The following is a 72,089-nucleotide window of genomic DNA, read 5'->3' as shown; positions in this document are numbered from 1 at the left end:
ATACGCGGCAGGGGGTACGCATCTGCCACCGATATCTTATTCAATTTCCGGAAATCGACACAAAATCTCAAGTTGCCATCCTTTTTCTTAACCAAGACCACAGGAGCGCCCCACGGGCTGTTAGATGGCGATATAATGTCCGCAGCCAACATGTCTTCCACCGCCCCCCGAACGTGTTCTCGCTCCGCTGGACTCATCCGATGCGAATTTAACCGAATAGGGGCAGCGTCGCCCGTCTCAATGTGATGGGAAAGCAACGATGTGCGTCCCAAATCCAAATCGTCGGAGCTGAATACATCCGAATACGTCAGCAACAATTTACGCAGCGCATCACGTTGCCCCACGGACAGGGAAGAATTTTCGTCACATAAGGTAGCGATCCAACGATTATCCGAACCCCTTGGCTCGGAAACACCAGCGACCACTCCTCGGCGATGCGGACAATCGTGCGTCGCAAACGCCGTAGTGGCATGTGCCACAACCATACCGGCCGGAACACGGATGTTTTCCACCCCCGCATTAAGCACCTGTAAAACCGGTAATTGATCCGGCCGGACGATGGTCTGTGCCCCAACTAACGCCAATCCCGTTGTTATCGTGGCGGATGGTGACAACAAGACCCCTAATGCTCCTAGCCGATTGGGCAGGGGCTTCCGATACCGCAAGGGTATAAGCATCTGTGAACCAGGTGGGATGTCCACAGATGCGACGGACAGCGCCTGCACCTGTACGGCCGAAGCAGGTCGCCCCCAGGGCGACGGCAGAAACGAGATTCGACGGCCCCCCGGCAATTCAATACAATTCTCATTGATTTTAATCAAAATGGGCATCTTAGCCAAAAAATCCGTGCCTAGTAAGCAAGGAACCGCCAAAGATCTCGATATTAACACAACGCCCGAAGCCGACACATCCCCTATAGATATCTTAGCATCCACCTGGCCCACAATCCCCATACTACCCCCGTTTGCAGCGACGCAAGACCCATAAACCGGACGCACAGCCCCCGGCGGAATGCCCAACAGATGGAAAATGACATCCGATATAATAGTCGCAGACGCTCCCGAGTCGACCAAAATGCGCACGTCCACACCTTGTATGGACCCCGGTACAGTGGACGAACCCGTAGCGGCCGCGACAACTCTCCGTGCCAATTTGCGCCACTGCGTAACTGAATGACAAGGCCCCGTCGATGGCCTTTCTTTAACAACAACAATAGGATCGCGCAACACAGGTGGTGGGTGAGGTGTAAAGCCTTGCCGAGTGTCTGGTGCGTGCCGACATGCCTGTTTCGGAGGTTCCTTGGTCGGCTTGTCCGGTGTTGTGGGCTCCTGCTGCGGCGGACCCGGGAAGCGGGCCCAGCAATCTTTGGCGTAATGGCCCCTACGGCCGCAGCGGAAGCAATCGGCCTCGTTGCGCCGAAGCGCAGGTCCTGCATCCCGGCGGCCCCGTCCCGATGGCGTAGCGCGCGGCCCCGGCCTTCCGCGTCCCGGCCATGGAGAGGAGGCAGCCGTCAGCTCCTGTGGACCCCGCTCATCCGGCACATAGATCGCCCTTGTGGGGTCCCACCCCATCGCGCCTCCTTCCTTGACGGGCCCACCCGTCCATGCCGCCACTTGCTTCCAGCGACGGAGATTAAACTGCGCGTCCAGACACTTTGCTGCCGCCCGGGACGTGAGCTTCTCATGCCCACACACAGGCATGGGGATCCCCAGATCCCGAGACAGCTCCAGCATTTTTCCCAATATGAGGGGCTCGAGCAGATCCTGTGGCGTGTCAGGATATGCTGCCATGGCCAGCTCCAACACCGCACCCCTGAACGCCACGGGCGATTCTTCGGGTGCTCGTTGTCGTTGAGCGAATCGCCGATGCGCGTCGTCAGGTGGCTCATAGGCGTCGGCCATTTCCTCAAAAACTCCACATAAAGTCTTCTTCTTATCGGCCGTTATCGAACGGAAAAATCGCACAGATTCGTCGTCCAGTAGAGTCGGCAACACTTCCAAGGCCTCCGCATCGGTCCATCTTGCTGAACGAACCGCCGCCAAAAATCGGCAGGCGAAAGCGCTCCAATCGCCCCCGATAGAGAATTCCTTAACTGTAGTAAGGTGGCGACTCCGACTCCTCTTCACGCCGTCTTCCAATGATGGTTGTTGTGGAGGTAAATTCAAAATGGCGTCGGCCCGCGGCGTGGCCAAGATGGCGGTTTGGCGCCGCGGAGCGCGCAAGATGGCGTCTTCTTGCCGCGTGGCCAATGGCGGCGGCAGGGCAGGCAACGTGGCGGCCCGTGGAGCACCTTCTCGTTCCATCGTCGTCCTTGGCGTAACGAGGTGACACAGATGCGCCAGGACGTCTTTGAGTGTCTCCAGTTGTTCTGCCACCTGTTGCCATCTTTGCTCAGCGTCCGATGTTGTTGACGGACCCGCCATCGCGCCGACATCTTCCACGCCCGTCCCCGTGCTCGCCTCAGCAGGGCTCTCCTCCACCACCCCAGCAAAATCCGTGGTCGGAGGGAATTCGTCGTCGTCGGACGAAGAAGCCGATGCTGGCGCCGGGGGAATTTTCTTCCTTACTTGCTTAGACATGCCGTTTCACTTCTGACCCCAGTGTAATAAAAGACTTGACCACGATATCTGGCTCAGTGTCCTTTATTCGGTCCGTACTGCGTCCCCACACGGCTGTCTCTCTTATTCTCTCTGTGCTGGTTCTGATGTCACTCCAGTCCACATCAGCAGCCCCGCTGCTGTTCTTGTCGCTCTTGCAGCCCCACAGCAGCTCCGCTGCTGTACTCTCACACAGCTCCCTTGGCTGTTCCTGCTGCAGCTCTGACGGCCTCGTGCTGTCTCGCCTTCTCGTCGCTCCTGCGACTCCTGGCAGCCACCCCGCTGCTCCTCACACACAGCCTTACTGCCTATCTCTATCTGCAGCTTTACACCTCCCAGTAGCTCCCTACTGTTCCCAGGGTTGGCTCCCGCTTCTGACGGTGCCCCCTCGGCTCGTACGCCCGCGTGGCCCCACACCTTTCCATTCACACCCCGACTGCCTTCTCCTTCCGGTTTACCCGCTTAAGGACCCCCTACCTTTCACCCACGTCACCTGGCTCCGCCTCCTCGTGACGTCACATCCGGAAGGTCGCTTTCGCCCGCATTACACAGGTAACAGAGAGGGGTGATCGTCTCTGTGTGGTGGCCTTAAATAGACAGAGGGGGGGGGCGGAGGCAGAGAGAGGGAGGAGGGTTAGAGAAAAAATTAGCATATCAATGAGTGGTCAACAGACGTGGTGCTGCGAATGCGATGGCACGGCAAGCAAGCCTGAAAATCAGGAGAAGGACACACTAAAATTAAATAACCTAGTAAAATATCGAAATGTAATGTAATACAACACAGAGGGTCGGTCAACACACAATTAACGCATAGCCTGGTTGATTACGTATTTCAAAGATTGCTAAGTTAGAATTTAAGTGTGAACAATCTAAAGAGAGGACACAGGCAGAGAAAACAAGTCGCCAGAGAGAGAGAAAAAAGATAAGCTTAAAACTTCCCCGTAGAAGTGGTTCAATCTTAATTTTAGAACTTTCGTGACTGCAGGAATTATTATTTGTTTCTTTCGGTTAAGTCACGTCTAAAGATAAAATAATAAATTAAATTAAATAATAGAATACGACGTTTCGATTGCAACACAAGCAATCATCATCAGGTATAATGAAATAGCGACATAAAATCTAACCAGAAAACTATAGACAGACATATTAGCAGACAGATATCACCAAGATACATAGCGAGAGCAACACAGGTAACAGAGAGGGGTGATCGTCTCTGTGTGGTGGCCTTAAATAGACAGAGGGGGGGGGGCGGAGGCAGAGAGAGGGAGGAGGGTTAGAGAAAAAATTAGCATATCAATGAGTGGTCAACAGACGTGGTGCTGCGAATGCGATGGCACGGCAAGCAAGCCTGAAAATCAGGAGAAGGACACACTAACATTAAATAACCTAGTAAAATATCGAAATGTAATGTAATACAACACAGAGGGTCGGTCAACACACAATTAACGCATAGCCTGGTTGATTACGTATTTCAAAGATTGCTAAGTTAGAATTTAAGTGTGAACAATCTAAAGAGAGGACACAGGCAGAGAAAACAAGTCGCCAGAGAGAGAGAAAAAAGATAAGCTTAAAACTTCCCCGTAGAAGTGGTTCAATCTTAATTTTAGAACTTTCGTGACTGCAGGAATTATTATTTGTTTCTTTCGGTTAAGTCACGTCTAAAGATAAAATAATAAATTAAATTAAATAATAGAATACGACGTTTCGATTGCAACACAAGCAATCATCATCACAAGCAATCATTACCGGATGATGATTGCTTGTGTTGCAATCGAAACGTCGTATTCTATTATTTAATTTAATTTATTATTTTATCTTTAGACGTGACTTAACCGAAAGAAACAAATAATAATTCCTGCAGTCACGAAAGTTCTAAAATTAAGATTGAACCACTTCTACGGGGAAGTTTTAAGCTTATCTTTTTTCTCTCTCTCTGGCGACTTGTTTTCTCTGCCTGTGTCCTCTCTTTAGATTGTTCACACTTAAATTCTAACTTAGCAATCTTTGAAATACGTAATCAACCAGGCTATGCGTTAATTGTGTGTTGACCGACCCTCTGTGTTGTATTACATTACATTTCGATATTTTACTAGGTTATTTAATTTTAGTGTGTCCTTCTCCTGATTTTCAGGCTTGCTTGCCGTGCCATCGCATTCGCAGCACCACGTCTGTTGACCACTCATTGATATGCTAATTTTTTCTCTAACCCTCCTCCCTCTCTCTGCCTCCGCCCCCCCCCTCTGTCTATTTAAGGCCACCACACAGAGACGATCACCCCTCTCTGTTACCTGTGTTGCTCTCGCTATGTATCTTGGTGATATCTGTCTGCTAATATGTCTGTCTATAGTTTTCTGGTTAGATTTTATGTCGCTATTTCATTATACCTGATGATGATTGCTTGTGTTGCAATCGAAACGTCGTATTCTATTATTTAATTTAATTTATTATTTTATCTTTAGACGTGACTTAACCGAAAGAAACAAATAATAATTCCTGCAGTCACGAAAGTTCTAAAATTAAGATTGAACCACTTCTACGGGGAAGTTTTAAGCTTATCTTTTTTCTCTCTCTCTGGCGACTTGTTTTCTCTGCCTGTGTCCTCTCTTTAGATTGTTCACACTTAAATTCTAACTTAGCAATCTTTGAAATACGTAATCAACCAGGCTATGCGTTAATTGTGTGTTGACCGACCCTCTGTGTTGTATTACATTACATTTCGATATTTTACTAGGTTATTTAATTTTAGTGTGTCCTTCTGATTTTCAGGCTTGCTTGCCGTGCCATCGCATTCGCAGCACCACGTCTGTTGACCACTCATTGATATGCTAATTTTTTCTCTAACCCTCCTCCCTCTCTCTGCCTCCGCCCCCCCCTCTGTCTATTTAAGGCCACCACACAGAGACGATCACCCCTCTCTGTTACCTGTGTTGCTCTCGCTATGTATCTTGGTGATATCTGTCTGCTAATATGTCTGTCTATAGTTTTCTGGTTAGATTTTATGTCGCTATTTCATTATACCTGATGATGATTGCTTGTGTTGCAATCGAAACGTCGTATTCTATTATTTAATTTAATTTATTATTTTATCTTTAGACGTGACTTAACCGAAAGAAACAAATAATAATTCCTGCAGTCACGAAAGTTCTAAAATTAAGATTGAACCACTTCTACGGGGAAGTTTTAAGCTTATCTTTTTTCTCTCTCTCTGGCGACTTGTTTTCTCTGCCTGTGTCCTCTCTTTAGATTGTTCACACTTAAATTCTAACTTAGCAATCTTTGAAATACGTAATCAACCAGGCAATGCGTTAATTGTGTGTTGACCGACCCTCTGTGTTGTATTACATTACATTTCGATATTTTACTAGGTTATTTAATTTTAGTGTGTCCTTCTCCTGATTTTCAGGCTTGCTTGCCGTGCCATCGCATTCGCAGCACCACGTCTGTTGACCACTCATTGATATGCTAATTTTTTCTCTAACCCTCCTCCCTCTCTCTGCCTCCGCCCCCCCTCTGTCTATTTAAGGCCACCACACAGAGACGATCACCCCTCTCTGTTACCTGTGTTGCTCTCGCTATGTATCTTGGTGATATCTGTCTGCTAATATGTCTGTCTATAGTTTTCTGGTTAGATTTTATGTCGCTATTTCATTATACCTGATGATGATTGCTTGTGTTGCAATCGAAACGTCGTATTCTATTATTTAATTTATTATTTTATCTTTAGACGTGACTTAACCGAAAGAAACAAATAATAATTCCTGCAGTCACGAAAGTTCTAAAATTAAGATCTATGCCCAAACGTTTGGGAGTCAATCATTTTCTCCTGCGGCCTTTTTCAACACACATTCCATCTGTAAAATGGATAAGTGATCCTGACAGCCTCGCCCGTTTTTCTCTTCTTGATGTGTGTCCTCTTAATGACAAGACTCTTTTACTTGGTAAGTTGAGCAACGGTAATAATTTGTACCTCTGCCTTGTAGACAAGGCTGGCAGCATCTGGTTTTTTTCCATTGGGATTTTCATGGTTTTCATAAAAAAACTCGATCATCTCAGATGGCCAAAAATCCTGTTTTATTTGGTTTTATTGCCTGTTAATCTCTATAATTATAGCCCCCACCAAAGAGAAGATAAACAACACGTTCCACTACAAGATGATGGTCAAAGGTCGCAAGACGCCGATGGAGTATTGGCTGTCCAATGGCAGTGAGTGGCCTGAGCTGCAAAAGATCTCTGTCAAGCTGTTCAGCATTGCCACGTCCAGTGCCGCATCCAAGAGGAACTTCTCCACCACGGCCTTCATTCACTCTAAGCTGAGGAACAGGCTGAGCGTGAAGTCGGTGGAGAAGCTCGTCTTCATCAAGAGCAACATTCCCACCTTCTTCGATGGCGCAGTTGAGATAATCGTAGAGGACAGCGAATCCGATGACTCTGGCGCCGATTGACGACAACTTGACTTGCCAGATTAAAACCATGTTTTTTTTCGACGAAATCGGGGTTTCTATATATTTAAAAGGGAAATTTGTGAATGTGCATACTTCCCAACATGCAACAAACTTGAAATTTGGCATGTGGGTAGCTTCCAGACTGTACACAATGCAAAAAGTATAAAAATAGACTTTTATATTTGGGGGGGGGGGGGGGTGCAATAATGGATTTATTTTGCACGGCAAGTGAGCGGTGACGTCACATCTGTGATGTCACCCGCATGCGGCAGCGTTACGCAGTGTGCCTGCTGACATCACGCACCCCCCCCCACCCTCCGCTTAGGCCGTGTATTAATCCAAGACAAGAATCCAAGTCTCGGGCTAGGCCGGGCAGTAAAGCTAGTTTTGAATAAAACCAATAACCCGATAAAATTTGCTAAAACAAAATCTGTTTTTTTCCACCCTTGCTTGTAGAGACGTGGCACCCACTAACCAATCATTTCCCTCACTTCTGAAGTTGAAATATATATACAACCAGGCCCTACCCAGTAAATATTTTTTTTTCAGGACAAGCCTCGTTTCTCTGGTCGTGGCGGAGGCCTTGCGGTCTTACAACAATTTTCTGCCACCCTTTGCCCTGTCCCAATGGTGGGCTTCCAGTCGTTCGAGCACCTAATACTAGAATGGAAGGTTGTTCAGTCTGACAATTGTGGTCTTATACCACCCCCCAGGGCCTCCTGGGGGATGGTATAAGTTAATCATTGTTAATACAGTACGTTCATGGCATGTCTGTGAATATATAAATGTATTGCACTTACTATCGTATTAATGAGGCTGTTGAAATACATTCCGTTTAAGTTATACATCTAAAGATGTATAATTATATTATCACCACTTAGTCTCGTGATGCAAAGTGGTGGTTTTCTTATACCTACCAAAAGCAGTGCATCCCATCACCAGTGTTGCGTTAAGCTGATTACATTTTTTAAAATAAAAGCAAACATAATGGGAGTGTGTAAAGATGAATTATTCTACGTGAAGAAAGCAATCATGTCTTTTCACATGCATGGGGAATGTTCGTAAGAATTAAACATTAATTCTTGGTTTTGGAGGTGCACCTTGCATTTTACATGTTGAGTGAAATTATATTAACATTCAAGTTTGCTTTTTGGATTTCAAGATAGCTAACACATTTACATTCATACACAGCGAACGTACAATGTAGAGTTGAATTTAGTGTAGCATATGAGATTTGGTCCCTTAGCAGGAGCTACATCACAAAAACTTTAAGAGGGCTGTAAAAATATAACCACCCACCACATTAGCAAGCACACCACACACGAAGCCATACAGATGTGTAGCTTATAATGCTGAATGAAATCACATGATTAGCATAAAATTTTGTTTTAGATACCATATATTGTAACCTTCTTCAACAGACTTCAACCACACGAAATAGATTTTGTTAATTCAGAAGCTTATTTTCCTTTTAATTTCCTAACTTGTGATAACTTACCATACATGTGTTCATCAATTGATCTGGACACTGAATAAACATCTTCAGAGGGAAACTCGGTGTTTTGCCATTAATGAAAAAAAAGTGCATTAAACATGTTAAAAGTTTCATTTATAGTTTTCATATTTCACATATTTTTGTTGAATATTCGTAGCAAATTAATTTGCTGCCCTGCTAATTTGAGCAGGGAGATTCTTTACTTGTGACTGAACGTAAGCAGGAAAATGACCATGTGTGACCTTTTCCACGGCACCAATGTCACAGTGGAAAAACCACTGTGAAACAGTACAGTAGATTCTCGATTATCCGCGTGAAGTGCAAAAATCTATTGCAGTGAAACACTGTGCATCATCTTTGCAGATGTGAGTTTTTGTGATCCAACACAATTGAATATGTGTAATAAAGGACTCCGTCACACGATGTTGATCTCCGTTGGTCCTTTATTGATGTTCTTCTCCTCCTCACCCCACTGGCCTCCTCCTCGGCCCAGTGTCATCTCTCCTTGCGCCCCGCGCACTCTGCAGCTACCCTGCTGCTCCGCCCTGCAGCCACACTGCTGCTCCGCTCTGCAGCCACACTGCTGCTCCGCTCTGCTGCCACACTGCTGCTCCGCTCTGCTGCCACATTGCTGCTCCGCTCTGCAGCCACACTGCTGCTCCGCTAGCCCTGCAGCTACTCTGCTGCCTGTGCAACCTCGCACCATTTGCTAGCCCTCCGCTAGCTCTGCAGCTACTCTGCTGCTCCGTGCAACCTCGCACACCCTGTGCGCCCCGCGCACTCTGCTCTCTCCGCACCCCGCTGGCTGGCACCGTCTGGCGAGCCCTATAAGCCTCGCGGCTGAGGGCACGGCGGCCACCCAACGTGGTCTCCCTCTTCACTCCCTCGACTGCTCCAGATGTCTTCCGGTCTCCTTCCTATAACCTCTCCCCCACGTGACCCTGACTCCTCCCTCTCCCACGTGACCCTGACTCCTCCCTCTCGGATCGTCACATCCGGCCTGCCCATTTACGCTCGCATTACATATGTTTCGAGGGATTAATAGGTTTAAAAATACATTCTAAACTCTTTGGTTCTTACCGAAATCAAATAGTATGGATTCCTGCAGTCACGAAAGCTTCAAATCAATACATTCTAAGTATACTGTTTTATTGTGGGGCATATGGCACATGATGAATAGCATCGTATGCAAAGCAAAACAATGTTAAAATATGAATATCACCTAGGAATAAAGAATAGTCTTCTATCTGAAAAACAGAGGGATATTACAGGAGTCAAATAAAGCAAATAAAAATAAACGTATACATGTTTTGCTGTCAGTCACTCAATTGCTTGATGAATGCCTCTTTACAACGTGTACGTCATTAGGGATTTGCCAATATTTACCCTAATATAGCAAACTCTTCACGTTAATGTTTTATAGTAAAGTACAGTATAACTAAATAGTATAATATCGTATGAAATAAGATTTTCAAAAATCACGTACTTAAAAAATATATAACATGTATCCTTTTCTCGGGATGCACATGTTCCACTTTCTGTACAAAACCTTTAGATGCAGTTGCATTTAGATGCGATGTAAGTCAAATGTGTTTTGTGTTATTGTCATAGACATGACATGTGGAGGCCTTCATCCAGCAGCATAGGCAGAAGACCTAAAGCCCAGTGCCAGATTTGGAGGTTATGCGTCAACTTCACAAAACTTGTGGAAGAAGGCACAAGTTGTGATGACATCAATGATGTTGATCATGATTACATCTTAATATTTCCACTATAGAATGAGCGCTGTGGTTGTTTCTTACCGAAAGTTGATGTGCAACTTTCAGGACCAAACTTATCTCTGAAAATAAGTAAATGAACACTTTTACATACAACACATTGTACTACACATTTTGCTTCCTTGTTTAAAAAGGTTTTATAGTTCCCTTTGCCAATTAGTGACTTACTGCATTATACACACAGTGCTTGCCACAAATGGACCACAATAGTCTGCTGATATCATCAAGGAACATACACCATCACGCGAACTCCGATCATGTTCGCAGCGGCTTTTGGATAGTCATTGAACAAAGACGGGCCCTGGCATCGCGCGCTTTCAGATGTGCTTCTGCGGCCGTCTGGAACGCTCTTCCTCCGATATTTGGAAGCAATTGGAGCTATGCACTTTTAATTCTAGGTTGAAAACGAATTTCTTTAAAACAGTTTTTTGTGTTTTGTTTGTTGTCCTTCCCCCGCACCTCTGATTAGCACAGTTGGCCACGTACCGTGCGAAAGAAGTTCAACATATATATGGGCTTATCAATGCTCTTAATTCAACCATCATATTTTGGACAGTGACCCCGTGGGGTCTATTGTGTAGGTTGTGATCTCCAACTAAAGATGATGCAAGCGGCAATTATGATGATTGCACAGTACTGAGGAAATGCCAAAATTTCAACCTATCATAATATACTGGAAATTGTTCTAATAAAGCGGTATTCATTATGATTTATTTATTTGTGTAATTAATTCTTGTAAATTTAGAAATTTACACTGGCATATTCCACTAGTTTGTAGACAAAAGTTCGCGTCGTTGATGCAGACTTGATGCCTTGCAAAAGGTATTTTATTTGGTGTTAATTGCCAAAAAGGGTAAAACCTATTATTGTTTCATTATTCTGGTACTTTCATTAAAGGTTTAAAACAGAAACCAGTGGCTTCAATTAAGTGGCCAGGTGTTGTTATATAACACTGGAGGCACAAAATAGTGGAGTTGCACTGAAACCTCAGCTCTGGCTCCAAGCTCCAGAGCGCAACATTGACCACAGCTCCAGATCAGCTCGGTCTCCAGGACACAACGTGTGACATTGGCACAGACTGTCCCAGTTCCACGGCCTTGGAGCTAGCCCCTGGGACTCTTGAGTTAGAAGGCTAGCCAGACAAGTATAGATGGCTCTCATGGTATGCCAACAACGTTAGTGACCACTTGTTAACCTCATCTGTTGCAAGATTCAGAAAATAAAATTCTGAATAACAAAGCTAAGTGCAACAATTGATGTGCGTGATATATTATGACTATTAAAACAAATATTTAAAAAATAGGTTTCATATCTAAGCAGTGTGCATCGTCAAAGGTACATTTCATACCTGGTTTCGAGTGGAAGATCTGGGCCTGTTAAAAATACATTTGAGTACACATGTAGTGGTGATACGCGCTGGGTGTATACGTCGTGTGCCAGCGCGTATGTACGGGTGTGTGTGTGGTGACGCGCGCTGACGGGGAGGAGCAGGCGTCAGTGCGCGGGTGGGGGTAGTGCTGCTGATTGGCTGTGTGCCGGTGACGCGCTGAGAGGGAGTGATCGGGTGGCAGCGCGGTGTGATTGGTCAGGAAGTGGAAACACGCGCTGGGCGGAAACGGATCGTAGAGATAGCGCGTGGTGATTGGGTAACTGAGGAGCGGTGCCGACGTTGAGGTCCGCATCCGCTCCGTCTCCCGGGAAGAAGAGATATATAAGGTGATGCACAGAGGAGTAGGGGGGCAGAAGTGGAACCATCTAAGAATGAAGACGAAGGTGCAGAGATAGAGCCCGGAGAGGAGAGTAATGGAGAGGAGAGGAGAGTAATGGAGAGGAGAGGAGAGTAATGGAGAGTAGAGGAGAGCAAGGTATAAGTGTGTAGCCAGAGAGAGAGAACGGTCTACACGAGCTGAGTAATGTATAGTGTGTAGCCAGAGAGAGAGAACGGTCTACACGAGCTGAGTGATGTATAGTGTGTAGCCAGAGAGAGAGAAAGGTCTACACGAGCCGAGTATGCATACGGTGTAGCCAGAGAGAGAGAAAGGTCTACACGAGCCGAGTATGCATACGGTGTAGCCAGAGAGAGAGATGCAAAGTCTACACGAGGCGAGTGGAGAGTGTAGCGAAGGCGCAGAGTCTACACGAGACGAGAGAAGAGTGTAGCCGAGGCGCGGAGTCTACACGAGGCACAGAGAGCCAGCAGCACAGAATCTAAGAGAGTCAAGAGAAGCGTAGGGCGGAGAGAAGAGGTCACGAGTTGTACCGTTGTATGGTGACTGCATTGTGAAGAAGAGAGGCCACGCGTTGTATCGTTACAAGTCAAGATTTAATAAAAGAAGTGTGTTCCCGTCAAGGAGTTTCCTGCCGTCATTTTCCAATACTTCATCTGGCGTCAGAAGTGAAACGGGCTTCCAAGCATGGAGACAAGGAAGACCCGTAGGACCCACGGGATTGACCGCGAGGAAAACCTGGACGACTCGGGGCCGCTGGTGGCGGGGGGTGAGGAGGAGGACTTGCCCACGCTACAGGATCCGTCGACGGCGCCGGCCGAGCGACCGGGGACCGACGCCGGGCTTCGTGAGGCGCACTCCCGACTGGCGGAGCTGCTGCTCGCCGCCGCGTCCATCTTGGCGGAGATCAGCTCGTCGGGAGGAGCGGGGACGGTGGGGGACATTTTACAAGGTCGCCCCGCAGATTCCCGCCAAAACGAATGGGGGATTCCCGCCATTGCGCCTGGGCCTACTTTTGGCGGGAACGGCGAGCGCCACGTGGTGGTGGGTTCCCAAGCGCGCGCATGGACGTCATCAGCGCGCGAGGGGGTCCGCCATTTTACGTCTGTTGCTGGAGCCGCCATCTTACACACCGACGGAGAGGCGGAGAGGAACCACGAGGCGGATGACTTCATTTTTCAGCAGCGCCTGCCCACGTTGTCAGCCTTCAAGGCGGAAGGCGGAGACTGGGGCCAATTTCAGCGAAGGTTTTTGGCGCATCAAGAGATGTCAGCGTGGTCCGATGCTACGGCGCTGCGGGCGTTGCCCGCCATGCTGGACGACGATGCGCTCGCGGCCTTCAGGGCTGCACGGAAGTCAGACCGCTTTACGCTGAAGGATGCGCTGGGTTTGTTGGCCAGGGTCTACGGACCTCCCTCGGCGTGCCGCCATCATTTCTACGCAAGACGGAAAGCGGCCACGGAGACCGCGCTGGCCTATCGCACGGCGTTGCTGGCTCTTGCTGATGCTGCGTTCCCTCGGATGGACGAGGAGGGCCAAGACGCGATGGTTTTGGAGCAGCTGCTTAAGTTGGCGCAGGACCTGGGGGTCCCTATCAACACAGCTGACGAGATTGATATTTCTTCCTTGAGAGTCGCCACGAGTATTCAAGCGCACGAGGCCCTACAACGGAAACAAGGCGTTGGTTGCAACGCTGCTGTCGTCGCAGCCCCGGGTTTGGTGGTCGCCGAACCCCAAGTCGTCAGCCCACGAGAGGAGGCGTTCGCCACGGGACGACCGGGGGACTAGAGGCCGGGGGCCCGGTCGCCTCTGCGATCGGGCCGAAAGTCGGAGCAACCAAGATCTACTCCGACCCTCGTCACGTGCTATAACTGCGGCCTCCGGGGCCACGTGGCGTCCGGGTGCCGCGCTCCGCGGCAGCGCGCCATGGGAGCTAGGCTGGACGACGACCGAGAGCCCAAGTCATCTCTACAATCCCCGGCAAGTCGCGGCACCTCACACGCTCGGCCTGTTTATTCGGCACACATGGGACGCCGCGTTGCGGCGGAGGAGGGCCGGTTAAGGTTCGGGGATTCGGTTCGGCGAGGGGGGGTTCGGCCGGGACCAGGGAGACATTGAATGGGCGGAATTGTGGCATAGAATTGTGGCTGCTTCGGCGGGTTCGTCCGTTGTTACGGGATCTATTGATGGGGTTGAGATTAGGGTGTTAGTGGACACGGGGGCATCGGCAACTATTATATCGGACCTCATTTATAATATTCTTCCAGTCCAATGTCGTCCGCTGCTTCCAGTGGATGTGCCATTTTACGCCGCTAATGGGGGATCGTTGGGCATTATCGGTCAGGTTAGGGCGTCCATTTGCATTGGAGATATCAAATTGTCGGGACCCGTTTTCGTTTCGTCTTCTTTGGCAGTTCCGTGTCTTTTGGGCACTGATTTTTTGGCTAAAATGCCTATTAAAATTCTTATCGATCAACGATGCATTGAACTGCCATCGGGTCGCCGGATTTCATTTTTGACGGGCCCTACTGACATTCGGACGGCGTGCGCTACGATACAAGCGGTGGCGACGCAGACCGTGCAAGTGCCCCCGGGTTCACAGATGTTGATTCCCCTCCGGTTGCGGAAACCATGGGTGAGGGAGGCTTCGGGACAAAGTATGCTTTTGGGTCCTTCTAACAAGGCTGTCGGGGGTCTTGATTTATCGGTGGCTCACACTTTGGTGCGGGCTGACAGGGATCCGTTTGTGATGGTTTTGAACGCGGGGTCGCGACCAGCTGTCATTCCGCAGGGCACCGTGCTGGCTCACGCGGCGCGGGTCCCTGTGGATGATGGGTTGGTTGCGCAGGTGGGCTCGAGCCCCGCGCGGAACGTTGAGCCAAGGGAAGACCTTGAGTGGGTCCATTCGCTATGCGCCGCCTCGGACGATTTGTCGGCGGCGCAGTTGGGTGCGCTGCGCGAGTTGCTCATTGAATTCTCTGATGTATTCAGTAAACATAAGTATGACATTGGGTGCACGGATTTGTTGCACCATCACATTGAAACGGGCGATGCGGCGCCGGTCAGGCTAAATCCCTTCCGACTGAGTCCCGTGGAGAAGGAACATGTTCAGTCGGCTGTTAACGAAATCCTAGAAGCCGATATTATTTCGCCCTCCTCTAGCCCGTGGGGAGCGCCTATTGTGCTGGTTAAGAAGCAGGACGGGTCCCTGCGATTCTGCGTTGATTTCCGTCGCCTGAATAAGATCTCTGTGGCTGACGCGTATCCGCTCCCCAGGATGGATGAGTCCCTCGATGCATTGTCTGGTGCGCGATATTTTTCGACTCTTGATTTGTTATCGGGGTTTTGGCAGTTGCCGCTCGACGAAGAGTCGAAACCTAAGACAGCATTTCGGACTCCAGGGGGGCTGTTCCAGTTTAACCGGTTACCCATGGGACTTCACTCCTCTCCAGCGACGTTTCAGCGACTTATGGAGCTGGTTTTGTCGGGCTTGCAGTGGGATACATGCTTGATTTATATGGACGATGTCATTGTTTTCAGTAAAACGTTTGAAGAACACCTCCAGCGATTGAGAGGGGTGTTCTTGCGAATGCGATCGGCTAAGTTGAAATTTAAACCGGCCAAATGTCACCTCCTTCGTAGGTCGGTTAGATACTTGGGTCACATTGTCGATTCTTCGGGGATCTCCACCGATCCCGCGAAGACGGATTGTGTCGGTTCGTGGCCGACACCTACGTCCGTTTCCGACGTGCGTAGTTTCATCGGGTTTGCTTCTTATTATCGGCGGTTCGTTGAGCACTTCGCCACTATTGCAAAACCCTTGCACGCTCTAACGGCGAAGGGAGTGAAGTTCAAATGGGGACCGGAGGAGGAGGCCGCGTTTCGCTCCCTCCGGGACGCCTTGGTGGGTGCCCCACCCTTGTGTTATCCCGATTTTGCCAGTCCCTTTTTGCTGGACACGGATGCTAGCAACACGGGCATTGGGGGGGTGCTATCCCAAGTCGTTGGGGGTGTCGAAAGAGTTGTCGCCTACGGTAGTAGGGTGTTGTCTCCGGCGGAGCAGCGCTACTGCGTCACCCGTCGCGAGCTGCTTGCCATTGTCCTTTTTGTGCAGCAGTTTAGGCCATATCTCTATGGTCGTCACTTTACGGTCCGAACGGACCACGCGGCGCTACAGTATTCATTGAGGGTCGCCCAGCCCTCGGGCCAGTTGTCGCGTTGGTTGGAAGTCCTCCAGGACTATCAGTTTACGACTACGTACCGTAAGGGGTTGCGACACACAAATGCCGATTGCTTGTCGCGGTTGTTGCCTTGTGATGAATGCGCGTGTTTGTCGGGATCGGCGCGCTGTAAACCGACGCTTGCGGGGGAGATGGGGGCACTGGCTGCGACAGCGGGCGCACCGATCGTGGATGATTCCACTGCCTCTCAGGGTCGGGACTCGCTGCTCTCGCTGTCGCTCAGCGAATGGGGCCGCCTCCAGATGGCGGACAGCTCGCTGCTAGCATTGCGCCGCAAGGTTGGGGGTCCCGAGGGGGACCAGGAGCGTACCGGCTCCTATGTACTTGAGCAGGGCATGTTATTGAGATGGGACAGTTTGTCCCGGCGGAACGCACTCGTGGTGCCTTCCGCTGTGAGGGGGAGGGTTGTCTTGGCGGCACACGAACGCCTCTTGCACTTGGGAGTTAACAAGACGCTTGCCCTGCTTCAGCGTGACTATTACTGGCCGGGTATGGGAAGTGATGTGGTAAATATTCTGAAGGGGTGCGTTGAGTGCGCCAGGCGTAAACCACCGCCCGTGGCAGCTAATCCACCGCTGCAATCTATTCAGGTCTCGCGTACCAACGAGCTCGTTGCACTCGATATTTTGGGGCCCTTCCCAGTCACGCCGAGAGGGAATAAATATTTGTTAGTGGGGGTCGAATACTTTACCCGATGGCCTATGGCGTGGCCTCTCGCTAACCAGTCGGCAGCGGCTGTGACGGATGCCTTCGTCCAGGGCTATGTCCTGGACAAGGGGGCTCCCGAACGCCTGCTGACCGACCAAGGTAAAAAAAATTCGAGTAAATTGTTGCAAGAGGTGTGCGATCTGTTGGGTACCAAGAAGGTGCGTACCTCCCCGTACCACCCGCAGACAGACGGGATGGTGGAGAGACTCCACAAAACTTTGACTTCCATGCTGTGCCAGCAGGTGTGCGAGGCACATGTAGATTGGGACCTGCAGGTCCCGGGAGTCCTTGCCGCGTATAGAATGGCCCCCCATGCAGCTACGGGGTTTTCCCCATTCTATTTGATGTACGGTCGGGAAGCTGACCCGCCAATGGAAACGCAACTTGGCCTGTCCGCTCCACGAACTAATTCTAATTTGGCAGAACATATTAAGTTTAATATTCACAAGCTGACAGAGGCGAGGGAGGCCGCACGGCTTAATTCGCGGGCTCGCCAAATTGCTAATGAACGGTTGCGGGCACGGAAGGTGTCCATGCACGAATGGAAACCAGGTGACAGGGCCTGGCTGCATTGCCCTCAGGCACCCTTGGCTACGTCGCCTAAATTGTTGAGACCGTGGAGGGGACCCGTGGAGGTCGTGCGCGTTGCACGGCCCCAGTGCGTTCAGATAAAGTGGGGAAAGCGCCGTTGGTACGTTCACCCCTCCCGACTGAAACCGTTCTCGCCTCCATATGGCCTCCCCTTGTGTCGTGATGGCCGGGCGTGTGACGTGACCGGCGACCCAGAGGGGGAAATGTCTCTGCCTGATCCACACGTATTTTCGCCTGATCTGCTCCCAGGTGTCTCGGAACTGACAGCTGCCGATCACCGGCGGCCGGATCTCCGCGGCGGGGCCGGCCCTTTCAGGCCCGTTCCGCGCCGTCTGGAGCAGCCGGAACCGCCGGACGGTCGTCAGTGTCCCGCCCCATACAACGGACCAGCCAGACGGACTCGCGCCAGGTCGTGCTACTTTGCATGACCTGCCTCGTGAGGAGTCGGGGCAGTTGGAGCGCCTCGTCACTGCGTGTAGTCGCAGGGACGTGGGGCGCGTTCGTTTTTTGGAATTTGCTTGTATCGTGTTATTGTTGACTTTTCGTGTTCATTGTCAATCTGTACATAGTTATTCTTGTTGTTGTTGTTGTTATGTTACGGGGCACACTGGGGGGGTTACGGGTTTTTTTTGTTGGTTGTCGTCTTATCGTTGCGGTTGGTTGTTGTTAGCAGCCGGGCCGGCTGCGAGCTATGTGGGAGGGGGTGATGTAGTGGTGATACGCGCTGGGTGTATACGTCGTGTGCCAGCGCGTATGTACGGGTGTGTGTGTGGTGACGCGCGCTGACGGGGAGGAGCAGGCGTCAGTGCGCGGGTGGGGGTAGTGCTGCTGATTGGCTGTGTGCCGGTGACGCGCTGAGAGGGAGTGATCGGGTGGCAGCGCGGTGTGATTGGTCAGGGAGTGGAAACACGCGCTGGGCGGAAACGGATCGTAGAGATAGCGCGTGGTGATTGGGTAACTGAGGAGCGGTGCCGACGTTGAGGTCCGCATCCGCTCCGTCTCCCGGGAAGAAGAGATATATAAGGTGATGCACAGAGGAGTAGGGGGGCAGAAGTGGAACCATCTAAGAATGAAGACGAAGGTGCAGAGATAGAGCCCGGAGAGGAGAGTAATGGAGAGGAGAGGAGAGTAATGGAGAGGAGAGGAGAGTAATGGAGAGTAGAGGAGAGTAAGGTATAAGTGTGTAGCCAGAGAGAGAGAACGGTCTACACGAGCTGAGTAATGTATAGTGTGTAGCCAGAGAGAGAGAACGGTCTACACGAGCTGAGTGATGTATAGTGTGTAGCCAGAGAGAGAGAAAGGTCTACACGAGCCGAGTATGCATACGGTGTAGCCAGAGAGAGAGAAAGGTCTACACGAGCCGAGTATGCATACGGTGTAGCCAGAGAGAGAGATGCAAAGTCTACACGAGGCGAGTGGAGAGTGTAGCGAAGGCGCAGAGTCTACACGAGACGAGAGAAGAGTGTAGCCGAGGCGCGGAGTCTACACGAGGCACAGAGAGCCAGCAGCACAGAATCTAAGAGAGTCAAGAGAAGCGTAGGGTGGAGAGAAGAGGTCACGAGTTGTACCGTTGTATGGTGACCGCATTGTGAAGAAGAGAGGCCACGCGTTGTATCGTTACAAGTCAAGATTTAATAAAAGAAGTGTGTTCCCGTCAAGGAGTTTCCTGCCGTCATTTTCCAATACTTCACACACATTAGTTTGTAGATAACAGTCACCTATGCACAAACGAAAAACTGGTAACGCTTTTAAGCATCAATTACCGGTTCGGAAAGTCATTAACCGCTAATCGTTTCAAATGGGATGTCGACAACGAATGCACTGAGAGGCACATGCACACAATCGTTCATACTGCATCGCGGTCTAAGTCAGTCACCGCACAGTTACATTTGCCCTCGTTTCACAGTCAAAATGTAAAGGTGCAACCCTGCAATTGCGTGCTTGCGCGCCCCAATAGTGGTGGAAGCGCTTCCACGAGTGGGAGCTTTAGAAGGTATTTGGGTTTTACTCTTCCACGCTGGCCGGACATCTTGTAAGCGGTCGGAGTGCCCACACTTTACCCCATTATACGCTACCTGCCAATCAGTTAACTGTGGTTGTACCCGGGAGATCCATTCGAACCGACAACCTGTGGATTGCAAGTCCAGTTGTGTCAACCATTAAACCAGCTTCTTTCATTCCTCTGTTAAAAAAGTTGAATATTCTAAGTTTATTGCTAATTTTTTTCACACGCGTGACGATCCGGTAACCGTGTTTACACTTTGGCAAGTTTGGCGTCTCCACGTTGCACCGCTTCGAAAACTCTTCAGCGTCTCCGCGTTTTGCCACCATGAGCACACACCATCGCTCATCTTCTTTCTTATGGCTGATGTACACGCAGAGCAGCAACTACCATTTCACATTTCGGTGGTCAAGCCAGACAACCGTGTCAGGAGCAGCGGAGAGCATATGTCTCATGCTCCGACATCACAGCAATCTAACGTTTCCAGCTTCGGCCATCAATGCACCGTCTTCGCGCTCCCACGTCATGAAAAAAGTCGACGTCCAATTGTCCTACTGCCACGAGTGCGTTATTTCTGCACCTCGTCGTCACGATGAACGCGGAGAGAAGGGAGTTCGTCGAGACAATATCCAACCCGACGACTCGACCGAACCCCCCACCATGCAGAGTCCAGAGCCTGCGTTCGCTGGCGTTGCAAGCGGATACAGCGAACGGGAAAAAAATAAACCAGACTGCCACATCTCCGGATGCACTACGGCAGATGTTCGAGACGATCCATGGCATCTAAAGGGAGTAAATGTGGTGCCACAGCCACGGAGCCACTCTGCTAACCCCTCGTAAACCCCCCACATGAACACACACATGCACTCACGTAGGACCTCGCGGGGGGGTCGCCTGGCCTCTGGGTTTTCACCCGAGAGCCCCCCTCTTGGGGGTGTTCCACGGTTTCCCGTGGCCAGGGAATTGGCAGATTCCCCCCAGGTCGAATTGCACTGCGGCGCCGTGAACTAACTTAAAATTGTATAGCCACGGCGAGCCCACTGAGCAACCGCGGGATGAGCACACACTGAACACAGGGGAATAGGACCGTGGGGGGGAGCCAGAAACACCAGGCAAAACGGCAGATGGAGGCCGGGGTAGCGAGCGGGCTGATGGTACACAGGACAGTCCTGAGGTACGCGGGGAGGTGCTCTGATTGGCCAGGAGGACCGCCCAGCTTAGCCGAGAACCTCTTTGATGTGGGGAGGCATTAAAAGGGGTAAGAGGACAACCGGGGGGGTCTTCTCAAGTCAGCGAGCCACGCGACCAGCCCTCCCGCCACTCGAGCATCCGAGTGATGCTGCCGAGCGCAGCTGGGACACGACACACAGGCAGGGAGTGACCTCCTGCACCCTCGTCTTTCCGAATCCCAGCACGGCCGTGAGGAATCGTGAGTACAGAAGAGGGGTGAGAGGTAGCGTGAGGACTCCACGAGGGCCTAATTCGACCCCGTCAATCACCTGGGACAGCACACTGCCGATGCCAGTATTACTGACATCTGTGTCGAGAATAAACGGCCGTGCAAAGTCAGGGTAGCACAGGGGAGGGGCATTCACAAGGGCATCCCACAGTGCTTTAAACGCGGCCTCTTTCTCCTGTCCCCAATGGAACTTTTGCCCCTTTGCCATCAGTGCATGAAGGGGTTTAGCGATCGACGCAAATCCCACAACAAATCGTCGATAGTATGAAGCGAAGCCAATGCAGCTTCTAACTTCTCCCACAAAAGTGGGAGTCGGCCATGTACGCACGCAGCTCGTTTTTTCAGGGTCATTTGCAATGCCCGACTGGCTGACAATATGGCCCAGGTAACACACCGATTCCCGCAAGAGGTGGCATTTTCCCGGTTTAAATTTCAGATTAGCTGCTCGCATTTTGACGAATACAGCCCTTAGACTACCCAAGTGATCCTCGAATGCATGGCTGAAGACAATTACAGTGAGGGAAGAAAGTATTTGATCCCCTGCTGATTTTGTACGTTTGCCCACTGACAAAGAATGATCAGTCTATAATTTTAATGGTAGGTTTATTTGAACAGTGAGAGACAGAATAACAACAACAAATATACAGAAAAACGCATGTCAAAAATGTTATAAATTGATTTGCATTTTAATGAGGGAAATAAGTATTTGACCCCCTCGCAATCAGAAAGATTTCTGGCTCCCAGGTGTATTTTATTAGGAGCACACTCTTAAAGGGATTGCTCCTAATCTCAGCTTGTTACCTGTATAAAAGACACCTGTTCACAGAAGAAATCAATCAATCAGATTCCAAACTCTCCACCATGGCCAACACCAAAGAGCTCTCCAAGGATGTCAGGGACAAGATTGTAGACTTACACAAGGCTGGAATGGGCTACAAGACCATCGCCAAGCAGCTTGGTGAGAAGGTAACAACAGTTGGTTCGATTATTAGCAAATGGAAGAAACACAAAAAAACTGTCAATCTCCCTCGGCCTGGGGCTCCATGCAAGATCTTACCTCGTGGAGTTGCAATGATCATGAGAACCCATAACTACACGGGAGGATCTTGTCAATGATCTCAAAGCAGCTGGGACCATAGTCACCAAGAAAACAGTTGGTAACACACTACGCCGTGAAGGACTGAAATCCTGCAGCGCCCGCAAGGTCCCCCTGCTCAAGAAAGCACATATACATGCCCATCTGAAGTTTGCCAATGAACATCTGAATGATTCAGAGAACAACTCGGTGAAAGTGTTGTGGTCAGATGAGACCAAAATGGAGCTCTTTGGCATCAACTCGCCGTGTTTGGAGGAGGAGGAATGCTGCCTATGACCCCAAGAACACCATCCCCACCGTCAAACATGGAGGTGGAAACATTATGCTTTGGGGGTGTTTTCTGCTAATGGGACAGGACAACTTCACCGCATCAAAGGGACGATGGACGGGGCCATGTACCGTCAAATCTTGGGTGAGAACCTCCTTCCCTCAGCCAGGGCATTGAAAATGGGTCGTGGATGGGTATTCCAGCATGACAATGACCCAAAACACACGGCCAAGACAACAAAGGAGTGGCGCAAGAAGAAGCACATTAAGGTCCTGGAGTGGCCTAGCCAGTCTCCAGACCTTAATCCCATAGAAAATCTGTGGAGGGAGCTTAAGGTTCGAGTTGCCAAATGCCAGCCTCGAAACCTTAATGACTTGGAGAAGATCTGCAAAAGAGGAGTGGGACAAAATCCCTCCTGAGATGTGTGCAAACCTGGTGGCCAACGACAAGAAACGTCTGACCTCTGTGATTGCCAACACGGGTTTTGCCACCAAGTACTAAGTCATGTTTTGCTGAGGGGTCAAATACTTATTTCCCTCATTAAAATGCAAATAAATTTATAACATTTTTGACATGCGTTTTTCTGGATTTTGTTGTTGTTATTCTGTCTCTCACTGTTCAAATAAACCTACCATTAAAATTATAGACTGATCATTTGTTAGTGGGCAAACGTACCAAAATCAGCAGGGGATCAAATACTTTTTTCCCTCACTGTACATCATCGAGGTAAATGAGAAATGAGTCCCACTGGAGCCCAGCGAGAACCAATTCCATGAGATGCTGAAACGTCGCTGGGGCCGAGTGGAGGCCCATGGGCAACCGATTGAATTCGAAAAGGCTCTGTAGCGTGCGAAAAGCGGTTTTAGGTTTGGACACCTCATCCAAGGGCAGTTGCCAAAATCCGGACAAAAGGTCCAGTGTAGAAAAATATCGTGTCCCCACTAAGCTTCCAGCGACTCGTGCATTCGAGGAAGCGGATACACATCTGCTACGGAAATTTTGTTAAGTTTCCGAAAATCTACACAGAATCTCAAAGAGCCATCATGCTTTTTGATGAGTACAATTGGGGCTCCCCACGGGCTGGTAGATGGGGAAATAATGTCCGCAGCTAACATGTCGTTGACAGCCAACCGGACATGTTCCTTTTCAGCCGGTCAAAACGGATTATGTCGAATGGGAGCAGCGTCTCCCGTATCAATGTGATGGCTCAATAAATAAGTGCGCCCAATATAAAATTTGCTCTTGCCGAATATGTCAGAGAATTCCCGCAAGAGCGCACTTAGTTTAAACTTCTGGGAATTGGACATCCTACCAGCAGCCGAGCAAAGCGAGTCAAGCCACTGTTCATCAAGGTTCGAATGCGGTCGCGACCAAGGTGTGTCGCCCACGTGGCCAACAAGCGAGTCACCGTGGGGCACAGGTGCTGCGTGAGAAAGCACGGTATCCTGCAGTATGAACGTCGTGCGCAGCCCGGCATTCACCACCTGGATGAAGGGTTGCTCAATACAATCATCTGACACCGACAAGATCTAGCCCTTGCACCACGGTGTTGGAAGGACCCAAGATAATACCGTCCGCCGTCGCGACTTAATCAAGCGGTTTTTGTAGTCGCAAGGGAACCAGCATTTGAGCGCCCGCCGGGATACTCACGGGACGCCAGCGCTTGTACTGTAGCACAGGCCATTCGCAAGCGGGTGGGGGAAGGCAGGAATGACATCCATCGACCAGAGGGGAGCTCGATGCAACCTTGGTCCACAATAAATTTGATTGCCATTTTTCCTAAGAAATCAGTGCCAAGGAGACACGGAACAGCGAGGGACGAGGATACCAGAATGGGACCAACCAATTTTACTTCTGCAATGCAAATCTGGGCGTTAATTTGACCAACTATGTCCAACGATCCCCCATTTGCAGCAAAACATGGTACCTCGTCGGGGGTTAGCGACTGGCATTTCTTAGGCAAAATATTAAAAATGAGATCCAAAATGATGGTGCCGGATGCCCCCGTGTCAACTATCATGCGAAACGCAACTCCTTCAATGGACGCCATTGGTATCTCATTTGCCAGTAAAAAATATGATCATTTGTTTTTTACCCTTTAATCTGGCAACAAAATTGACACCTTTTTTACGAGGAGTCATGTTTGCATAGACCACAATACCTGCAGTCATAATGCAAACACGCCTATTGGCGTCATCTGGTCCAACCCATGTGAGACTAGGCTCTAAGGAAAGCTGTCTCGGGTGTGGACCAATCAACTTCAAGACAGTGCATACATTATCAGAGTTATGTTTTTTGTTTGCATTATGACTGCAGGTATTGTGGTCTATGCAAGCATGACTCCTCGTAAAAAAGGTGTCAGTTTTATTGCCAGATTAAAGGGTAAAAAAACAATTATCATCCTTCAATGGAGCCAATGATCACGGAGGATCCTGCAGTCATGGCAACCACCTTAATGGGCCAAATCTGACCACTGATCCGGTCGGAGCGCCCATGTGATCTTAACATCCCCCTGCCCCCCTACACCCGACTCGCCATGAGTGCATGGCACGGTGTGATGAGTTGTGTAAGATGGAAGCAGAGGCCGTATGTGTGAGGTGCCGCGACTTGCCTGAAGGTGATGCGGAGCCAAGGGCGGGCGAGGAGGTGGCGGTGGAGGCCCGGTGATGCGGCGTCGAGGTGCCCAGCAGCCCGACGCCACTTGTCTCTGGAGGCCGCAGTTGTAACAGGTGATCCAGTGCTCCGGCCGCGGAGGTGCACATTCCCTCCGCCAAGAATTACCTTGGCGAGGTCGATCACCGGCCCTCCAACCCGATACCCTGAGGAGGTATAGCCTCCGGGCTAGCATGTCCTCACTGGGACCACTTCCTCTATATATCAGCCCTCCGGCTAGGGGGACCTAAGGGAGGCGAGCTGACCCGACCCAGCCAAGGTCCTCGGATCCCCACCACTGGCCCGCTCGGTCCCGGCCCTTAGAAGGACGACGGGTCCGGGGGTTCCCAGGGTCCTATTCTAGGCTGGCTCTTCGGGTCTTCAGCTTGACTGGCAAACCCGTTCAGGGGTCCACCTTATATACAGCTCCCAGGGTCACTCCGCCCCTAGCCACGCCTACTCTCTAGAACCTTCTGGAGGGACCTGGACTATTGCATAATCCCCCAGCCCCCACTGGGGGCCTGGGGTGTGTATCTCCGGTTCTCAACCACCCTCTGAGTTGTGTCCCAACTGCGTTACTTGATACAGGCCGTCCTCGCCTTTGCCCCCTGTTGACCAATGGCTGACGCGAAACCAGGTGATTAGTGGTAACCACACATGCATACATTGTTTTTTGTAATTCATTTAACACCTTTTTTTTTAGGATTACAGATGCAATCTCTAAACATTCATCTATTGTTTCGATTTAAAGCTTTCGTGACTGCAGGGATTCATCTTCTTGGTTCTTTTGGTAAAGTCACGTAGAAGGGAAGTAATAAAATAATAAAAATAAAACAATAAAATAATTCTCACGACGTTTCGGCCACAACGCAAGCAGCCGTCCTCAGGTGGAGAACAGGTCCGTCAAGTAGACAGTCTGAATGTCACGCTCCAGGCTTGGAGCGACTATTTATGCTGGGATGGAGGAGCAAAGAGCGTCTTGACAAAATAATAATAAAACGACATGTCTCTGACCGCATCCATGAGCACAAAGCAGACCTAAAACAGGGTAGGACCAACACCTCGGCCGTGGCAGATCACTGCTATAATTCAGTGGGCTCACATGACATTGATTTCTCCAAGACAGAGGTTCTCTGCAAGCCATCTGGCTACCATGAGAGGTTCATTCATGAGGCTATTCACATATACAAACACAGAGACAATTTCAACCGAGAAGATGGATTCTGGCTTAGCAATCATTTGGAAGGATTTGATAAACCATTTCAGGTCTAAATTGATTGTGTTCACGCTTACGGTGACTTTCAGACCGCATTCCATTTTCTGCTCCCCCCCTCCTCTTTTCCGAACATAGATGGACTCGATCATCTGGCCAACTGCCAAATCGCTGTCTGTGGTGCTGACATTAGGAAAAACCGCCACTTTTTTCAAAATTTCTTGCTGTAGATTTCACACCTGCTTGTGTTGCAGTCGAAACGTCGTGAAAATTTTCATTGTTTTATATTTGTATTATTTTATTATTTTCCTTCTACGTGACTTTACCGAAATAACCAAGAATATGAATCCCTGCAGTCACGAAAGCTTTAAATCTAAATTTTACATTTTATACTTATGGGATACAGTGGTGGTACGGTTGTTTGCACACTAAACCTAGCAACCTGAGTAAAATTCCTGGTAATGGCTAACATAATCGATTTTGATATCCGAACCAGTCCTTGGACCTCTGTCCCAACCTTCACCAACACTGGCCAGCCAGATCAAGTATGGTCAAACAACCCCAATTAATTATATGGCAGTGCCCTGACAGGCTCAAACATATAATTCTAATTACACATTTAAATACACAATTACTTTATATGCATAGTGGTGTACAAAGGGGGAGAGGGTGTTAAAGGAAGGAAATGTCAGGAAGGGAAAATTGGTGGCTCTAAAGAAAGCTGTCTCTGGTGTGGACCATTGAGTTTCTAAGACAATGCACATAACTGTCAGAGCATGTGTTTTTTGTTTGCATGTTCACCACAAGTATATGTCGTTAATGCACGATTCCTTGCAAAGGTTTCAGTTTGGTGTTTTAACGTCTTAACACCTGTTTGATTGCCAGAAATGGTCAAACCTATTCTTATATGTTGATACTGGCAAGGGAGGTCCCATGATGTCTGGTGATTGTTGAGGGTGGCCAACATAGCAAGGGTGACACTAATGGTGGAATAACAACGAGTAAGCAGAGTGGAGAAAGGGGACAGCTGATGTGCAAGGCCAGGGCTACCCTCTACTCCATGCAAAACAACTTAAATAGGCCATCATCCTTTAAAAGAAAAACAAGTGATGTTCAACAGCATAGTAAGCAGTACAGTGTATCCTTTAAGTAATGGGTGAATACACCACAAGTCCGACATTTTTAAAATCTTTATTGTCGAGCACATTTCATCCACAAAGTTTAAGGCACTTCGGCAAAGTTAAGACCATACTTTTACAAACATACCCCAATGTACGCCCAGGATGCATTCCTAAAAAACAGAAATGAAATCGAAGTAAAGAGATGAGATGGTGGATCAGTCAGGGACGCTAACGCTTGGGCGCCACTTGGCACGTAAATGTCGCCATACAGCGTAAACAATGTTGGGTCTAAATGGTAAAGTTCACAAATCTCAAGTATGTTATCGCAACGTACCACAGTACGTAAAACTGGATAAGGTATAAATAAGTTGAGTACGTTATCGTGAACGTACATAAAACGGCAGAGCGTTAAATTGGGGAATTACTGTACAGACTTAAAAAGACTCGTAAAATAAAAATACGTAAATAGGATTTTTTTAAAAACAGTAATATAATCTTCTTTCGTATGGCTGATGGAATGATCCCCGCGATGGGGTCAACACTTCGTTGAGAATAGGGGGTAAGGGTATCAAGTGGCCCAGCTGGAATGTGGCAGGAGTGGAAAAAGTTGGCAATCCCTTATCCAAGTAGGGTTTTTTGTTATCCTTTGAGCAAGTACAGGCAGGTTATAACATCCCCTGGTTGCATTTCTTTAGTAACCTACAGATTAGTGGGATGACATCACCAAAACCCCAGACAAGAACTTTGATCACTCTGCACACCCCTATCCCCGACCGGCTAGAGGCACCGAAACTTAATTATAGACTAGAAGCATACCGTCTTGTGGACAGTGAGGGATTTTGGATTATACCCAGCATTAGGTGTGGCACCTAGTCTCTTGCCTGCTGCTCCAGACTCACCTTTATCGGTGTCACTATTATATTTTCAGTAAGCCAGGTCACTCACGTGTATTGTGAGTAAAGTCTAGTGAGAACAGTCGTGACCATTCACCCGAGGCGATTCAATAGGGTTGGTCTGTCTTTAATTTTTAGACAAGCCACCCTGCCAGTTGTCATGCAGTAGCGTATCTCTGGGACAACACGGTCAGCTCACAATGTTTCAGGATGACCCCTTTATCCCGACACTCACACCTAAGCCTACGCGTTCCCAAACACTCACACACCCTTAAGGCACTTTGAGCCTTAGATGACGTTCACCACCCACTTTGGGCTTTGTGTGGTGGGGTGGTCCCTATTTATAGGACGCTGGGCACACTCAATTGTGATTGACACCTTGTTTTCTGCACACTTTCATAATTTTCAATTACTCCCTTTCCCTATACACATCCTCCCCATTATATTTTCCCTTGTTACTTGTACCATGTGACACTAGCACACTCTGGAATAAGCTCCTGGGCCAGGACATCCTCCAACAGAAATTTATTCAAATCTGCCAGGCCCCTGTGTCAGGCCCTAGATCGCTACCACTAAAGCTTATCCAATTCAAATGTATGCACGGCACCTATTTGACCAATGAAAGAGCAAATTCACAGAAGCTTCCCGAGACTGCCCTTTATTCCCTCCAGGCATGGCTCAGACATACCTTAAAGCCTTTTGGTCATGCCCAGATATACTGAAATTCTACTCCTACATTACGAATGATTTTAAATAACATCTGTGGCACTAACCTTAGCCCCTCAATCAAATCAACACGATGGGGCCTCAAACCAAACGGTGCATCAAAACACACCAGCACGCATGACTAAAAATCGTTCATCTCACTGCAAGGAAGACTATCCTGGCAAAATGGAAGAATCATGAACTTCCCTCTTGGAAAATGTGGCCCAACTCCCTCCTAGCCCTTACAGGAACGGAGCAACTTAGCCATAAGCTTAGGGGCAGGGAGCGGGAACTTAAGGCTAAATGGTCCCCGTTCCTATTGAACCTGCCGTGAAGGGGCGCATGGTCGAGGAGACGAGTGGAGGGGACAGACTCTTGATGCACCACTCCATGGACATGACATTAGGTAGTTGGCTGCCCTATGAGATTTATATTGATAACACCTTCACTCGGTGTGTATGTTATGTTACTCGGTAGATTTTCTACTCCCTTTTTCATTGCTTGTGCTCTGTACCGGCCTCTTATTCAATGCAAAAATAAGTTCAAGTAAAAGTTGGCATTAATGAAAGGTAATACTTTTTTTGATTTGAGAAAGATTACAAGAACTTTTGAAAAGAGATGGGACAATTCCAAAGTCGAGCAGTGCTATGGAAGAAGCAGAAAGAGACACGGACTGGAATGAATCAGTAAGTGCTGTATCTTTTTAGGGTTCCAATTCTTGGTGATGACCCGCACTGTGTAAGAAGCAGGTGTAGCCAAATCTTCCTGCACAAAGGTAAAAGAAAAGGTTCTTGAATTATATTGTGACCACAAATCCTGAAAGTTAATTGAATTATTGTCTAGTATTTAGTCACAAAAAACTTTTATTTTACAGCATTGTATAAGAGCTATTTCAAAATACAAGACATTATGATTGTATAAAACCATGTTAAAAGTATGCTCTTGCTTGCAAGCGATATCAGGGTCCTTGTACATGTTACTCCACAATCCATGGTTTGGTAATAACCCACGTTCGTGGAGGCTGGCAGCATTGAGCAATTCACTTAAAACTTGTGGAGTGGTAAACTTGCCAACCACGAAGCTATTCTGCCACCGATTTGCTTTTTTAAAATGACACATTCATTTAAAAACATGTATTTACATGAATAAGCATTTCATTGCAATTATTTATGGGGGATTTACTCACCTCAGTTTCTAGGAGAATTAGAAACCCGATTCGACCTTTCACAGTGATAAGATGAACTGTGTAAATAAAAAAAAAACAATCATTATTACTTTAAGAATAGTTTGCAATTACAACTTTTGAATTTCCTCCCGAAAAAAAATACCCACATTAATATTATGGAATTAATTAATTAATCCGATTAACTAAATTAAATACTTATACTCCAAAGTGTACGCTCCCCCAACCTGTATTGACTAGAATAGTGTAGTATAATCCAGTTTATCCATATTCTTTCCTATCGTTTATAAACAGCAACAATGCAGAGATACAGAAGTTATGTGATTTCGACATGTATTTGCTTTGTTTGAGAAAAGGCGATTTAATATTTGGGGGAGTGCGAAGTTACACGGTCCATGGTTTGGAGTTCAATAGCCATAGTTGCACACAGAAGAGAGTCGGTGATTTATGTATCAGCATTTTCAGTGGTTTGCATGTGTAGGACTTGAGAAACACGCGTCATGCGTTGGATTGTGATACGGGCGCGCGGCGGACAGTGAGGGCAAACGGGGACACACGGAGCGGGGCGACATACTGTTGTTATTGTACGAATTAAGGTGGTAGGGTAATTAAGGGGGGCCTGTAGGTGTTCGGGGGTAATCGAGGACGCAGGCCGGTGATTGGACGAGAGGTATGGGTGTCAGGAATTGGCGCCTCGGTGTCTACAACAACAACACCACGTGAGGCTGGGGGCTGGGGGTGAGTAGCGAAGCGGGGGATGGTCCAATTAATTAAGGGGAATTGGTTCGGGGATAAAGGCAAAGCGCGTGGGGAGAAACGGGATTTGGTTGGTGCCTGGGACGAGAGACGGACAGAGGAAGAGACAGAGCAGCAGACAAGAGAGTATAGTATACGGTAGCAGTGGACAAGAGAGTATAGTATACGGTAGCAGTGGACAAGAGAGTATAGTATAAGGTAGCAGTGGACATAGAGAGTATAGTATACGGTAGCAGTGGACAAAGAGAAGACAGAGTAGGGTAGCAGCGGATAAAGAGAATACAGTATAGGATAGCAGCGGAGTAACGGACCTTGGTGGAGAAGCTACGACGGAGTGAGACGGCAGAGAGAACAAAGAGCGACCGAGCTGGAGAGAGAGAGCAGAGAGGGAGCGAGCGAAGCAAGCGGAGCGAGCGAATGGAGGGACATTGAGTGATGTTGATGGGGAGTTGTGCGTTGAAGAGAACGGAGGGACATTGAGTGATGCCGACGGAGGAGATGTGAACTATACGTGTAAATAAAGAACCGAGAAAGACAAAGAAGCTGTCGCGTCAGTACGAGTCCTACACATGGATCCGAGTTACTCCTGCCCATTGTTAAGGTGAAAGTAAAATAAACAACTAAGTCGTAAGAATGACCATTAATAAACATCAACCGCAGTCATAAACACACAAATAGCAGTGTGCAGCAAGTGTGTGGTTTGCCAAGGATGAAATTAGTGGTGCAACTATTATTTTATTTTGTTTAACCTTAAATAGTGGATAATTAAATAAATTTTAAATATAATTTCAGTGAGTGTATCAATTTAACTAATAATATATATTAATTTGGCAGGGTGGTCCAGTGGTTAGAGCGCATGGCTGTCTGTTATAATTCTGTGTTCAGAATTAAACTGAAAGCTGACTCAGCAATGTATCCCTCGGGGATTGATAAAAAAAATGTACGACCTTGTGGGAAGACACAAGTCAACCTCCGATGGAATTGCATAGGCCCGCGATAAATGTGGAGTGTTTAGCACTAGCTCGAAGATATAAGGAGATAAAAAAAATATCTTGAGATGTGGTTGCATTCAGACGTTAGTCAAAATCGTATTGTAGCATAGAAACTCCGCCCCATTTTTGAGTGGGAAACCACTTTGACATTGAACTTTATTATCTGAGATGCGTCAAAACGTGTCCCGTTTGTATTAGACCATTAAGACATACTTAAACATCCAACGTGAATACATAGGTTAATAGACATTAAATTTCAATAATATATTTTAATACAAAACACTTCCAATACATATTTTCATGAATTCTCATCATGAAATAACCAAACCGAAAATATACAGAATAAAATAGTATCGGTAAACATGTTTGCGGCTCTAGGATGAGACGTCAAATACAATAAATACTGTTGTAGTGGTCACATCCGAGACATTCCCTACAGCCAACACAAGGCAGTGTAATAGGATGACAAGCAGCCTAGAAAACCACAATGCACCACAGAAAGCACCCTTGCTGGTCATTAACCACAGAAATGCATTCATTCAGGAACTGTAGATTGGCTTAATACATGTAAGTATGGATAACAGATGAACATCACAATTGGGAATGAAATATTATTGCTTCCACAGCAGGGTGGTTGCTTATGCAGAGAAATGGATGAGCCAAATGCAAAAACTTTACACACCACCCTGCTCATAAACACCACAGCTATGTCAGAAGAGACCCGTGGAGTGATATAAACTTACCTTAAAGAGTTGCAGCCATTCATTAAATTGGTCTCATTTAGATCTTTGCTCTGGCACGTAGCTGAAGACTGAATTTCATCACAATTCTCATCCATTTCATCAGCGCTTTTCCTGTAACGGTTCACATTGAAAGCCATGAGGTACTGTATGTATTAAATAAGGTACATTCTGGACAGATTTTAATTACCGATGTGAAATGGTCATTGCTCAATGGAATTAAATGTCATTTCATTTTTTGCGATGAACAACATTTATTTGCATGTTTACCAATGTATGCAGTTTGAACATGAATGGGGCACGCACTGTCATGTAATAAACATGGACACAACAAAATATGAATATAGATTTGTAACACTTTCCAACATTTTATGCTGGATGAGGACCTCCACACACAGTGGGGGTTGTGGGAGTTAATTGACCATACTTCAACACGCTAGTCGGTGCAGGTTAGTGAAGGCTTCCAGTATTATAGATGTGAGAGCGTGGAAATGGATTTTGCTGCACTGCCCTCTGCTGCAACCACGCAGCACTCCAGCTTCCTCTAAAGAACCTGCTGTGGTGGGTGCTCTTTCAAGCACGATCCACCAGGCTCAACACTACTTCGCTTCTGAGATCAGATGCATTCAAGGCAATTGGTTATCGACCAAAACAGATCAAAAGCCTTGATATCGAACCTGAAGGTCTAGATTTGGATTTCATATTGAACCTTTTCTTTATGAAACACCAATTAAGAGCTCTCAAATGAATTAATTTGTGGCCAATATGTTGCCCACAGGCCATACGTTCCTCACCACTGTCCTAAAAGCAGTCTAATGCAACGTTTATGCGATTACAAATGAGATGCAAGCTGTGCTGTTCCTGGAATTGATTGGCTTGGTTCTTCTCCCAAGAAGATTGATTGGCTTGGATTAAGCCCCTTCCCTGCCATGCCCTGCATGGCTGGAAGGCAACAATCCATAAAAAAAAATATAAAGAACTTTTGTTTGGGTTTTCTCAATGTTTTGAATTTTTTTACTATGAAGTCACCACTGTTTCCATCCTAGCTAAAGCAGGTCGAGTGGCCGATCGCACCTTTCTTGACCTAGTGCCCCACTGCCATGGGAACCCCGACTTGACCCACTTTTCCAGTTCCCAAACATAGGTCAGTCCACTATTAAATAAATATGGGAGTGCGGTATATATTTTTTCCCTATATGAAGCTCTGTGAGGTGGCTAAATCTGGCTTTTTATGCGAGTTCCTTGCTATCACTTGTATTCACCATCTGGTCGAATAGTTACAAAAGTGAAACATGGAGAAAAATGCAAAGTACGTACATGTTGATGTTATTTTGGTCCGTTGCAGCCAACTAATAAGAAACAAGTTAAAATCACATCCTCAATGTTAAAGTGTTATAAAGATTTAGCGGTTGTGATTGCAGACATAAACAGATACATTTTAACACATAGGCTTTACGCGACCAATATTATCCAAAAGAGGTTTTTTGGGTTAGAGCGCATAAATATAAATGTGTCATATTATGGGTAAAAGATAGAAGTCATAACAGGTATTACACACAGGTACTGCCGGGGTCATGCATAGCGATAAAAAAAAAACATTCTCAGAAACAACGTAGAAAGTGAATGTTAGTACCAGTTACCACTTGTTGCCACATCAGCAATTTCAACAATTTCCTTTAAATTAAAATGACAGCCTACAAAATACCGATTGGTACATAGCAATGTAAATTGATATCTTACTTATTTTTAAGTCACACACACTAACAAGATGAACATACAAATGCTACAAATGTTGAGACCAAAATAATTACGGGAAAGTTCACAGTAACTAATAAGTCCAAAAGAGCCAGCATACAGATTGATAAATAAGCACCCATCTCTCCTGTCTAGCTATGCAGGAAAGGTCATGCTGATGAGCCCGATCAAGGGTGAGGTCGCTCATCTATAATTAGCTTTCACTGTAGTTTTGCTACTTGTCATAGTCTGAATGCAGCTGTGCCCACCAAAGTACAGACTTCACCTTTGTCAATATATTGTGGCCAACATGGGGTTATTGCATTTCCTCGATCACTCATAGAAAAAAGGAATCAGATAGCCACTAGTATCATGAGAGCGTCAGGATTAACTAAGGGGCATGGATACAAAGGTATTTTGATTTGACCATGGAGTTAATACTTTGATATTTGTACCTGGTGATAATAAGCATTCACATCCTGGGAACCTGGGGGAGTAGATTCCACAGCAGGAGATGACCTGAACATAAAAATACATGTGTCAGTATAACAGCTGTGTTTTTCCATTTAAATACAAAATTAAATGTGAAAAATTGCAAATATGCTAAATATATTTACTTACTTGCATCGGTTTTTATGCCATCTTCGAATACGTTTTATGCCCTGAGGCATGAAAATGCCAACAACAATTCCCATTAAGATTCCAATGCCAATGCCATCACCAAATGAAAGGCATTGAGTGCCCTGACAAGGAACAACAGTAGACCTAGGGGTAGAAGCAGTAGTCTGGATATCTGTGAAAACAAAAAAGCAGCCACCTTCAGACATACAAAAATGTAATCGGTTTAAACAGTTTAAAAATACAATATTACAATTAGGCCTCGGCAAGGTAAGTAATTTACCCTTTTTACCGGGTAAAGGTGTCGACATGCCAAGGGGTAAGGTAAAGGGTAGGGTAAAGGTAGCGCGAAGTATTACCCGGTAAATACCTTGCTTACCGCTCGCAAAATGCTCCATGGTCTGTGGCCTCCATTTAAAATTGGAATCATCGAGAGTATTATATATGAATAAAGTGCTCTTCCTAGCATTTACCTGTTATAAACCTTTTTCATGTGTAGTACTCCCAGTAATTACCCTGTAATCGGGTAATTTGTATGAGGTAAGGGTAAAAGGTAGGGTAAAGGTAGGCTAGTTGCTTTTGACCTTTTACCTTACCTTGCTAAAGGTAAAAGGTAAGGGTAGAGTGATTGTATTGTGGTAAGGTAAAAGATAGGGTAAAGGTAGGCTCGTTGTTTTTACCTTTTACCTTACTTTGACGAGGCCTAATTACAATTGATATACAGTAATACCTCTGTCAACAAATCCTCTGGGAAACTAAGTTCCTTTATAATGAAGTCAACCGTGCAGGGCCCATTTTGCCCTATTTTTGCAAAAAAAATATCTTCAGAAATAATGCAGTGATTTAAGAGTAAAAGGTTGAATGCTGTGCGTGCACATCACTTTGGACATTTGGACATCTGTGAAGAGCTTTATAGATCACTGGATTCCTCCAGGATAAATTAATATTCTGATTCTGACTGCATCAGCAGCAAGTGAAGAGCTTTGCGAATCTGCCTCACTTGGACCAATCAGCAAGTTTCACCAGTCTTCCCTCATCCCGCTAGCCATTGCTAGAGCTTGTTTTATTGTTTTGCAGTGGAATTAAGTGATTTAATTACCCCCATTGTCACCCAAATTAGAAATTAGTGCGAGTGTCCTTACTCTGCAAAAAGTGCAGTGCAAATCCATCTATTTGGAAACGAAAATGCAGATCATAAAGAGGAGGGTTAGAGGCGGGAAAGATGAAAAGTGAAGTGACCCATTCGTTGGGGTTGGTGCCGTGCACCTCAGAGACAATTTTAAACCAAGCAGACAGTGAAGGCGACTGTGCAGCAATGTTTTCCTATTGTACCCCCTTCTCTGAAGTCTGGAAACGCATCCCCTATGCCTCAGATGTTATACCTAACTCTGGTAACGACGTTTCTGATAACAAAGTGACGTCATGGAATGCATCTACTTCGTTAACCGAGGTATTACTATACACACACACACACTATGTATTAACAGATTAGAAACTGCATGCACACAGGTAAGTCTTAGCTCTCCGATTTTTTTTATTTGCCAATCTTAAGACTCCCGAGGGTAGCAGTTCTCAAATCCTATTTAAATATGACCAAAACGCATGCGATGAGTAGAAATTTTAACTATCGATAGTGTAGTCAATAGTTTGATGAGAACTATAGAGTAGCTATAGTTTTCTTGAAGGAGGACTCAAAATTTGAATGATTTAAATCCAATGGCATGATTCAACAAATACAGATTCGATTGCAGGGCCTTCGGTCCTCTATAAAATTAAGAATTACATTTCGCCAGCAAGCGTACAACATTACAGGCATTGCTCCATCACCAACGAAGAGCTACTTTGCCCACTCTAATTTCAGCCATCGCGGATTTGACCCTTGCCAAATTTATTGAGGAATAGCTTGCCCATCGCGCCCCTGTGGCTTGACCATCCACAGTTGACCATGATATTCCTTAATGCATCATAAAGTACTATACTCTAACTGCACTGCTCCCGATGATGATACCATGAAATACACATGAAATAATATTTCATAGTATGTAAAAGTATTTTTAGTTCATGTTTTAAACTGCAAAAAAAGTACGTGTTATTAACCTTATCTGAATTTTCTTATTTACTTTTACATGTACAGTACAGCACTAGACAATACACTAAAAACATATGAATCATGTTTTACAATTAAATAAATACTTCCCGCTTCATGGTTGGGTTAATGTAGGGTAACATAAAACAAAATGAGCAGTTGTCATATTACAAATCAAACCCTATTTTTTTATGCCTCAGAGTTTGCGGATTTCGGATTTGACGATTGTGCCATGGACCCTTGTTGACCCCAGTATGAAGGAGCGTAAATAGCTCGATTTTTTTTCCCCAAAAGTATTTAATCAACAAAACGATATCAGGTACAGAGGATATGAAAGGGGGTTGTGACACCAGTACAAACACACATTACGAATTAAAGTGCAAAGGAAACCTGTCTAAACTGCATGTTTAAATAAAATCGACAACCCTAGTCTTACTAAGCTCTGATACCCCTGTAGGAAAAAAAGGAGGGGGAGAAGTGCATAAATGTCCTAATGAATGCTCTTAAGAATCAATGCCCACTGGAGGAGAGGTAGTGAAAGGGTTCCATGTTTGGTGGTAAGCTTCTTAGTTTGGCACTTAGATGCTCTAGTGGCAAATGTGTATAGTTTATTGGCCCATTCCTGCACTGTTGGGGGAGCATGCTCTTTCCACTTGGCTGTATTGGTGCGTTTTGCCATAACATTGAACATTTGGAATACAGTAATGTATTTGCGCCCCTGTAAAGGCCTTGAGGTTTCAACCCCAATAGGGATGTTTCTGGTGAGGGTGAAACGCTCGTTTTGTGAATGTGGTTAAAGTAGCAAGTGCTGATTTGAAAAAACGTGTTAATGTCTGGACATTCCAAAAAGGCATGTCTGTATGTTTGAGGGGTATCCGGGGGGCATCGTGGGCAGTTGGAGGTTTTTTTGGTCGAATTTGGCTCTTCTTTGGTTAGTTAAGTAATAGCCATGGAGCAATGTAAATTTGGTTTCTCTGAGGGGGGCTGATAGATGGCTCAATCTTGATTTGACACTCAGCCTCCACACATTAATTCAACAATTATAGTCGTGAGCATTATTTGGTTGTTCAAAACTATCTTATAACAAGGGTCCAATGCCTTGGTTGGATGACAAATGTTGACAAAATACATTTCTGTGAAATAAAAAGTTCATACCAAAGTGACACATTTATTAAAGATCATCAACAAACTGTCCATCACAATTATAAACTAACAATAAATGTTGTTATTTAAAACATTAAGTACTGTTTATATTCCATTATTTCTGCATCTATTCAGTTTTTTTCATAAATCCACTGCATATGATTAAAGCTTCTCCCCAACAGTCTGCACATAACAATAGCCTCTATGTCATAAAGCAGGAGTTTTTGCTCACCTCTGGGATTTACATCAAGAATCATAATATGTTTCACCACTGCAAGCACAGGTGTTGGAAGTGTTATTTGGCAAATATATTCCCCACTTTCATTCTTCTGAACGTTGCTCAACGTTATTGTTGCTTTGCCATTGAGGATGTCTCCAGACCATGCAGCATTCTTGCGAGCAGATCTTAGGCATCCAAGGTAACCGAGGACCTAAGCAAAGAACATAAAAAAAATTTTACTCATTAACGGTCTTTGAAATGTGTATTGTGGTATAAAATAAAGTGCACCCTTAAAGACACGCAAAATAATGCACGTGCTAAAACTGATCATAGTAATTGTCAATGTTTTACTTTAAGAAAAACGTGAGCATCTAACAGCAATGTTGGTAATGCTCTTCATTGAATATGGATAGATATATGGCTACAGAGCACCATTCCTGAGTAAATATTAAGGATCATGTTCAGGAAATTTAAGAATTCAATTAGAAAACGAGATGACTCGGATGTTAGTGTTGAGTTGACACCACTCAGATCCTGGGTTTTAATGCTTTTAACTAAATCTAGGTTCTCAATGTAGTGAGTTTATGGTCACAACCCAGAGATCAATGATTGCATTAAAATTTATATATAAAGACCTTAATTTGTATGTCTCAAAAACTTATCGACATGGTAAAAAGCTGAAATTAGGCACAAAGGTGTAGCTTTTAGGACAAACGACAGGAAATATGAGAATCTGAGATTTTTCATTTGAAGGCCCCAAAATCTCGATTTGAAGTGCCCCATGAAAATACCCCCTAAAAATGTTTGTCATTCAGAAACCGTTCAAAATTTAAGATTGCGTTTTTTTTCGTTTGATAGAGCATGAAACATCAAATACAATTTTATCGAGAACCATTGTTTTATCTTTGATAGTTTTTGATATATTTCGGATGCAGGTGATGATTATAGGCCGACCGAAACTGAATTTCTGGTTTCGGCCAAAACCGAAAGTAAACCGAATGTAAAAAATTTACTTTCGGCCAAAACCGAAAGTTAACTTTTTGGCTTCGGCCAAAACAGAAACTATGCCGAAAGAGGCCATTTGTCAATTTTCGGCGCCGAAACCGAATTTCGATCGGCCTCTAGACGCGTCACAGACTCGAACGCACCAAGCCCCCTCCTGCTGTGTGGAACCCATGTGGAGGAGGAGGTGGGGTGGGATGGGGTGGTGGGATGGGGTGGTGGGAAGGTTGAATTGGATCATTGGAGAGGTTAGGCCTCGGCAAGGTAAGGTAATTTACCCTTTTTACCGGGTAAAAGGGAAAAGGTAAAGGGTAAAGATGTCGACATGCCAAGGGGTAAGGTAAAGGGTAGGGTAAAGGTAGCTCGGAAGTATTACCCGGTAGGGTAAAGGTAGCGCGAAGTATTACCCGGTAAATACGGTACCTTGTTTACCGCTAAAAGCTCCGTCGCGCAGTCCATGGCCTACATTTAATAAGTAATATTAAAACAAACATTATTAAAAACACGCTTTTATGAAATGTACGAGTAATGGCAAAACTCCACGACTCCAGGAAGTGGCCCCGAGGCTTGCCATAACGTAAGGGACCGTGACCAATTACAGCCAAAGTCAGTTGAGCGTGGACAATTAGACTCAAGCCGAAACATAACATATAAAAAATAATGTTTAAAAATATAAAGATTTTTTTATGATAGAATATAGTATTGTCATCAGTATGACCTAAGTATACCAAGTTTGCAGTCGATACCACATTAGGAAGTGGGTAAAAATTGAGTTTCAAGATTTGAGGATACAACAACAATAACGACAACAACGACAGACAGAGTGAGTTAAAAGAAAGTGTGTAAAATTGTAATCATCGAGAGTATTCTATATGTATAAAGCGCTCTACCTAGCATTAACCATTATAAACCTTGTTCATGTGTAGTAGTTCCCTAGTAATTACCCTGCAATCGGGTAATTTGTATGGGGTAAGGGTAAAAGGTAGGGTAAAGGTAAGTTCGTTGCTTTTTACCTTTTACCTTGTACCTTACCTGCTAAAGGGTAAAAGGTAAGGGTAGAGTGATTGTATTGTGGTAAGGTAAAAGGTAGGGTAAAGGTAGGCTCATTGTTTTAACCTTTTAACTTTTACCTTACCTTGCCGAGGCCTAGGAGGGGTGGGTGGGTTGGTGTGTGTGTGGCTGGTGGGCGGATGAGTGAGTGAGTGTGCGTGCATATGCACACTGTTGGCATCAGCACGCTGCTATAATTTGCTCAGTGTACTGTGCGTGCGCGCGTCTGTGTGCTGTGCGTGCGCCCACGTGTGTGTGTGTGGTGTGTGCCTCGAGCTGCCTGTGAGAGCCCAGCCTCTGAGCCGCTCAAACAAAAGTGCTCCTGGTGGACGGCTGCTGCTGCGAGTGCTGGCTACACGTGTGCTGCTTTCTGCTGCTGCTCGCTAGTTTGGTGGTTTTGTGGGGGGGGAAGTTATTTTTTTCTTATTCTTCTCCGCCGTCTGTCTTATCCCCCCCCCCACTACCACCATACCCCTCTCACCCCCATCCTTGCTTAAGTGTACGTGTGTGCGCTGCTTGCGATCGCCGGAGAGAGTGAGGCGCGTCTGCCATCAACCACCGCCGCCGCTGCTGCTGCCCGAAGTCGCGTGTAGTTAGTTTAAGAGGCCGACCGAAACTGAATTTCTGGTTTCGGCTGAAAACGAAACCAGACCGAAAGTAAAAAAAAACAAAAGTTTAAAATTTTCTTTCAGTTGAAACCGAAACTATGCCAAAAGAGGCCATTTGCCAACTTTCGGCGCCGAAACCTAATTTCGGTCGACCTCTAATTATGATGTTGAAATCTGAATACAAAAACGGTAAAAGATAGGAGGAGCTTCTCCTCATAGTATTAAGTTGATACATTTTTGTTCTTTCTTCTAAAAAAAGAACGGAATCTTTACATTGAGTGGTTTCTGATGCGTATGTCTTTAAATATAAGAAGTTGAATCAAGTCATCAACAAAGTTTTTTTTTGCAGAAAAATGCAAAAATTGGAGAAGTTAGCGTCTGATCGTAGATAAATATACAATGAATATTTGTTTTTAAAAAATGTGAAAGATACTAGTGAAACAAATCTTAAAAGCTTAATACAGCTCTCACTACATGGTACATGTATAAAATGCAATATGTACAGTACTCAGTGTCAAATTTATTTTTATTTGAGTGGAATGTTCCTTAAACATTAACAATTTTTTGTATTTTAACATTTTTTACACACATCTTTATTGACTGAAATTTGGCGATAAAGACGAATAAAACTTTCATGAACTAGTAATTAAATGCAGTTTTCCACTCAATTTGGCAAAATTACAGCTCTCAGAATTCAAAATATCAGTTTGTCATGTGACAAACATGTCTCTGTTGCTAGGTGGGTGGGAAAGTGCCGCTTCCATTGACTGAATCAGTATCACTTAAAGAGATCTCGGATTTAGTTGTATGATATCTCCTTCTGCAGAGGATTCTCCTACATGGGATGATGCACTGCTGCTCTGTGAGAGTTTAACAATTGTTTTAATCTCACGTCATATAATCAACAGCACGATTCAAATGCAATTGTACATGCTTCATGACAATAGCTTTGGTTTGATTGTTTTTGAAGGATAGGGCATAATTCAGGTATTTACAACCAGGAGTGCACTGACCTCTTAAGGGAGTGCAGTCACCATTAGGGGCGCTATGAAAGGTTAAGGGGTTATATGGGTAAGAATAAGGACACCTAGGGGCTGAAGAATTTGTATTGGTGGATCTGTGCAATCCACACACTCAAATGCCCTGCCCTTTGTCTGCTTCTCTATAAAAATATGGCTATACATGTGATTATGCATTCCACAAACATACAATGATGACACTTAACTCCAATGTGCCAAAGCGTCTGTAAAGACAGTCTAATGTGGCAGTGAAAATGAAATTGTTGAGATCCAATGACTGTACTGGCAATGGTTGATCAATTTTATACCATGCTTTGTGATAATCAATATTGGTTGAGAACCACACTCCTTAAGATTGTGTCCAAATTGTGTAAACAGAAAAAAAGTTAGCTATAACCACCATTACGAGACCATGAGCAGTCAAGTTACATATTGGTGGATGACAAGTATAGGCTGAGAGATTGCCCTACATTCTTTTTCGTTGGCTCTGTCAAGAGAGAACACCCCAGTAGGCATAAATGGTCCTTTTTAACACAGACGAAACCTCGTACTCAGATTTTAAATGTTGTGGCTTGGCTCTCCAATACACCGGTGTGCTGTACTACTAACGAATTGGCATGTTCTGTTTACGTGACAACCCTAATTGGCTGTGTTGGGTGGTGGCGGGTTTAACGACACATTTTATCTTTATGCGATATAACCCAAAATACCTGTATTGTGGATAAATGGTCCTCTTTGCCAAAATGTTAACCACAGCAATGTCTATCCACATTACAAAGTCATTGTTGAGGTCTGTGATTTCAATTCTAGATTTCTGAAGTTACGCTACAGTAATTTTGCTGGAGCGGTCACACCTGATGATAGATGCTTGTGTTGCTTCCAAAACGTCGTGATTAAATTTAGTTGTTTTCATTTTTAATTTATTTCATGTTTTACCTACGTGACTTTACCGAAAAAACCAAAGAGTCTGTGATTTCTAGTTTATAATAAACAAAAATGTGCATTCTGATAACAACAAGACCTTTCAATAAACATGTTAGAACACTGCAAGTTTAACTAGACCATGACCAATGTATGTCCAACAAAGTACATATGGTTGCATTACTCACTTTGCCATGTTGTTTATGTTCCCATAAGACTTTCACTGTCTCACTGCTTCTGTACCCGAGCGTGAAGTTGCAGGGAAGATCAACATCCATTCCTTCCGTTACGTTTAAATGATATCTTAGCGCAAGTATGCCAGGCATCGTCAGGAAGAATCCTGCAACTGAAAAAAATTAAGTGTTCAATCCTGCATTTCAATATAACACGAGCCTGAAGATTATGCATACACCATCTCTCAATCTCGTCCAGGCCCTACCAACACTCATTTTATTCTATTTCCATGACCAGATTTAGCAAGCCAGAAATACACCGCAGAAGTAAAAGCCATGCCTGACCCAAAGAGGCTGATGTTTTCAAGACATGAGGTCAACCTTTTTATCTTTCAACTACCGACTCTCACACCCTCCCCTCTGCCTAATTCCATGTGGCCTAGTGGCCAACTTACCCATAGTGGAAATGTACGTGACGCTGGGAAAAGTGATTGTCAGGTGGTCAATCATGGCCAATACCGTTGATGCCACCACACTGTCATCTTTTCCATCTGCTAGATCCTGTATGTGTCGTAAAGTTGACATCCGATTTTCTAGGTCTGCTTTCACAGTATCTTACAATATAATTTTAGGCCTTCCCCTTAGTCACAAAGCTTTTGTCACCAGCTCTAATACCTGCCTCTCAGTAACCTTCTCTCCATCCCCTATAAGTACCACCCATTGGAACCTCTTTTTTATAATTAGATTGTTATGGCTTGGTTTTTATATATTCGACTACAGATTGCAAACCTTATATTTTCATGAAACTCCGAGCAGCCTCTGCATACATTGAGGTCTTTGCTTATGCAGCTATGAAGACACACAAAATTGGTCTGTGTTGTGGCACACGCCTGCAATCAACCACTTTGGAGGCAAGGGTTCATGAATAAAGACAATTTGTGGAATTCCCAAACCAGCTTAGGCTGCAAGGTAGCTTAAAAAATGCCAGCACAGCAAAATGGTTCTCTCATATGCATGGCCTTTCTTTGCTACAGTACTCTGGTTTCCTGCCACAAGTAAAAAAATACTCATTAAATATTAACTAACCATCCCAATGCAGGACACCTCCATAAGACAAATTATGTTAAGTGAAGTTTTCCTGGCTAATTACGTGGCAAAAATGTACGCATTTCATTTTCTTAGCATTAACTTTATATATCAAATGCATTTATATTTTATTGTAATGTACCCGTACGTGCAGAGACCTGAATTTTGTACAACAGTACGGCATTGAGCAATTAGTAGCGAGTCCGTTTGATGAAGATCGTGGGTAATTGAAGGCACGCGTGAGGTTTGATTGTAAACACGTGCTGAGTAATGTAGTGATACCGCTGCTCTTGAATAAACTAAAAACTAAGAAAAATACTTACCAATGTAGAATGCAGTAACAGACATGACGAGTCTCTGCCAAAAAAACCGAGACAAACTAAGTTACACACCAAACATGAGATGTTTTAAAAGCACGTAATATCAATGCAACAAATGATGTAGGGTTAATCTCGGACCAAAATGTTGCATGATCATTTTGTGGTGTGATCTGTACACATACTTTACAGGCACGTGACTTCATACCCATTCTTAAACACTCACGCATAATCAGAAAACCGAGTTATTCCTGATTCCACGAAATCATGGGTGAGTCACTTTGTTTACAAACCAGACTGTGTAGTAGGAAAAAAGCCACATAAATTGCGCAATTTAATATTTATTTCGCATTTGGCTTGTGCGTTATCTTGTTTCCCCCAACTCCTGTCCTTCATAGATTAGGAGTACCACTTATCATGACCATCTTTGAGCATTACGATTCCCGAAACTGTTCATTTTAATGCCAAATGGGTTCAACTGCATTTCAATAATTCTAGATTTGAAGCTTTCGTGACTGCAAGTATTCATATTCTTAGGTTTTTTCGGTAAAGTCACATAGGTACAAAATTAAAATTAATAAAATTAAAATAAAATAAAAATCACGACGTTTCGGAGGGAACACAAGCTTCCGTCTTCAGGTGGAACCGTCACAGCACGATAGCTGTATCAAGTAAATGAGAGATTACAAGAGATACTATCCCGTATATATACTGGTTGAGGGGGGGGATGGGCCAGGAATGGCCCACTTTTTAAATCCTTTATATTAAGTTCGCTTGCTTGCTTGCTTGCGTGCTTGCTTGCTTACGACCGTGCAAATCTTTCGGTCGTTTTTTAAACCACTTCCCGTGATCCAATCGAGCTGACATTTTGCACACAGACTCGTTGTGCGAGACAATTAATGTTCGTGAAATTTATTTCCAAAATTTTACACTGTTTACGGAAAACAAATTAAATATTTAATTACCAAATTGCTTAATACTGGCAGACAATCATCTGACCCATAGGTGGCAGCCATCTCAAGCCAGAGGACGAGAGGACTCTAGCCGCCACGCATATAAAGGATTTATAGTGAAAAACTTTGTTTTTACGGGTTATACTTGTTATCATTATGGTTAGGTGTGGCTTGAAACTACGGCTAGTCTACATAACAAAAGACTGAGCCTTTATTGTGGTAAGGTGCGGCTTGAAACTACGGCTAGTCTACATAACAAAAGACTGAGCCTTTATTGTGGTAAGGTGCGGCTTGAGACTAGGGCTAGTCTACATAACAAAGGACTGAGCCTTTATTGTGGTAAGGTGCGGCTTGAGACTACGGCTAGTCTACATAACAAAGGACTGAGCCTTTATTGTGGTAAGGTGCGGCTTGAGACTACGGCTAGTCTACATAACAAAGGACTGAGCCTTTATTGTGGTAAGGTGCGGCTTGAGACTACGGCTAGTCTACATAACAAAGGACTGAGCCTTGATTGTGGTAAGGTGCGGCTTGAGACTACGGCTAGTCTACATAACAAAGGATTGAGCCTTTATTATGGTAAGGTGCGGTTTGACACTACGGCTAGTCTACATAACAAAGGACTGAGCCTGAGAGGGGGGGTGGGTGCCAGAGTTGTTCAAAGTGCAACTGCTGCTAATGAGACCGAGCCTCTGCCATGTAGATGGTAAAAGCACAAAAGCAGGTCAGGAAGAAACAGCCTCCTGCTATGTTGTTTGGTGGGTAAAACTTATAGCAGGAAACCAGTGTGTGAAAAAAGAAGCTAAACATGGTAAAACAATACTGGCTGTCTATCAGTAACCTGTACAGTAACTCAAGAATAGTTGTTTGTCAAATAAGATGGTCCAAATGTGTGTAGTTAAATCTTTTTTGCATGGTTAATCACATCTTTCCAATGATTACTCAATTTGTAACCATCATCACGGTTGAAATTATGTCTGTGTTTGTATATTTGTATGGCTTCGTGTACAAACCTTTGATGGTAGCCAGGAGGTTTGCAGAGTACCTTGGTCTCGGAAAAGACAATTTCATGAGAGCCCACAGAGTTGTAGCAATGATCGGCAATGGCCGAAGAATCAGTTCTGCCGTGTTTCAGATCTAACTTGTGCTCGCGGACACGATCAGAGACATGACGTTTCGTTTCTCCAATGTAGCAATCACCAAAACTGCAACTCAGTTTGTAGACTCCAGGATACGGTAAGTCAAGAACGACATCCTTCACAGATGGAATCAGATCATGAATTTTATGCACTGTACTGAATCGGACTTGGATCTTATGTTTGTTTGGAATTTTGGAGATCTTTTTGGTCACGCCTGCTATGTATGGCAACGTGATAGTTTTTATCGGAGTTTCATGTGGCTGTTTCTGTATGGTGGGAGAAACAGCTTGGCGGATGGTGCGGTCAGAGTATCCATTCATCCTGAGGGCCCGATGTACATGTCTTAATTCACTGGCCAGGTGGTGTTGGTCAGAAATGCCATGAGCTCTGTGGTATAGCGTTGTGATGAGAGAATTCTTTTGAGATGGGTGGTGGTGGGAATCCGGTTTCAAGTAGGAATCTGTGTGGGTGGCTTTCCTGTAGACAGAATGTCCCAAGGATCCATCAGGTCTCCTCTCAAACAGAATATCTAAGAATGGTAGTTTACCATCTTTCTCCACTTCCATGGTGAATCTGATGGATGGGTGTCTGGAATTGATGTGGTCCAAGAAGTGGTTCAATGCTGGGAGGCCATGTGGCCAAATAACGAAAGTGTCATCCACATACCTCTTCCACAGGGAAGGACGCAGGGTGGATGTCTGGATGGCGTCTGATTCAAACTTTTCCATGAACATGTTGGCTATCACTGGTGACAAGGGGGAGCCCATAGGGGTACCCTCATTCTGTTTGTAGAAGGTGCCATTCCAGGTAAAATAAGTGTTGGTGAGGTAATGCCTAACCAGCGCAGGTACATCCAAATTCAATCCATGTTGGACCAAGTCCTCAATTATTGTTAGGGTGTCCGGTACTGGGACTTTGGTAAACAGAGATACTACATCAAAACTGACGAGGATGTCATCAGGAGATAGTACCATGTCCTTGACCATAGAGACTAATTGGGTTGAGTTGAGTACTGCCGAAGAGGTCTTGCCTGTGAAGGGAAGCAAAGTATCTGATAGAAACCGGGCTACTTTGTAGGTAGGAGAGTTGATCGTCGACACGATGGGTCGTAGCGGGGTGTCTTCTTTATGGATCTTGGGAAGACCATAGAGTCTGGGAGGTCTTGCCAATGGTTTTAGAGAGGGACGATTGGTTGGTTCGATTAGGGAAGTCAAACTCGTGATGATTTTGTTGGTTTTTGTCGTTAGGCTATTAGTAGGATCGTTTTTAATTTTGGAGTAACTCCCATCATTAAGTACTGGTTGAGGGGGGGGGGGATGGGCCAGGAACGGCCCACTTTTTATTATTATGGTAAGGTGCGGCTTGAGACTACGGCTAGTCTACATAACAAAGGACTGAGCCTTTATTGTGGTAAGGTGCGGCTTGAGACTACGGCTAGTCTATATAACAAAGGATTGAGCCTTTATTATGGTAAGGTGCGGCTTGACACTACGGCTAGTCTACATAACAAAGGACTGAGCCTGGCTTTACTGAAAAAACCTAAGAATATGAATACTTGCAGTCACGAAAGCTTAAAATCTAGAATTAATGCCCTCTACGGGGAGGAATAAAAACTATCACGTTGCCATACATAGCAGGCGTCACCAAAAAGATCTCCAAAATTCTAAACAAACATAAGATCCAAGTCCGATTCAGTACAGTGCATAAAATTCATGATCTGATTCCATCTGTGAAGGATGTCGTTCCTGACTTACAGTATCCTGGAGTCTACAAACTGAGTTGCAGTGTTGGTGATTGCTACATTGGAGAAACGAAACGTCATGTCTCTGATCATGTCCGCGAGCACAAGTCAGATCTGAAACACGGCAGAACTGATTCTTCGGCCGTTGCCGATCATTGCTACAACTCTGTGGGCTCTCATGAAATTGTCTTTTCCGAGACCAAGGTACTCTGCAAACCTCCTGGCTACCATCAAAGGTTTGTACACGAAGCCATACAAATATACAAACACAGACATAATTTCAACCGTGATGGTTACAAACTGAGTAATCATTGGAAAGATGTGATTAACCATGCAAAAAAGATTTAACTACACACATTTGGACCATCTTATTTGACAGACTATTCTTGAGTTACTGTACAGGTTACTGATAGACAGCCAGTTTTGTTTTACCATGTTTAGCTTCTTTTTTCACACACTGGTTTCCTGCTATAAGTTTTACCCACCAAACATAGAGGAGGCTGTTTCTTCCTGACCTGCTTTTGTGCTTTTACCATCTACATGGCAGAGGCTCGCTCTGGCACCCCCCCCCCCCCTCAGGCTCAGTCCTTTGTTATGTAGACTAGCCGTAGTGTCAAGCCGCACCTTACCATAATAAAGGCTCAATCCTTTGTTATGTAGACTAGCCGTAGTCTCAATCCGCACCTTACCATAATAATAAAAAGTGGGCCGTTCCTGGCCCATCCCCCCCCCTCTCAACCAGTATATATACGGGATAGTATCTCTTGTAATCTCTCATTTACTTGATACAGCTATCGTGCTGTGACGGTTCCACCTTAAAACGGAGGCTTGTGTTGCCTCCGAAACGTCGTGATTTTTATTTTATTTTTATTAATTTTAATTTTTTACCTACGTTACTTTACCGAAAAAACCTAAGAATATGCATTTCAATAATCACCCCTGAACATAAAGTAAACATTGCAGACTTTCCAGAACTCATCAATCCATGATTCCTGCACGCACGATCTGCCAAACGTATCCTGAGCGAAGGGATGCTGCCGTTCGTTGGTGGTTGTTTAGTGATTATCAGCAACCCTGGTTTAGTCATCAAGAGGCGGTCGCGGTGTGATCTCCGGACGCGGCAGGTGAAGCAATAGCGCAAGTGTCTCAAATACCCGCGCCTGTCGACCCAGCAGCGTAAATTGCTCGACCCAGTTGGTCGACTGGCTGGCAGGCAGGCAGGTCATTTGCGGTGGGGAAAAGTGTGGGTAACTCCTATCTCTTCCGAGACGTCTGATGAGCAGAGAAGAGTAGGCCAAATTTGCCTCCAGATGGCTTCTCTGGAACTTTATCCATAATAGAAGTTTTTGGGTTAGACCGCGTAAATATAATGTGTAGATGTCGTGGGTTTACTCTCCAACACACCGGTGTGCTGTATTAGTAACGGACTTGGCATGTTTCGTTTACGTGACAAAACTTGGTAATTGGCTGTCGGGTGGTGGCGGGTTTAACGACACATTTACGCGATGTAACCCAAAACCCTCTGTTATGGATATTTTTCTTGATGACAATTATCGTATTGATGACGATAATGATGATTATCTTAATGACAATTATCTTATTGATGACGATCTTAATGACAGTGATATATTGATGACGACGATAACAATGACGATTATCTTAATGACAATTATTGTATTGATGACGACGATGACAATGACGATTATCTTAATGACAATGATCGTATTGATGACAATGACGATTGTCTTAATGACGATGACCTTATTGATGATGATCTTAACGATACTGCCCAATAGTGATAGCGAGGCCTCTCGCTGGAATAGCCGCGGCATCTTCACCTGGGACCGAGTCGCAAGTCGGCAGCTGTCACGGCCGATGTTGGGCGCTTGGACACGAACAGCGCAAAGCTGGTGGGAGACGGCTATCAAAACGGTAGCACTCTGAACAACGATCAACGTGGCCTCCGCCTAGAACAACAATTTGCGTACTTGTATTACAGCGCCGCCGCCTTCCCCGCCTCTCCGTGGTTATCTACGGCAGCAGCAGTCACACCCGATGCTTCCTCATATAGTGTTAGCCACGGGTTACATCATCGAGCGCTTCGTCGATTCCCCCGGATCGTCGCTTTGCTAAACCAGTGCGATCGATTATTCGATTCCGTGGGTCTCTTTGGCGAGGGAATTCCACACAGCGACGAGCACGTCAAATTCAGAAGTGCGTGTTCAACGACGGCGGTTTAGGAGGTGGTGGGTGATGTGACGCATGGGGGCCTGGCCGGGTTGTCCAATCGGACGCATCTCTGTCTGGGTCGGGCCTCCGGAAAAAAAATATTTTTTTAATATGAAAAAACGTAACCAAGATATCCTCTTGTTTAAATGTACTTATATGGCAAGGATAGGCACAGTACAAAGAGTCATGTAAATCGTGTTTTTTTCATAAGGTGAGAGAAATTAACACCGGAGATGAACTTGAAATTTTTTCAATTGATAAATTAGCAAAAACATCTTTGAAAACAATACATCATAAAACATATTGAAAAATGTCAATGTAAGAAATTACATATGAGTAAATTATGTGAAATAAAAAAAAACACAAAGCAAGAAGCCAATAGCAATCTCTGGACAGCTCGAACAGGAATGTAAGACAGATTGAGAAAGGAAAAATGCAATGATAACAATTCTATTAAGTATAGACCTAAGGGCTAAGGCGCTAAATGTGTTTCTAATTTAGCCTAAAATAACAGCCAAGTAACCCTAGTTCCTGCCACTTCAGAAATGATCATATATAAGGTAAACTGGGGGAATATGGCAACTTATTTTTCTAATCAGTAATTTTGACAAAATATAGTATTTTAGAAAAGAAAATTCTTATTTTTGCCACTTCATTTTTTGGCTGCTCGTTGCAATTTCTTTGCAGTGGTAACAAGTGTTCGACTCGTTTTAAGTGAGACATATTATCCCTAAACTAACCTCCCCTCTCTAATGCACCATCTGCATCGTCAGCCAGGGTCTCTATACTGCTGGATGAATGCCTCACTCCCTTCGTCTTCTCCCCCCTCTAATGCACTATCGGCGTGACACTCGTCGACGAAGAGCGACGCTCCTTGTCGCTCGGCTAGGGAGCCGAGTTCCACCATGGGGGCCACCTCCCCGTCCACGGAGACCACCCCATGTCTAGGACCGACAGAGTGGGCTGTTGCTGGTCTCCCACCTAGCAACTCTGCTGTTTTTACCCCATTGTCACTCATACATCTCGAGTGTCAGGTCAGATGTTTTAACTCTGGATCTCTCTTCTTTTTGTGTTTAGTTTTTTGTCCTTCCCCTCAACTCCGATGAGCATGGTTGGCTATGTACGGTGCGAAAGAAGTAAAAAAGTTAAATGCTCGAACCATCAAACTGCCACTGTTACCTCATCTATGTTGTATCCTAAGCCTTCTTCCAAACTTGATATTTTTATATATTATCTTTTTACTTGATATATAATGAATGAAAACACCCCAAAGCGCAGCAAACTGCAAAACACCAGGTGTTGTTAAGTGATGAACTGGAGGAGGGCTGGGATGACAGAATTTGCAACCTTGCCTCAAGGAAGATAAATCCAGGGTGAGTGGTCAAACGAAGTGGGTCAGCTCAAGGTTGTGTACACAGGGGGGGGAGCTGATTAACAACCCTGCGCGTCTGAACGTGAGGGGGCCTTGTCCTGAAATTAATCACACTCCCAGAGCAGAAGGTTGGATGACCACAGTGAGACGAATAAGAGCGTTGTATATCAAGGATGCAGACTCAGCTGAATAGCAAGGCTGCAGGGGTCACCAGAAGTTCGCGTTCGCCTAGTTAAGACAAAAAGCTCAATTATTCTGTATTGCTATTAAAGTAACGTTAAAGTCAGAATTTAACAACAGGATAGGCTAAAGTTATCGATAATCACACCCACTCCAATTAAACCAGGCCACAAGTTACGCCTACTGAACCATCACCATCATTAAGTCAATATGAAATGTTATTTCCATACTTTAATACTTTTTATACAACTCGACCCAAAGCATATGACAATCAGAACCTTCCTAAGTCAAAATTGAATCGCACCCAGACAGGAGCGAATAGTCGATATAAGGTTGAAGAGGGAAGGAAATTAAGAGCACGGCGAACTGCAAACGTAAGCAAAAAAGCCGGGAACACACCAACCCAGCGACCCACCAGCCAGCAACAGCGAGTCGGGCTTCGACAGGCCATAAAAGTAGAAATAATAACTCCCGGGGTCAGGGGACATCAGAAAAAGCAAGCAGACAAAAACCAGAACTGACTCCAAGGTTCAACCGCCCTCACCTACAAGGAGTGACGGAAATTAATGAGGCCTTGAGTTAACGGCGTCAGCTGGACAGCAACAACAACGGCGAGCAGAGACAGAGTGAGGCAAAGACTGCGAGGCTATGAAATGCAACTTCATGTCAGTAAAGCCGACCAACAAGTTAAGTTAAAGACACCACAATACATAATATCGTACATAACATCAATGTTAACGCTATTCACCGTCAACTATATTCCGCTTATATAACCATGCAGACACCAAGGAATACGAATTCCTAGGATCAAGAAACTTACCCCTTAACCTAAGATATCGGAAATAAATTAATAATAATAAGCCTATGCATGAAAAGACAAAAGTAAAACTTATGAAAAGCCAGGATAGCGGGATAAATCACCACCAGGTCGAAATAAATACATAATAAAAGAGCGATGTTAAACCCAGGGTCGGAGAGAAAGGGAGATCCCGGCCGTCTTTGTATCCCCGCAGCGCGGGATGGGAGTGTGTATGTGCTCGGGGAGGCACCTCCACTTGGGTCAAGCACCACGATGGGAAACGACACACCTGAGGTTACATACAGAATCATAACTGGGAAATGGTAAGGGACAAATGTTAATTTAAAACTTTTTAACCATGTCTGTGTGCGTCTGTGAGGGTCGGAGGGAGTGTGTCCCTCCCTCCAGGTCGTGCAACACGGACAGAGGTGCCTGTGAGACGATTTGTAACGTCTGTGTTTTGGTTCATGAAGAAGGCCAGACAAGAGATAATATTGCACCCAGACAGAGAGACGACTTCGAGGCAATTTGTAACATTTGATTGTTTGCTCATGGATTTTATGGAGGGAGTATGACAACGGAATATACCGTGGGTGATGCACACAAGGACACGGACGTACGGACACACACATGGACACACCTACCTACGGACAGATCCTGACACAGCAAAAATCGAAAGAAACCCCGCCTTGTGGGCAGGACCCAAAGGGATTTTTCGGCATAAAAGAAAGGACCCTGAGCATTGGAAACCAGTTCGACCAGGAGTGTCAACTCATCAGCCGAGTTCGACCAGTGGGTCGGCTCAGGAGTCGACCAGTGGGTCGACTCAGGAGCGAGCTGCGACCAGCGGGTCGGCTCGACTCATCTTCAGCTCGACCGAGCGGGTCGACTCAGGAGCGAGCTGCGACCAACGGGTCGGCTCGACTCTTCAGCTCGTCTGGGACTCAGCCGAGTTCAGACGGCTCTCGGGGCTCGACTCAAGCGGCTCCCCATCTCCTCTGCAGGCGGGCAAGACCTGCTTGACAGCTCAACTCGACCCGCGTGGGCCAACCTCTGCCGAGTCAGAGGTCCCTCTGCTGGCCGCCAGCGTCGCGGTTTGGCGACGAGGTGACGACCCAACACTGCACGCCAGGAGCGAGCTGTGGGCGCCACCTACCGACCGAGCATCCAAACCAAATTCCCCACGGCGACAGAGGAGCGACTAATACGTATGACGCGCACCGCCCCCTCACCACACGACCACCAGGCGTCTGTTTGACATAAAGAACCGACTCCGAACACTGACTATTGAAGACAACTCTTACCACTCAAACCCACTCGAACCCATAAGCCGTCCGTGGCTGTGAAGAGAACACTAGAGACCGAGTGATGGCCATCCGTCATTTATAAGAGTATTCGTAATTTTTATCTTTAATATTTAGTGGACTGTACTCTTAATCGCATAAATTCCCAACAGATCCATCAATACGAATTGATTCTTGGCACCTCCTTCCGCCGAGCCACGCTCACGTGGGGAGTGGTGGCCCACCAGATCCTTATCAGGTGATCTGGTCCCCAATTAGTAAACTCTGTATAAGATAACGATCTTCGGAAAAGGAGCGCCGTCGCAGGCCTTTACTCCGAGCCATTCTGCTGTCAGATAACCTGCCGATGTATCTGTTGAGATTGGTGCCTTTAAGAATAATAACTGTTTTGATTGTGTTTGTTTTATCGCCGTATAATCTTTCAAGTATCTTTCAGTCATAATCGCCGCACGTACTAACTGTCCCGTGACCCAAGGGGTTAACAACGTGATAAGGGTTGCGTATGATCGATAAGGAGTGCGGTACTGCGTGAACAATATTGATTATAATCATTCATTAACGTTAAGGTTTTCTTAGCATAGTATTTGCATGTTTTAACGACTCTCTCTCTCTCACTAACAACCATCGCGTTATGCGGGATCTATGTGCCGTGTCAAAGTGAAATCAGACAATCGTTGATGATACTGTATTGATGCCGTATTGACGTTCCGGGATTGAGAGTTCGCATACTATATCATAGTTGAGGTTGAATTAGTAATAAATTGATTAATACAGAAGTGGTTGTGTGATTCTTTCCTGAAATTTATGCATAAGATCTGCTTCTGCGTTGAGATCTGAACTTGGTGACCTTAATAAAAACACTAATACATACTCAGTAAATGTAAAAGGGATAACGGGGTGAACCGGGGACCTAAAAATATAAGCGAGAATGAGACGAACCTAGACAACGATGCCGAGTTAATCTAAGTTAATCTTGCATACTTACACCACACCTGCATAACTGCATACGATTAATTGCCGTATTCCGATCGATAACCCACCCTCGTCACCGAGGCGGGGTCTGGTTATCATAACGACTTGCATTATCATAATTACACCCACTCGCATAATTACTACGATTACCTCTCGAATTGGCATAATTAAATGTGCATAATTACATAAATTAACATATTTCCGGATAATTACACATTTGGCCAAATTTCATTTGATTACTATTATTTTCACTGAATATTCATAACCCACATATACAACATAATAATTTCACCCACGCACGCATACAACACATCAAAATTTTCATACCCAACATATACAACATAATGGGGGCTCGGGTCCGGGATTTCTCGCAGACAGTTTATGCATGAATTCAGGAACGAATCACTGTTGTGTTAATCAAAGTGTTGTGAACTAACGTTGCCTTGTGATTGTAAACGGGCGTAAAACAAAACAAAACGCGCTCTGAAGGGAAATACCAGAGTAGCAGAGTATAACAAAGACAGCTGGGCTGAGATTATTTGCTCGAGTTGAACTGACGCATCCTGTGATACAATTGTTTATAAGTACTCTGAAAAGGAATGTCAAAGTAACTCCTGCCACTTGAGATGATAGGATTAAGAATAATTTTTGAATGGGTGACGGGGTACGGGGAACTCGTATTAAAACGTACCGACCAATCTGTTACAAAGCAGTACAGTCAGAGAGACATATGGGAAGGGAGCTGTATCGATAACACGAACACACCTCGGGGGAAACTAATTGACTGGATAAAATGTAACAAAGGCGAACACGATGCAAAAGCTGCAGAGAAGGCAGGACAGGACTCATTCCTCCTCACACAAGCATACAGACAGGGATGGTGGAATAAAGGAAAAATTGGAAAGGAAACAGGAGAGAAATCGTCTCTAATAAACGAGGAAAAATGTCCTCACACCATCGTAAGGGAGGAGAAATCAGGGCTCGCGACACCAGCGGAACTCACAGACGTGGATCCACAGAATAAATATGGAAGTAACATTAAATCACACTCATTCGAGAGAAGGGATGGAGAGATACATATGCAAACAAAAACATGTGAGATTGACAACTTCACAGATAGAGGGAAGCAAAATGTTAAAGTAAAGTCGACAGGACGTGCTCCGCTAAGGGCAGAGGCAAAAACTGAAGGGAAATGGCAACACGAGCGACACGGCACTGGGCGCGCACACAGAAAATGCACACCGCTTAATCACGCCCCACACAGAACAGATAAAAGTGACAGATTGCCTGATGATAACTTGTTTGATGATGACGCTGACGGCGATCAACTTTCGGAATACTTATTCAACAGTAAAACTCTTAAATTGATGGACAAGGCTCTAGTCAGAATTCCCGATTTTGACCCCCACAATAAGACTATGGATATCCACACACATATCGCGACAGTGGAAGAGGAGGCAATGATTAGAGGGTTGATGAGACGGGATGAAAAAGCGAGTTTGTTGAAACGAAGCTTAAATAAAGATTCTATCCCATGGGTAAAGTCACTACCACACAAGGTTAGAAATGATTTTAAACAACTGAGCCTGGCAGTGATTCGGAAGTTTGGAGAATATTCGACACTCACTGAGGGGTTTTATGCTGTAAAATCGATGACCCAGGGCATGGACCAAGATCCACGTGACTACCTCGTGCAATTTAAAAGAGCGTATTACGCAGGCGATGTGAATCAATACCACGAAGGAGATAAAATGTTCAAAATTATGTTTTTTGAATCCTTGAACCCAGAGATTACAGAAAGGGTGAGAATGGTTGTGAATCCAGAAACCGCATCCTTACGCCGCATAGAGAGCAAGGCGTACATGGCATGGTTACACAGAGCTAAGAATCATAATTCGGATCCAGAACACAGGGAGAGGGATAAAGAACCCAGCCTCTCAGAGAGGAATAAAAATCACCGAGCAGTCCCACAATGCAGGGCGGAGCAAACACGCACGCACACATGGCAAAATAACCCAGAGAGAGGTTGGCACGAGAATGAGAGCGGCACAAAGCCGAACATTCAGAGGAATCGTAGGAGGGAGAGGTTCAGAACAGAACCATACCAACACCCCATCCCACGACACACGCAAGGTTCAAATTACGCACAGAGATGGCAAGATAACCACCTAGCGGGAAGGTGTTACACAGACCGCGGAGGTATGGATGCGAACATTCAGGAGAATCGCAGGATGGGAGGTCAAACACAATCGATCCAATTCCGACCAATTCCTCCACCGGCTATACCAGGAGGGAATAGAGGAATAACACAGAATGCGGTCCAAAGACATGATGAACTACCCACAGTGAGCGCGAGCGAGCGGCCAACACGCGCCCCACCCGCCGAGGTATTAAACCCGAAGCTCAATGAGGAATACAGGCAGGCTGCAAGTGACAGGGCGGGCAGAAACGTGGACAGTACTCCCGTAAATGACGCGCGGATCGAATACAAGGACAGGGTTGCATTGAAGCGTGATCGGACAGTACAAAAACCGACAGCAGGGACACGCCCTGAGGAGCGCAGGCATGAGCCTTTGAATGGAAAATATCCAAGGGAAACCAAAATTTATGTGGATCGGAGTGCTAAAATGGAGACGAATGTCCATGACGTATCTGGAATGGTGTTGGAATCCAACACACTCGTAAAAACAAAGAGGGCAACATTACGAGGGACAGAATTAAATCGACACACTGACTCGGCAAATGTGCATGTAATCGCAGAGAGAGCGAATGCCAGTGATGACGGAGTACAGACGTTGGTTGTGTGCGCGAATCCTGATTATGTGCAGCACAATTTTACACCACACACTCCCACGACGCGAGAGAGTGAGAGGGGAAATTACAAAAACGAACCAGAAAACCGTGATCGAATGATCAAAGTGATAAGTGGTAAACCAGACACTCAGAACTTGGTAAAAAGATTGCAAGGATGTAACAGGAGGGAATTAACGCAAAAATGCGTTCGAAACCGCTACCTATCGTTTCCCAGGATTTAACAAAAACAAAAAAATTAATATCCGTCGGAGTTATGAGGGATGAGAACCATGTAACTGGTGATATCGATGTTAAAGTTTATTTCTTTCGCTTATTTCAAATGTAACCATGTTACGATTGTGATACATATGCGCGCGTCGTAAGAAATAACTGCCGAGAGTGAGGGCGGCTTATAGATTCATAACACAAAAAGTGCATTTACTTGGTTTGGAAATTCGCCAGTGGCCAAATCGACCCCTGATTATTCAAACGGGCGGATTGTTGTGTCTATTTTTTTTTTAATTAAGAACAATTCAAAAAAATATAATAATTTTTTTCAATCTATATATATACCTTTTTTTTAATTAATTAATGAAAACAACTCACTTCTCCTCACAAGAACACCAGGAATCCATGAAACATGGAGGGCGGTTAAAATGTTGAGAGTTCGGTCACAAAGAGGTCATGGACATCCAAATGGACAAAAGATGTATGGACTAGCCTCCCAAGACATCTAGAGATACAGATAAGGGCAGAATAAATAACGGTTGAAACTTCGCGTTTTCTTAACGTTTTCCTTACCGAAAAGTAGAAACTTAACAAAGATAATTAACCAACAAACAATAATTTTTATTATTATATGTTTCCTACCTACACGACCTTCCAAAAATAAAAATAAATACTAAAGAGTACGAATTCCAGAAAGCTTAAGTGCATAGTACACTTAACCTTAGGACATAAAAAATTTTAACTCAGAATAAACACCAATCTCTGGGGAACTAAACTAATGGGCATATCACACTACAATAATGTGTAACATGTTTTCCAGGGAATGGCAGCCCTCCTGCTCACGCTCCTGCTAACGTACCTTGCCAAGCTAGAAGGGAGCCAAGGCCTGATGATGCCACCCAAGAATAACCGTAGAAACTATATTTTTAACGATATCTCCTATAACACGTAGTCAATAGAATAATTTCTCCCTCCCTTATCGTTTTACCTTCCTTTAGAATATTTTTTTTTTGTCACATATAACCATGTTAAGTTGTGACACGTACGCGCGCGTTGTAAGGAAATAGCAGCAAAACTTGAGGACAATCGATGGTTCATGATGGAAGAAGGGTATACATTTTTTTAAAAATAACCCGTGGCCATTTGACCACTGGCCATTTTTAAAAGGGCGGAATGTTGTATCCTAAGCCTTCTTCCAAACTTGATATTTTTATATATTATCTTTTTACTTGATATATAATGAATGAAAACACCCCAAAGCGCAGCAAACTGCAAAACACCAGGTGTTGTTAAGTGATGAACTGGAGGAGGGCTGGGATGACAGAATTTGCAACCTTGCCTCAAGGAAGATAAATCCAGGGTGAGTGGTCAAACGAAGTGGGTCAGCTCAAGGTTGTGTACACAGGGGGGGGAGCTGATTAACAACCCTGCGCGTCTGAACGTGAGGGGGCCTTGTCCTGAAATTAATCACACTCCCAGAGCAGAAGGTTGGATGACCACAGTGAGACGAATAAGAGCGTTGTATATCAAGGATGCAGACTCAGCTGAATAGCAAGGCTGCAGGGGTCACCAGAAGTTCGCGTTCGCCTAGTTAAGACAAAAAGCTCAATTATTCTGTATTGCTATTAAAGTAACGTTAAAGTCAGAATTTAACAACAGGATAGGCTAAAGTTATCGATAATCACACCCACTCCAATTAAACCAGGCCACAAGTTACGCCTACTGAACCATCACCATCATTAAGTCAATATGAAATGTTATTTCCATACTTTAATACTTTTTATACAACTCGACCCAAAGCATATGACAATCAGAACCTTCCTAAGTCAAAATTGAATCGCACCCAGACAGGAGCGAATAGTCGATATAAGGTTGAAGAGGGAAGGAAATTAAGAGCACGGCGAACTGCAAACGTAAGCAAAAAAGCCGGGAACACACCAACCCAGCGACCCACCAGCCAGCAACAGCGAGTCGGGCTTCGACAGGCCATAAAAGTAGAAATAATAACTCCCGGGGTCAGGGGACATCAGAAAAAGCAAGCAGACAAAAACCAGAACTGACTCCAAGGTTCAACCGCCCTCACCTACAAGGAGTGACGGAAATTAATGAGGCCTTGAGTTAACGGCGTCAGCTGGACAGCAACAACAACGGCGAGCAGAGACAGAGTGAGGCAAAGACTGCGAGGCTATGAAATGCAACTTCATGTCAGTAAAGCCGACCAACAAGTTAAGTTAAAGACACCACAATACATAATATCGTACATAACATCAATGTTAACGCTATTCACCGTCAACTATATTCCGCTTATATAACCATGCAGACACCAAGGAATACGAATTCCTAGGATCAAGAAACTTACCCCTTAACCTAAGATATCGGAAATAAATTAATAATAATAAGCCTATGCATGAAAAGACAAAAGTAAAACTTATGAAAAGCCAGGATAGCGGGATAAATCACCACCAGGTCGAAATAAATACATAATAAAAGAGCGATGTTAAACCCAGGGTCGGAGAGAAAGGGAGATCCCGGCCGTCTTTGTATCCCCGCAGCGCGGGATGGGAGTGTGTATGTGCTCGGGGAGGCACCTCCACTTGGGTCAAGCACCACGATGGGAAACGACACACCTGAGGTTACATACAGAATCATAACTGGGAAATGGTAAGGGACAAATGTTAATTTAAAACTTTTTAACCATGTCTGTGTGCGTCTGTGAGGGTCGGAGGGAGTGTGTCCCTCCCTCCAGGTCGTGCAACACGGACAGAGGTGCCTGTGAGACGATTTGTAACGTCTGTGTTTTGGTTCATGAAGAAGGCCAGACAAGAGATAATATTGCACCCAGACAGAGAGACGACTTCGAGGCAATTTGTAACATCTGATTGTTTGCTCATGGATTTTATGGAGGGAGTATGACAACGGAATATACCGTGGGTGATGCACACAAGGACACGGACGTACGGACACACACATGGACACACCTACCTACGGACAGATCCTGACACAGCAAAAATCGAAAGAAACCCCGCCTTGTGGGCAGGACCCAAAGGGATTTTTCGGCATAAAAGAAAGGACCCTGAGCATTGGAAACCAGTTCGACCAGGAGTGTCAACTCATCAGCCGAGTTCGACCAGTGGGTCGGCTCAGGAGTCGACCAGTGGGTCGACTCAGGAGCGAGCTGCGACCAGCGGGTCGGCTCGACTCATCTTCAGCTCGACCGAGCGGGTCGACTCAGGAGCGAGCTGCGACCAACGGGTCGGCTCGACTCTTCAGCTCGTCTGGGACTCAGCCGAGTTCAGACGGCTCTCGGGGCTCGACTCAAGCGGCTCCCCATCTCCTCTGCAGGCGGGCAAGACCCGCTTGACAGCTCAACTCGACCCGCGTGGGCCAACCTCTGCCGAGTCGGAGGTCCCTCTGCTGGCCGCCAGCGTCGCGGTTTGGCGACGAGGTGACGACCCAACACTGCACGCCAGGAGCGAGCTGTGGGCGCCACCTACCGACCGAGCATCCAAACCAAATTCCCCACGGCGACAGAGGAGCGACTAATACGTATGACGCGCACCGCCCCCTCACCACACGACCACCAGGCGTCTGTTTGACATAAAGAACCGACTCCGAACACTGACTATTGAAGACAACTCTTACCACTCAAACCCACTCGAAACCATAAGCCGTCCGTGGCTGTGAAGAGAACACTAGAGACCGAGTGATGGCCATCCGTCATTTATAAGAGTATTCGTAATTTTTATCTTTAATATTTAGTGGACTGTACTCTTAATCGCATAAATTCCCAACAGATCCATCAATACGAATTGATTCTTGGCACCTCCTTCCGCCGAGCCACGCTCACGTGGGGAGTGGTGGCCCACCAGATCCTTATCAGGTGATCTGGTCCCCAATTAGTAAACTCTGTATAAGATAACGATCTTCGGAAAAGGAGCGCCGTCGCAGGCCTTTACTCCGAGCCATTCTGCTGTCAGATAACCTGCCGATGTATCTGTTGAGATTGGTGCCTTTAAGAATAATAACTGTTTTGATTGTGTTTGTTTTATCGCCGTATAATCTTTCAAGTATCTTTCAGTCATAATCGCCGCACGTACTAACTGTCCCGTGACCCAAGGGGTTAACAACGTGATAAGGGTTGCGTATGATCGATAAGGAGTGCGGTTTTCTTAGCATAGTATTTGCATGTTTTAACGACTCTCTCTCTCACTAACAACCATCGCGTTATGCGGGATCTATGTGCCGTGTCAAAGTGAAATCAGACAATCGTTGATGATACTGTATTGATGCCGTATTGACGTTCCGGGATTGAGAGTTCGCATACTATATCATAGTTGAGGTTGAATTAGTAATAAATTGATTAATACAGAAGTGGTTGTGTGATTCTTTCCTGAAATTTATGCATAAGATCTGCTTCTGCGTTGAGATCTGAACTTGGTGACCTTAATAAAAACACTAATACATACTCAGTAAATGTAAAAGGGATAACGGGGTGAACCGGGGACCTAAAAATATAAGCGAGAATGAGACGAACCTAGACAACGATGCCGAGTTAATCTAAGTTAATCTTGCATACTTACACCACACCTGCATAACTGCATACGATTAATTGCCGTATTCCGATCGATAACCCACCCTCGTCACCGAGGCGGGGTCTGGTTATCATAACGACTTGCATTATCATAATTTCACACCCACTCGCATAATTACTACGATTACCTCTCGAATTGGCATAATTAAATGTGCATAATTACATAAATTAACATATTTCCGGATAATTACACATTTGGCCAAATTTCATTTGATTACTATTATTTTCACTGAATATTCATAACCCACATATACAACATAATAATTTCACCCACGCACGCATACAACACATCAAAATTTTCATACCCAACATATACAACATCTATCACACACAATACACCCCTATATACTTTTTCTTATAATGGAACCTCACATATTGTTCATTCTTTTCCTCCAGTCTAAAATATTACGACATCGTTCGTTTCATAAGGTCTGCACCTGTCACCTGTAGCTTAATGATTACTCTTAGAAATGTCTCTCTACATGAAAATGCTATTTTGACAGCTTTCTAATACAAAATGCATTGTAAACTATTAATATTTATATTGTTTACTAGCTTTACTAACCGGCTTTACCAATCACACGCGCGGAATAGGGGGTCAGGGGTTAGAGGGCAATGACGTCGCTCGCACACACACTGCCACCGAGGGTGGATAATGGAGATCATTTAAAGGGATGTAGGGCGGGTATTCGGGATGGGTCTCGGAACGATGCACCATCGCATGCGCGGAACGAGGGATCAGGGGTCAGAGGGCCGAGACGTCACTCGTACCCGTGTAGCCGATTGGGGGTTTGTATTGAAGATTATTTAAAGGGCTGTGTGGCGGGTATTCGGGATGGGTGTTAGCCCATACGCAGCGCGGGAGTGCGTGGTCACAGGACGAAGCGCACACTCGCGGAGTCCTTCGGGCACGGCGTTTCTTTTACCGTGACTCCGCGCACCGATCACATGCGTTACGCCGAGCACATACACACCACCACGCACTTTCCTCACACTCGTAGAAACCACACGAGGCTGTTATCGATCGCTAATGATTTCTTCCCGGTGCGTCTGTGAGCTACTATTACCCAAATCAGTCCGAGTCAGCAGGGCAGGACTAACCTATCTCCCAAATGTCTCAACCCAATCTACCTTGTCTACTCGGAATCAAACTCCCTAGGACCCTACGCTAAATCCCAACTCTCTCTTGCGTACTCACGGTTCGGCTCGGATGTGCGGGAAGCCGTGGAGAGGCGAGGCTGCACGAAATTCTCCTGGTGGCGGGGCCTGGCTGTGCTGAGATTTGTCTCATGGACGATCCAGTGGCCGGCAAGGTGGCTACTCCGATCTCTGACCTCCAAAGAACACGACTGCCTCTTTCTCTACCTTCTCTCACCTCTTATTGTTCTCTACATCAAAGAGAATTCGGCGCCGATCCGCTGGCCTCCCCGGCCAATCAGATTGCTCGGATTTCCCACCAAGGACCGTTGCTATCAAAGACGTCCGCATTTTGCCTTCTGCATTAAAGGGACAACCCCGGGGCTGCTGGCTTGGTGCACGAGCACATTTGTCCTACCAATCAGAGGGCCGTTCCTGTTTTCCCGCCGTTCGTGGCTCCACTCCCCAACCTGCCTGCTGACCCGTGTGTGTCGTGTGTGTTTTCTACCCGCGGTGGCTGGGCAGCCCCGTCGTGACCATGTAATTACAATCCCATGAGAGGGCTTCTGGGTGAAAACCTGTTGGCCAGGTGACCTCCCCTCGGGGCCCTATGTGGGGGTGTGTGTGTTCATGTGGGGGGTGGTGAGATCGTAGGTGGGGCGCCCGCAGAGCGGCTCCGCCGCTGTGGCATCATATAGCCCCCTGAGGTGCCAGTCCCCGTCCCGGGTTGACTGGAGCACCTCGCCTGGATTGCCTCCACGAGGTAGCGCTGCGGGGTCCGGGGGATCCACCCGGCCCTTGTGGCCGGTCTCGGGGGGGGGGGGTATCTCCGTCCTCTAAGGTTCCTGCGGCGGTCTCCTCCATTCCAACGGCTCCTTTCATCCCTCGGCACCTGCGGGCTGGGGGACAAACTCAGAGGCAGAAGGGTTTAGGGGCCGTGGCTCGTGCCGTCCCCTGGCTGGGCCGGGACCTCTCGGGGCTCGGAGCCTCTCATGGCTCGGGGCCCGGCGGGGCCCATGTAGCGTGCGAGGTCCCCGAGCTTGGGGGATGCGGGAGCCCCGGGATTTCGTGGCACTCGGGCGGCGGGGTTCTCCCTCACCGGGGATGCCTTCCATGGTTTTAATCGGCGGAAGTTGACCACCATCTCTCGGCCCCTCTCCCCGCCCTGGATCAGTACCGTCCAGGGGGAGATCTGCTGCACCACGGACTAGTGTCCCCGCCAGTAGGTCGTCAGCTTCCCCACCTGTCCGGCCCCAACGCGAGGGGTGTGCAGCCACACCTTAGAGCCCATCGAGTAGAAGGGGGGCTTCATGCGGGGTCGGGTGCCCTGTTCTTGTCGCCAATGTGCGGCCTCCCCTTGCGGGTAGGCCCGGCCCCGGGCCCCTCGCAGAGTCTCCATTAGGTGTTCCACGGGGCAGCTCCCTTCCTCCGGTTGGGGTGGAGGAACGCCGAACAGCAGGTCTGCGGGCAAACGGGACTCACGATGCAAACATCATTAGGAATGGGGTCTGTCCCATCGACGTGTGTATGGTGGTGGTGTAGGCGAACAGGGCATAGGGGAGGTGTTCGTCCCAGTCCCGTTGATTTGCGGCTGCCATACGTTTGAGCTTCCCGGCTAAGGTCTGGTTCATACGCTCCACCATACCGTTCGCTTGGGGGTGGTATGCCGTGGTTCGGTCCTTCTGGATCCCGAACTCTCGGCACAGCGCCTGAAACAGTTCTGCCTCGAACTCACTACCCTGGTCGGTAATGACTCGTTCAGGGATCCCGTGGTTAAGTACGTAGTGCTCCACGAACGCCCGGGCCACCACAAGTGCCATCTTATCGGGGATGGCCACCGCCATGGGGTAGCGTGTGAACTATTCCACCGCTACGAGGATATACTGGTTGCCCCGGTGGGATTGCGGGAATGGCCCTTGTAGGTCGATCCTGACCAACTGGTTCATTCAACTGACGCGGAACGGTCTCAGGGGTACCTGGTATCATGCCGGTTTCGGCCCGCACTGCTGACAAGCGCGGCAGCCCTGTACCCAGGCGGCCACGTCTTGCATCAATTTGGGCCAGAGATACTGGCGACGTAGGGTCTCCCGGGTGCGCCGTTCTCCGTCATGGCCCCCGAGCGGGTGGTCATGCCCCAGCCGTAGCAGCTGGGGTTGCACCTGGGCGGGAACACAGATGCACCCCGGCTGACCGGCCTCGGTTAGCTCCCGTACCACCCCGTTCTGTACACACAACCGGGCGTACAAACCACTCCAGGGTCCTGGTAGAGCGTCCTTCTCCCGTGAGGCCGCTTCCACCGCCGCCAGATCTGGATCCCGCTGCTGGGTCCGTCTCAGCTGCTCGTCGTCCAGGCCCGGGAAGGCGCATCTGACGTCTTCTTGGATCCACCCGGCCAGGGCGGGGCGGTCCGTTGGGTCCCGAGTCGTGGGCTCCGCGATCGCCGGGCGGTCCCCCGAGTTCCCGGCTCCTGCTGTCGAGGTTTCTGTGGCGCACACTGCGCTTTCTCTCACCGGAGGGGGGTTAGTCTTCGCGCGCTCCCGGGGGACCGCTGCCTATTGGCAGCGTCCCCCCGTGAAGCACAGGCAGGCTGCCGCCGCCCTCGTCTCGGCACACACTGCGGGTCGCCTCGACAGGGCGTCCGCGTTTGCGTGCGTTCGCCCAGCCCGGTACTCGATTTGCAGGTTGTATTCCTGCAGCTGCGCCAGCCACCGGGCCATCTGCCCCCGCGGCTCCTTGAACATGAAGAGGAACTGCAGGGCATAATGGTCAGTGCGCATGCGGCATTTCCTGCCGTACAAATACGGTCGGAACTGCTTACACGCGAAAATCACGGTGTACAGCTCCTGACCGGTCACGCAATAGTTCAGTTCGGCCCCGCTCAGGGTCCGGCTGGCGTATGCGATGACCCGTCCTGCACTTGTGACAGCACCACGCTCAGCCCACTGCTGCAGGCATCGGTGTCCAAAATAAAAATCGGTGGTGAAATCGGGGAAAGCCAGGGTAGGGGTGTGGGTGAGGTAGTCTTTGAGGGTGGTAAAGGCTGTCTGGCAGGCCTCCATCCACTGATAGGGGTTCTTAGGGAAAGTGAGTTGGGTGAGGGGGCGTGCAATCTCACTGAATCCCTTTGCAAATCGACGATAATAGGTGGCAAGCCCCAAGAATGACTGGATCTCCATCAGGTTCCTATGCCGTGGCCAATCCACTATGGCGCGTACCTTCTCCAGATCGGTGCGCATCCCTGCCTCGCTGACGCGGTGTCCGAGGTACCCCACCTCGCGCTGTGCAATGTAACACTTACGTGGCTTGAGCTTGAGATGGGCCACTCGCAGTCGCTGGAACACTTCTCGTAACCTGGACCAGTGCTCAGACAGAGATCTACTGAACACTATCACATCGTCCAGGTAAATTAGGCACTGTTCCACTGCAAGCCTCGCATCACCAACTCCATCAGCCGCTGGAACGTCGCGGGCGCATTGGTGAGTCCGAACAGGAGTACACGAAACTCGAATAGTCCCATCGGGGTGGTGAATGCGGTTTTTGGCCGATCCTCCTCCGCCATCTCCACCTGCCAGTACCCGGACGCGAGATCGAGGGTGGAAAAATACCGCGCTCCGGCGAGGCTGTCAAAGGTGTCGTCGATGCGGGGTATGGGGAAGGCGTCGCCGAGGGTGACCTCGTTTAATTTGCGGTAATCAACGCAAAACCGGGTTGACCCATCCTTTTTCGTCACTAGTACCACCGGGGCGGACCAGGGGCTCGCCGAGGGCTGGATTATGTTATTGCGGAGCATGTCCCCAACCGCCTCTTTGATCTGGGCCCGTTCGAGTGCGCCCACTCGGTACGCGGGGAGTTTGATGGGTCGGGCTGCACCGGTTTCAATTTGGTACTTAACGAGGTCTGTCCGACCCACGTCCGAGTCGTGTTCGCTGAACACGTCGGCGTAGTCCCGCAGTAACCCGCGCAGCTGATCGGCCTCCCCTTTAGGTAAATCTGCCCAAGGTACGTGTAACGCGTCAAGAAGGGGGACGACCTCGGCTCGGGGAGTCGGGCCGACTCGCCAGGCCAGGTCCTGGTTGTCCTCGGGGCGACCGGGGTCCTCAGCCCAAAGTGCAAACACCGAGTCGTTAGAGTGGCGCGCGTATAGGGGGTGCACGGTGGCTACTGTGGTGCGCCGTCGCAGTATTGCCGGGGTACTGTGGGGGTTAAACACCCGCATAAACAATCGGCCCCCATCTGCGTTTACCAGCATGGCTGACCCCACAACCCCGTACCGTTTCGCCAACTCCGGGTGAGGAGTTAGCATTACCTCACCCGATGGTCGTTGCGCGGGGTCAGTGGAGGGTGTTGCCACCGGCACCAACATCTCGGCGAGCGGCCTGATGGTGACGGCCGTCACTAGGATAGCGGTGACGGGTGCGAAGAGGGGGCAATTCGGCTCTCGTCCCAGGAACGGGATCCGCTGCCTTCCATGGTGGCGCATCGCTGGCGAGGCTGCACGTTGAGCCCCAACTTTTCCAGGAGGTCGGTACCTGCAATACACTCATGGCACAACACACTCGAGACGTAAAACTCCTGGGTGCACACCTATCCGTTTACCTGCCCTTCCACCAGCGACGTGGCCCCCGTGATTCCCGCCACCAACTCCCGTAGCCAGTCGCCAGTAGTCACCGCGCCCTTGGGTGTTGTTGCTGGGATCTGTGTAGAGGTCACTCGCTCGCCATTATTCTCATTATCGTCTATTTGTGTCGGGACCGCGTCGATTGCACCCCTAGTTGGTCCACTCTTTCGGGGGCGTTGGAGTTTAACCCTTGCGCATGTCTAGCGCGAGTGATCTGTGGACAGTCTCTCACGAGATGTCCTCGACGGTCGCACATGTAGCATGCCCGGGGAAGGGTGGCGGCTCCATAGTGGGCTCCCTGCCCACTCCCTCTCCCCCCAGTACGCCGCTGCCCAGACTCTGCTTCTAGTCGGGCTACCCTTCCAGTTAGACCTCCTACCGTGGAGCGTAGCTCCCCCATCTCGGACTGGATGGTCTCAACGGTAGACTGCAGTTTGGTCATATTCCGGTTCGCCTCCTCGTGTATATCCTTTATGCCGGTCTGTATTCCTGCTACCCATCCCGGGGTTGTCTCGCGGGGTCCCTGGAGCTCCCTTGCCCGTCCCCTTATTGCGCTGGCGAGCTCCTCCTCCTCTTCTTCCCCCTGGGAGCAGGCGCACTCCCGTTCCGACCCTCGGAGTTGCGTGCGCTCGCTGGAGAGTGCCTCGCACTCCAGCACGCGCTCGACAAGGGTGTCGAAGGGGAGGCATGCGCTGCCCACTTTGGGCTGCCACCACGCGGTGCGAGCCAAATACCGGTGGATCTTGTCGGCGGCTAGCTCGTCAACTACCTCTGCTGCGAACCCTGGGCGGGCGATCCGTGTTAGCGATCGCACGTTTTGTAATAAATAAAAAATGAATCCATAAATCGAAGTGTTGGCTTCACACATCTGACCCAGCGCACACTGACGGGGGGCGAGGAGAGCAGCCTGCGCTGGCTTTTTGAAGGCATTTGCTCGTTTTTCTCAATCCTTCAAACGTCCCGATGAAAGAGGAACACATTTACTTAAACTGTAATAACGAAAGTTGCTTATTGAATATTTGTGTTGGTCATACCCATGTGCTTAATAGAAGCATGGTATGCATAAAGGTGCATTTGCTTATTTTAAATGAATTTATACAATGGCAATGTTCTACTTTGGCTGATGCATGCTTCTTATGAAAAAGACATTGCTACAATACTCTTCATAGGGACGTACGGTTATAGAATAAGCGGCTGAGAATTATGTTGTAACAAAGGGCCATCTATAACTAAATAATCCGACGGCAACAATTAGCAGAGTTGGCTACATATGGTGCAAAAGAAGTTCAACATACATCTATTTTTGCAAGAGTAGGCCATTGTGTGTGGGCAAATTCGAAAATGACACATAAACCACTGAATTAAGATTATACCTAACAATTATTCCCCTCTACTGCCAGACTCATGCCCCAGGTCACTCAAATGAGACTAGCTTGATCTCTTCAGTTTGCATCTGGTTAAACAGCATACATTTGAAATATTAAACCTATAACCATTAAAAACTTAATCTGAGGCCTGTGCAAATGAAATGCTCAATCGAGATCATTTACATGTTGGACATGGAACTTAATTTAGGCTTATAGAAGTAAATTAATACAATTAATCCTGTACTTCGAGAATCACAGAATCAGTGAAACCATAGCTCCCAATGGAGACAGTTCACTCTTTGCACTAGGACCCTTAGAGATAAATAGATCTAAAACACCTTGAATGAAATTGAGCTGTAGAATAAAATCGACACCATTCACCCAGTGGGTGGAGAATATAGAACTCAAGGGATACATTTGATGCCATAGAATTCAATGTATGTGTAATAAACGACTTGACCACGATATCTGGCTCAGTGTCCTTTATTCGGTCCGTACTGCGTCCCCACACGGCTGTCTCTCTTATTCTCTCTGTGCTGGTTCTGATGTCACTCCAGTCCACATCAGCAGCCCCGCTGCTGTTCTTGTCGCTCTTGCAGCCCCACAGCAGCTCCGCTGCTGTACTCTCACACAGCTCCCTTGGCTGTTCCTGCTGCAGCTCTGACGGCCTCGTGCTGTCTCGCCTTCTCGTCGCTCCTGCGACTCCTGGCAGCCACCCCGCTGCTCCTCACACACAGCCTTACTGCCTATCTCTATCTGCAGCTTTACACCTCCCAGTAGCTCCCTACTGTTCCCAGGGTTGGCTCCCGCTTCTGACGGTGCCCCCTCGGCTCGTACGCCCGCGTGGCCCCACACCTTTCCATTCACACCCCGACTGCCTTCTCCTTCCGGTTTACCCGCTTAAGGACCCCCTACCTTTCACCCACGTCACCTGGCTCCGCCTCCTCGTGACGTCACATCCGGAAGGTCGCTTTCGCCCGCATTACACCACCCTCCCCCATAGAAAAAACCCAGCCGACCTCGGCTGAACAACACCAAAGCGTAATGCGGTGAACCGACCTTCCCCCTTAAAGGACACTAAGCATGCAATATAACAACAAGAACAACACACAAGTAACATCGACGAACGTACGAAAGCATGCGATAAATACGACGGCAAGAACAAGAACAATAACAACATACAATCAACGAAACGTAAGCGATTTGGAACGAGTGCGGGTCGCCGGCCCGTCCCGGACGGTCGGCGGCCCACTTGTAGAACGGGGACGCGATGGAACACGAGAAATGACAGGGGGTAATTCCCTTGCTGCGATTGGAAGTCCACCGACATCTCGTGTCCCTGACGAATCAGTCTTGGTCATATTCGGCGAATGCGCCTGCAGCGGGGTCGGAAGGGTCGCCGGGCTTGAAGGTCCCGCAGCCTTGGCAGGCGCCCTCCGAGCAGGCCCACTCCTCCCCCGCGGTGTCACGGTCGGCCTGTCTGGAACAGGTACGACAGGCGCTCTAGCAAGATCAATGGACGCAGGCGGGGAAGAGTCAGAGTCAGCAGCAACAGACCCCGGCAAGGCAACATTGGGAGATGACGCATCACGTAGGGGAGCAACATATGGTTTCAACCGCGACGTATGGACAAACCAACGGCGAGAACCAAACTGAACGTGCGCCGACTGTGGATTGGGAACCTCAATGAGGCGCACAGGACCATGCCAAGGTTTGTGCAATTTAGGAGAGGTCCCCGGCCGCACCTGCGGGCAATGGAGCCAGGCCAGGTCTCCCACCTTCCAGGGGCACTCCCCCTCAGACCGCCGAGCATACCGCTCGTTCCGGGCCTGGGCTTTGGCCGTAGCCACGCGGGCGTTTTCCCGCGCCTCCGTAACCCGGCGAACCGTGTCCTGAATGTATTCAGGGAGTGGTTTACGAGGTCCCTTCACCCCAGTACCCAATTGCACATCCACCGGAGGCACGTTTTCCCGACCATACATAAGGTAAAACGGCGAATACCCTGTAGCCGCATGGGGCGTCATCCTGTA

The 72,089-nt window shown here is 46.9% G+C and overlaps 1 long non-coding RNA gene across 2 annotated transcripts; it reads right to left on the bottom strand.

The window, feature by feature from the left end:
- Window positions 1-27,488: 27,488 nt before the first annotated feature.
- On the bottom strand, window positions 27,489-50,545 carry LOC144937973 (uncharacterized). 2 transcript variants are annotated; one of them, XR_013637803.1, is made up of 10 exons: window positions 50,308-50,545; window positions 44,643-44,676; window positions 43,249-43,406; window positions 38,473-38,671; window positions 35,015-35,186; window positions 34,849-34,912; window positions 33,977-34,008; window positions 32,663-32,773; window positions 30,175-30,230; window positions 27,489-29,753 (listed from the first exon to the last, which is right to left on the bottom strand). It is a non-coding gene; the product is annotated as an uncharacterized LOC144937973 (long non-coding RNA). The 2 variants fall into 2 exon arrangements; XR_013637804.1 differs by having other exon boundaries at window positions 50,458-50,545.
- Window positions 50,546-72,089: the final 21,544 nt, after the last annotated feature.

The sequence above is a fragment of the Lampetra fluviatilis genome, chromosome 20 (genome assembly GCF_964198595.1).
Source record: "Lampetra fluviatilis chromosome 20, kcLamFluv1.1, whole genome shotgun sequence".
NCBI classification, from domain to species: domain Eukaryota; kingdom Metazoa; phylum Chordata; class Hyperoartia; order Petromyzontiformes; family Petromyzontidae; genus Lampetra; species Lampetra fluviatilis.
Note: the sequence above shows the minus strand (reverse complement) of the source record. Positions and strands in the feature narration are given on the sequence as shown.